The 72,089-nt window shown below is 34.3% G+C and overlaps 2 protein-coding genes across 8 annotated transcripts in view; both read right to left on the bottom strand.

Annotated features, from left to right (window-relative positions):
* Positions 1-3,562, bottom strand: part of LOC116341770 (calcium/calmodulin-dependent 3',5'-cyclic nucleotide phosphodiesterase 1-like) — an 83,106-nt gene extending 79,544 nt beyond the window's left edge. For 2 of the 5 annotated variants that reach the window (XM_031769047.1, XM_031769050.1), the window contains exon 1: positions 1-17. This exon is cut by the window's left edge and continues 341 nt beyond it. The gene's annotated coding sequence lies outside the window, so the exon portion shown is untranslated. Of the gene's footprint in view, positions 18-40; positions 744-1,044; positions 1,123-3,500 lie in introns of those variants that run through there. The other 3 variants (XM_031769055.1, XM_031769049.1, XM_031769048.1) reach the window with 3 other exon arrangements.
* A 20,761-nt stretch (positions 3,563-24,323) lies between these two features.
* Positions 24,324-47,945, bottom strand: LOC116341555 (zinc finger protein chinmo). Of its 3 annotated transcripts, none has more exons than XM_031768697.1 (9): positions 46,871-47,945; positions 29,181-29,307; positions 28,874-29,091; positions 28,409-28,737; positions 28,273-28,350; positions 28,011-28,131; positions 27,625-27,847; positions 26,951-27,447; positions 24,324-24,782 (listed from the first exon to the last, which is right to left on the bottom strand). In XM_031768697.1, the coding sequence occupies exons 2-8, from the start codon at positions 29,296-29,298 to the stop codon at positions 27,224-27,226; spliced, it is 1,311 nt and encodes a 436-aa protein (XP_031624557.1). In that variant the 5' UTR covers positions 29,299-29,307; positions 46,871-47,945; the 3' UTR covers positions 24,324-24,782; positions 26,951-27,223. The 3 variants fall into 3 exon arrangements, with proteins under 3 accessions (XP_031624557.1, XP_031624556.1, XP_031624555.1); XM_031768696.1 differs by having other exon boundaries at positions 26,943-27,447; positions 28,011-28,134; positions 46,871-47,943; XM_031768695.1 differs by having other exon boundaries at positions 28,011-28,134; positions 46,871-47,943.
* Positions 47,946-72,089: the final 24,144 nt, after the last annotated feature.

Raw genomic sequence — 72,089 nt, 5'->3', positions numbered from 1 at the left:
GTTATATATTGGCTGATTTTTCCCATAAAAAATGTCTTACATATGTTATGATGAAGGGCGAAAAGTGAATCGAACCGTTTTTATCAGGCAAATCGATTCGGATGAGTTTTTGTTCGTCGTTCAAAGTGTAGTTGATTGGTCCGTTGGTACATTTAGCTTTTCGTCATACCAGTTGTTCTACTGATTCCGCCGGGGAATTGTGCGTTACTTTTTTTAGAACCTTTTCCCATCAAATCTCAATTTTATTTTTATTTTTTATTTTTTCGTTTAAGTTCGTTTGGTACTTTTTTCTTTCACAATTTTCAAACAAAAATAGCTTCAGTGGAAGCACGAAGGGATACACGTGAAGAACAGGGAAATTTACTTGAGATAAGTGGCCACCGCTAATTTAGTTCAATGTCAGTAGCGAAAAAATCATGTATGGAACTTTAATTCAACTGTACCATATAGTCTTGTAAAATGTTATATATTTTTTGTTGCTTCTTTCTTTTCTCGTTCGTTCTTTTTTACGATTTGATTTTTCATTGTATAAGCAACTCTGTCGAAACGGTTCTTTATTAGGTTTTTTTTTATGATTCGCCTTCGGAAAATAATAATAAACGATTGCACCATTCACACAAACTTAAGTTTGATTGCACATATTTGACAAAGTCGGGATGAATATATGCCATACGACACGAAAAAAAAATCATCAACTGAAAATCTTGCGACGAAAAAATATATATTTCTCAACTCAAATTGGATTCAATTCAATTCGGAAAACTCACTGGAGAAAAGAACAACAATAAAATGTAAGAAAACGTATTAAAAAATGTATATATCTCTAATAAAAAAAACTGTCGTATTGTAAGAGAGCACTGATCGAGTTCTTCTTCTTTTTCTTTATCTTTTTGTCGTAACAGATATACACAATGATGATGACAAAACGACTTCTTCATCTGTTTTTCAGTTGTTTCTTTTCTTTCTCTCTCTACAGCAGTTCAGCTACTGTTACTTTATTGCTATATTTTCAAGTTTACAGTGATTACGATATATATTGCGTACGGTATATATATTATGTATGGGTAAATGTCACCGTATTAAACACGGCGACGAGATATGATTTACGAAGCGAGAGACAGTAAAGAGCACGTCGAACGTGAAATAAAATTGCACGCGAACCAGGTGCCTTCCATGGACAAACTGAATCAAAGGTTACACGCGCTTACATACAGAACAATGCGATTATTTTTCGCTGTTATTCTTCGCTTTCTCGCGTCTCTCTTTCTCTCATTGCGAAACACAGTGTGTTTGCCAAGCAATTTTGTCAGCGAGCAGTGAGTTGGTGTCCTCTGTGTGTGCAATGTGAATTCCGTCTTGAATTTCGTTTCGGCATTTTATTACACATTCAATTTCTTCTTCAGTGTTCGGTGTGTTTTTGTACACAGAAAAGAAGCCCAATGTGTTATTTTACTCTTTTTACATTGCAAGAGATTGTCTGTATTTGTGCTTGCCTCGTGTGCGCGCGTTTGCCTTTCAGTTCTTTTGCTATATCCTCTCCACCTATATATATTCTCTATACGTTATTTGCTGGTTGCTGATTTTACCATTTGTTTTGTTGAATAATATTGTTGTTGTGTTTTATTTTGCCATGCCACTCACAATCGACTCTGCGATGTTTTGCCATTTGGCGTTGATTTCAGTTTACATTCTGCATATAAGTGAGATAGAGCTTCGGGGGGACTTTTTTCTCCGTTTTTTTTCTTCTGCTATTGCTTTTATTGTTGTTTCTATTTCAACAAAACGTCGTACACAGAACGAATGAGCAAATAAGACACAAAAACTGAACGGAGAGAGTATTATATGAGTGCATAAGTGGCATAAAATGCGGAGAATGTCGATTTTCTATCCTTGTCTCCATTTCCAATTCTACATCATGCACACATACACTTCATATAGCGATGTACAGTGTACACACTTGTAGCATTGTAAAACGATGATGTTTGAGTCGTTTTTTTTTATTCATTTCGTGATGAGCATTATTCCCGTTGACATGATTAATCTGATGTCTTAGTTTTACATTTTTCTTGCTTATCGTGTCTTTTATGAGAAAATGAAAAGTTGACATTAAATCAACAAAAGCTAACAAAAATGTACACAAAAATTATTGCCGTTTCTTGTGCGTCTCTTTCGCTCTGTTTTCATGTGTCTCTTTTCACTCTTTCTTATGGGTCTCTTCCACTGATGTCTCTCTTCGACTCTCCAGATGCAAGCATTTCGTCGTTGGTTGTCTCATTTTAATGCATTCGAATTATCATTAGTGCTTATGCTCGCTTTTTCTATCCTTAGCCGTTTCAATGCGATTTGTTCGTTTACGCACACTCCAAAATATTCAAAGCGGAGAGATTTCACTCTCCTACACATACGTATGTTTTATCCTACTACTCTCTCTCTCTCTCTCTCTCTCTACGGTGCCCCCCCAAAAACATACATGATAACGAGCATAAAGAAGACAACCGATCCGAATCCATTGCTGTCCTGTGCACACATACCATGTGTACTACCGCGCTGCAAACTACATTGTGTACACACCAACAATAGTAATTGAATGTATGTGAAGAAGAGAGAGAGTGAGAGAGAGAATGCGATCAGAACGATAAAATAGCAAATGGAAAATATGTTTATACACATCATCAGTTTGCATTTCAGCTTTTTGTGAACACATGCCAATGAAAATTTATCCAAAAACCGACACATTCCACGCGCTTTTCCTTCGTTCAATGTTTTCCGTAAGCCATTTCGACAACGACTATGACTATGTTGATGAGAAACGATTGTCGAAAGCGATGAAAGAATTATTATCAAAACTTGCGATAACAATTTTATCCATTATTATCATTGTTATTGAGTTTTTCCTTAAATGGCACACATACAATCAGCAAGAGAAATTTAAGAGAAGCGACTGAAAAAAAATTCAAACTTTGACTTCCAACAAATGTCAAACCGCCACTTGAAGCAACCAAAACATTATGTTCATTTTGTAAAACGACGACGATGGATGGTTGCTGTTTTCTAACGATAACATTTTAACCACGATTACATTATCAAAAATTACAACACATTCACGCTTTTGTCTATGAATTCGATTGTAAGTTTGCAAGAACAATTAATTGGCAACGAAATTCTGGATACAACGCAAAATTAATTGAGAATACATTCACAATATACATTGTTCTATGTATTAAATGAATCGCATAAATTTCCATTGCATTTGTGGTCTAAAACCGAATTTGTATTACGAAAATCATTCATCAACCGCATGGTACTTGACCATAAACATCCGCTCTCCCGCTCAATCAAACTGAACCGCAACTAAATTCGTAAGCCATAAATCATGCGAAATAATCATATGATTCAGTTGGCGCACGCCAACTAAATAATTGCCAAGACACATATACAAACATCAAACAGAACAACAACATCAATTTGAGCAATAAATAAACAACAACAAATTTACTTACATAATCCATGTATGCAGTTCAGAGCACTATATGTCGTTGACAATTTGACACCAAAGCAACCGCCTCTATCTCTCACTTGCGTTTAAATATGCGAAAATAGTTCTAATTAACTGGGCACAATTTTTGTAGTTATGTATGTATGTCACATTTATGTATTCAAACAATATGGAATTACAATTTGGTAGTTGAAGTATATTATGAAGAGGTAATCTCGTTGCAATAAAGTGAAAAGTTTTTTTTTGTTTTTTACTGTCGAGTGCAATCAATGTGAGTAGTTAAATTTCAAGTGACCATTGGTCGAAGTGCAAAAACAACAAAAAAACATTGATCTTTAAATAATTGCTGACACTAACTTTTTAACAGAATTATTTTCTTCACAAATGGTTCTGTGACACCACAAAATGATTCACCAATTGTAAAGTAAAATCTGGTGAAAACCAAAATGAATTTCGATTTCGAATGACACAGCACATACGCACTACATTCAAACTGTTCGATATAAACTTGGCTACTAAACGACTTGAAATGTACCCACGAATTAGTTTAGTTTTTCGACAATACCGATAGTGTACAATATACATACAATACATATGATACTGATATACCTGTAACGTACCGCTCACTCTCTGTACAGGTTCAGTTTTGATGTCGAGGCGGCGGTAACATACATTGCAACGGCATCATGGTGTAAACAACAATGTAAGAGCGAATGAGACCCGAAATGGCACGCACATGGAAAAGCCAAGCTAAACGACACACACACAGAGAGAGAGAGAAAGAGAGCGTGTTGTTGTTGTTTTTGTGTATTGTCATTCCATTGCTCATATATTCAAATCAAGTGTTTTAAGATTCGGTATTGAGTTGAGTTTCAGTCGATATACATCGTATTAATTATTACTATTCGTTATTCGTCTATTTTTATATTTTAGTTTTTTTTTCATCGTCGACGCTGTCGTTGCTGTTGTCTCTCATTCAATCAGTCGATTTATGAATTCTGTGTTGTGGTGTTCCAGTTCGAGCGTGTGTTATTTTCGTTGTTGTTTTTCAATTTTGTCTGATATTTGGTCTCGAATGTAATCTTTCTACGCTCGCGCGCATGGTCACCGAATTGATATATACGACGAACTGGTTAACATTAACGAATTCATAGTAATTGAAGGCAATTGAGTCAACGGAATAAAAATTCAATATTTATGTTTTCAAGTAAATGTGCGTAGTTTGTACACTTATATGCGTACATACCAAATTCGTTGGAGGTGCGAGACAACAACGGATCTATCTAATCGCTGGGTGAAATCAAAAGTTGACGATATTCATTAAATATTCCAAAAATATACGTAGCCGCTAATTCAAAAACAACGACACATATATGTATTTACAAGTGCCGAAAAGTGGGAAAAATGCTGCTTCAATTCGATTCTAACGTTATTTAACGAGTGATTGTGGATTTCGTGCTCGAAATGTGTCATTTAACTTTTCCATTTGAATAATATCCATTTATCATTGTCCATTAAAAAACGAATATCTAAAGCAATACAAAACCAATTGGCAGCAAGTTGGCATCGTGCACAGATGTCAATACATTTTGAATACATATTCTGCAGACATCTAAATGGAAGTAGAAAATTGCGAACATGCTTGATGTTCAATTTAAAATTTAAAGTGTGATTCCATGTAACAAGCAGACGCGCATAAATTGCAAACGGACAACTAGAGTGTCGGTTCGAATTGCAGATGGTGGTGGTCTTCGATTTACGTGTTTTGTTTGAATTACCATTTAAAAGCTGGACCAGTTAACACTAGCTTTAAATGTGAATACACGCAAATCATCATATATTTTAAATAAAGTGTTTTCTGAATTGAAAATGACAGAATCAATTTTCCTGCTATTCAGTGTGGCCTTCATGAGAATATTGGTCTTGTGAAATGTTGAATCTTAATAGCATCGAATCAATCTGGATTTGGCCATTATATCAATTTGCTCTATTTGAAATGTGTATACGGATATAAATTTCTTTTTGTGGGGATTGACATCGACGATTCGATGCGTCGATAAGACGCTTTTCACACACCACCATCGATTTTATGATGGATTATTGTATCTCATTCTGTGCTCTGTCTCTTTCGCTTTCATGTATTGTTTGGTCAACAAGTTGAGAAGTATAATTTACTTTTCCGCTCAATGGCGACAAAATATGTTGAATGCTAGCAAAGCGTGTGGATTATTGGTATTATTATTGCCTTTCACTTGGCCAATCAATCAAAACACTTGATTTTATTTCGTGTGAAATAAATCGTATGTGACGCAGAACCAGAAGAATAGAATAGCATTTCGATTGTACGCATGAAAAATCTATTCAAAATAAAATGAAAATTTGCCAACGTTAAAAAAAGCTGTTCGTTTCAATTTTGCATTTTTCAAACACAGACAAAATGCCAACGGATCAAATAGTTACTATGACACGACGTGGCAGCATCGTGGCAGCTACAGTCTCTATGTAACAAACCGAATCAATGAATTCAAATTGTTTGCAATCAATTTTGTAGGAGCGCGTGTTTGCCGTATATATTTCAGTCATTAGTCAACGCATACCAGACTTTCAACGGCTTGTAAGTATCTGTTCAATTAAGATAACGAACGTGTGAAAAATAATCGCACAAGTCAGAGAGCCGTCAACGCTATAAACATCGTCAATCGGAACACAGAAACGAAAAAATGTTCGATAAAAATTGAAATTGAACGCAAACCGATACACACGCACACACTCTCTATAGAATATATTGTTTTTTTTCTCGAGATATATTGAATCGAGAGCGATTATTTGTTATCGAATGCCGCGATAATGGAGCAGAATGAATATGTGCTTGTTGGTTATTGTGATTTTGTGGCGCTTACATTTCAGTGTCTTCTTGCCTACACTTCATGCTATCTATGAGAAAGCTCCAAATACACAAAACATTTGATTACATTCAATATTTTTTTTTACTTTGTTCTTCCTTTCTCTTTCGAGACGACGGTTTGAATGTTGTTGTTTTTTTTTTCGTTTGTGTAACATGCAAAATTTCAATCGGATGAAATTGATTTGCCAGCCAAGATATTATGTATGCTGCCAATTCTCATTCAAAATTAAATTGCTACACACCGAATGTAATCTGACAGACCATATTATATTGGCTTTAAATGCATAAGCGCAATAGTGTTATTTATTCTTTGTGCTAAATTCCATAAGCGCAACGCCATACAACTTTTTATGCCATTCTTCTTCGGAGATGAAAACCTTTCAAGCACGAGAAAAAATAATGATTTGAACCATTTTCCACTAAGAGGGAGAAGGTCCTGCGAAAAAAAAAGAAAGACGATAAAGCGAAAAAGCACCGTAAAACCGCATGGAAATGTACACCTGTTTTGTAAATGGTTTAGGCACGAATAAAACAGTTGAGGAGCTGATGATGTTTATATGGTTTTGATCAAAGTTTCGCTTTTTTTCACGTTCATGTTTTGTTTGGTAATAAACCGTAAACGTATTTTCATCACAACCTTGACGTGTTACCTTTTTAGTGATGGTGAAAATGGCACAAATGCTCGGTCAAAACCATTGTTTACATGTTCATTTTTACAATACATTTGGGGCTAAGCATAACTAAACTGAAAAGTTTTCGAGTTTAGTGTAAAAAGTTTAGTTGCTGCATGAACATCACCAGAACAGTCAATTAATATAAAAGTTTAATTAAAATGATTGCATTTTTTAATGCTTGCTACGTTTACAGGGTTTCACCGAATTTAAGCTTAAAATTTTATACATATACACATTCATTTTTCGTTGAAAGTGCTTTCGTACATTCAAACTCACATGCAGAGGTAGGGGGAGTCCAAGAGAAAGAGAGAGAAAAAGAAAAAGAGAGAGAATGAATAGAGGTATATACATAAATGAAGGCGAAGACAGAGGAGAAAAGAATAGCACACATAAGTATAGAACTTCATTTCACAACATAAATATACGAGAAAGATCTATTATTCGTATCGCGCGAAAATACATTTACGGTGAAAAGGATAGAAAAACAGAATCGTTGCAATTGTTATGTTATCTTTTCTCTGTACACTACTTATTTTTTTTAAAATACGTTGTGAAGCTGAAACACGAACAAACGAATCATTTTACTTTAAAACGAAACATTTTATACAGACGGTTGATAGCAAAAGTGAAAAAAACACTGTATTGACATTCCATTTCTCGTTTTCTCTATGCAATATACATAGATAGAACCCACTTTTAGCATTTTGCTTCTTTTTTACAAAAAAAAAAAAAAAACTTTATTTCGCTGTGTTGATGCATTGCGCTGTTGTTTGTGATAAGGATAATTAAAATTTCAAATGATTTTGGTCGTTCACATATCCACACACTGAGACATGCTTTTATAGCATATAAAGTGACTGAATCTATTTTGGTAAGTGCACCGTGAAATTGCTTTCATCGAATTAGATGTATAAGTTTTCAAATTTGTTGTGTATGTAGTTTGGTTGCATTTTCGATTTAGATTCCGATATATATATTTATTTTGATTGCTTTTATTTTCCAACGAAATGTGCAATTTCAGGCAGCGAAAGTGTTTCGGGAGTTGATGTTCATGGCTCGACACATCGTCTAAATTCAACTGTTCGACGTCTATTTTTAACGAGTCGATCTAAATTTAAAGGCCCAATCGTGAAAAGGTCGTTCAAATAAATGTTCCAAATGGAATGAGTCATGCATAGAGACAGTGTTTGAGTGAGAGAAAGTGGGAGAGAGTGTAAATGTCTATAAACATTAGATAGCTCACTCAATAAACGGTGTTTTTCGCTTGTATTTGAAATGATGTAATATTCTGTGTACTGCAAGTCACATTTGCCATGCTAATTTGATGGAATTTGATTTGATAGGTGTGTGAGCGTGTGTTTCAATTTTCCATAAATATAACAATCAGTCCAATTGAGTGCTGATCTGGGGAAGCGTACAATTTATGAGATAAAAATGAGGATTTAAATTTCTTTCTAAATAAAAAACCAAGTGAAACCAATTTCCGTTCGGGCCAAAGGTGAAATTCAAAAATATTCCTTAGATACTTGCACGTACAACTAGAAAACCGTTGATTTGTAGCAAATAAATTCTATTCCGTTTTTATCTTCGCATGGCTCTGAATCAAATTATCATATATTTTATAAATCCAGCATTATTTGGTATGTTCATGTTGTTTGTTTCTCTATCTAAATCGCTTGTTCAGCCTATAAAACTGCAAAGGAGATGAAACGGCCTCGAAATAGAGTGAAAAATACACATGCCGAGATTGTATTGTGAAGGAAAAAAACAGCATGCGATTTTTGATTCGATGCACTACCACCACGCAACGAAATAATAGAATACATGCCTTTCGGAAGTCAAAGATTATTAAAAGATTTAATATACTTCGGTACAAAGCATACATTAGATAATATACTATTCTACTTGGCTCTCTCTCCATTTACTAATTAATTTTCACTAGTTAATCCAAAATCAGCTTAAAATTACTTCATTTACCTGTTTATTTGTGAACGGTACGTGTTTCGTGGCCTTTTTCTCTGACGATTTGCTGCAATCACTAACTCACGAACACTGGATTTTAGCAGGTTTGGCCGAGAAAAAAAATGATAATTGAATTTTCGTTCGCTGTTTATATACGGTAGTATCACACGGAATCAACATAAGTTATGCGTAATCTGGGACTTTCAGTCTTTTCACTTCACTTCCGCGTTGTCTTTAATTTTTAAAACAAACAAACATACAAAAAATGAGCCGATTCCATGACACCCGAATTCAATTCCAATTGTTCAACACTTAATTATGAATTTTCCCAGTTAATATGATAAAGCAACGTACGTTGAATAAAATCCGCCTCGCGCAAGCAATAATACCAACTTCATGTCAGTTTCTCTGTTTGTGTACGTGCAAAGTGTGTATATTTGGAGTGTGTGTTTAAAGAAATTCAATTACGAACCGAATCCCATTAGCAACGACGAGTAAATATCATGTGCTATATGCGAATCAATGTTTATTTCAGTTATATTCCCGTTTTATATTTTCCGAATTGCACACTTTGAATTTTCCAGCCCCAGACACACACACATACCGCCGTGGTATACGCGCTTTTGCCAGACTATTTTTGAATTTAATTTAATAACCGAATTTCGATGATATTTTTAACGTCATTCAGCCTCACAGTCGAATAAATGTGAGTGCAAACGTTTACAAATTGGGAGCGCAAGAGATGGCAAGAGAGTGTTGTGTTCCAGGAAATTATTATTTTTGCGAGCTAAAATACCACACAATAAATGAAATTTTCGCAATCGAAATTTATTCAAAGCAATAATAAAATGAACACACTTCTTTTGAATCGTTTTGCTTTGCAATCGTGCAAATGCGAACCAACAATTTGGTTATTTTTACTGCAAAATTGTATTTATGCACGGTTGAATGAAGGTTATTTTCTCTTTAGGCTTTTCGTCTCAATGTTTTTTAATATAAATTATGTACCGTTAAATGTGATTCAAACAAAAAAAAAATTGTCCATTTTCCAAAATAACACACCATATTCCGTTTGAAGAATACTTAAAATACTTTCAAATAAAATTCCGTTTGAATTTTCCACATTTCCTAATTGATGTGTACAGATTTGAATATATTATTTAATTTAAAAATTGCTGTATCGTATATTTTATTGGGCCATTGCTCATTGCCGTTTCGTGTAAAATTCGAAAAGTATCTAGACCGTCGTCGTTTTCTTTCTTTCGTTTTGTTTCTTTTTCGAAGTGCGATAATTTGAGCACGGCTCAGGAATAGCAGCACGTAACAATTTTTTGGGTAAAATAATGCTGGTATTGCGTGTATGAGCGCCGAGAGTCAATGATAACGAACAACTAAATTTCCAACGGTTGACTTGAATATAAAATTAGACCATTGGTGGAAGAGATGGAAAAAAGGAAGCACAACGGCAGAAAAAGACAAACGACCCCGTGTACTGTGACGCGTTCGCATACGAATCATATGTATACATACAGACAACAACACACCGAACAGAATGTCTGTGCAAGGAGAAAAGGATGGCACATTGTTCAAAATAGATTCCATATGCTTGTGTACAAGCACATTCAAAAAGCTCCGCTGCGACCGTTAGTGATACGCGTTTGCTTGAAGAGTACAACAGGCTGTGCACGAATTGTCTTCAAATGATATTGAACTGATGACAGAGCTCGAGCGTTCAACAGTATCATACATTTGGTTCCCTCTTTCTACTGAGCTACTAACACACTTTGTATGGTATTGAGATGAGCGATATTATGATGGAAAATGGTAATGCGGAGCCGTAGCACACAGCATCAGGAGAATACGATACATTTGAATTGTGTGGAACTGGAGTTCCACAACAATAAACTAATGATTGTTAAAAGAATTCATTTGTTGTGCATTTACCCGTTATCAAATCAATCGTACGCACCATATCCAATGGAACAAAAGTTATGGAATGTATGCATATGGTGGTCTTCGTATTGTTATAGCAAATGTTGATACGTGACACCTTAAAATGTGTATGTCGATTTGAACATGTGAAGCCTCATTTGCCTTATCGAATTCCATGCCATGGTAAATTTAATATTCACAATGGGAAAATGGTGAACCATACAAGAGCCGAGGACAGAGAATAAATGCTATTCATTCATATCATTTTTATCGTTTCTTTGTCGCTTCCTTCTTCCATTTTCGTCATCATCATTAATTCGCTCACTTCGGCAATTCACCATTCATCGCAAATGAAGTGTTTTGTTTAAGTTTTTCAAAAACCGGAAAAACGTTCGCATCTTTTGTCGGCTCAAAAATGCTTTTCTTTTCGGCTATGCCGAACAGTTGAGTCGCAGTAGCAAAGGCGGCCATCACGATGATGATGATAACGATTCAAGTAGAAACGTATATATGTTATTTCAATCAACATTTTGAATGAAAAATTTGGAATTTCACCCTCTCATCAAACGAACACTTTTTTACACGTTGCAGAAAAAAAACGTGGCATAAAAACGTTCTTCAATAACAAAAGATGTACACACTTCGTCGAAATAAAAATGAATTTGATCAAATTTTTCAGTAATAAAGGTTGATAAGAATCAATGCAAGAGTCACGCTGAGGTAAAATTCGAAGAATGAACAAACTCGATTGAATTTTTCTTAACGTAAAAAAATACAGCTTGAGGGTGCTGCAGAAAAAAAGTATTACATGCCAGCTTTTACAATAATAATAAGCAGCAAGTGCAGCGTTGAACAATAACGTTGAATATTGAAATGAGATGCACGCTGGCAAAACTATTTCAATTAAGAATGGACAAATCTAGCTTGCGATGAGATCCCAGCTTGAATTTGACCCTAAAAACACTGGAATATAGTCAAGCTATAGGGGAGATGAAGCATACCAAGGACATTTGGTATTTGGAATGTCGTTCGTTGAAGATATTCGTAAGACGTGCAACGCCATTCCAAATAAAATGCCAATAATAGAAATTATTAACACATCGCCGAAGAAAGGTTGTTGAAAGAAAATTGTTAAGAGCTCAATAGACGGAATATACATACCGAGAGGGAGAGAACGAAAATCCAAACGAAATGAACAAATCATGTGCATATATCAAAATAATACAGTCAATACACACATGGCATGATCCAAAGAATTTCATGCTTTAATAATAAATGGAGTTCGAATCGATAATAATTTTGTAATTGCTCTTCCATTTTATGCGTATTATTTTTCAATTTTGAAGATTTATTTTATTGTCCGCTAAGACCTCGTCTACTATCTTTACTCGAAAAGCAAACAAAAAAATTCAATTCTTGGCATAGTTTACGTGAAACAATATATAAAAAACAATAAACAATATATATATGTGTTCGGTTGCATCAACTTTCGGCGTTTGTATGCTTTGAAATCTTCTTATGTTTGATCTTTCAACAAATTAATACGCAAAATACCAGCAAGGTTGAAAATACCACCAACTGAACCTAATTTACTTGCATCTTTAAATAAAGTTTGTACACCCGCCAATGTTGTAATATCGTTTGTATCAATTAGAACGTTAACACCCCGTTCGATCCAACGACGGATCATTAGTGATTGATAACCAAATTGACGCCGCTTCGTGATGTTAAAATCATTTTTGTAGCGCCACGGGTTATCATCCAATTGGCCAATTCCAAGCCAAGACCACCCAAGTCACCGAATATTACATACGGTTTTTTGCTATGGACATATAGGCGTGGAATGGCAGCAAATAGTTTTGGTACGCGTTTTTGTAAATCTTTGGATTCTTCGTCTCGCAGCTTAATAATAACTTTACCGATATGTTTGCCGCTAGCCATGAAACGGAACGCTTCGTCAACTTGTTTGTCATTGAATTAATCAGAGCACCATTCTATACGTTTATTAGATGGATCGGGCATTTGACGTGTCAATGGGCTTTCAATCCATGCGAAGCTTGATAAGTCTCCCTTGGTTAATACATTAACATAAGCATGTTCAACTTGCGCATTTGATGTACCATTTAGTTTTAAGTGTCGGGATGTTCCCCAATTGCCTTCCTTGTACACATTGAACACCAAATCCATTTTCAATTGTTCCTGATACGTTTTGTTTGCGAATGAAAATTCTTCAACATCATGATCTTGAATGAAGAATAAACGAGCCAATCGGCCGCTGTTTTCATGTTTCAAATAATTCATAAATCCGCAGTCACCAATTAGTTTTTCACCCTGTGCGACAATATACACATAGGTGTTGTCTTCTTCAGCTGTAGCAAATATTGACTTTAATTGTGCGACGTAGGTTTTTGGTGCATTAAATTTTCTTCATTTTATCTTATATATCAGTCAATAACTCTTGGATAAATATCCAAGAGTTACTGCTTTCAGTATTATTCGACAACACTTTAATATTCTAAAATAATAAATAATTTAAAGGTAAAATTAACCAATTAAGAATGCTTTTATTTGATTTGGTATTAATATTGCTCAAAGACAAAGTACATGTTTCAATCTATATACGGTAAATATGTCTACTAGCACCCGAGAATAAAAAAAAATAATGATGCAGATTCTGGCCAATCTATGGCTTTGAATACATAATTCTCGATATCGAATGACAACGTGAGTGAACAATTGTGTCGTTGCTTGGAAAAAGTTTTGATGGAATGGGGGGACTGTAAACAATTAGAAAATATTGTATTTTGTTGAATAGAAACCAAAATCGACAATACGTTTTATGTGTGTAATATGTATGTGTATGAATTTATCGAGTTTCAACGACTTTAACGTCACTTTTCTAGTTGTTGAGAGAACGAGAGAAGCCAGTCAAAGTCGAATAAATCATTGTTCGGTCGGCGTGCGCTTATGAGGAATGGAATCCTTGGAAAATCATCAAGGTAAACGCTTTTGGGAGTTTTAATAATCCATAAGGTATAATGCATCAAAACTTCGAATTTCACTGAAGACAAGATGTCATCGTTCGTTGACTGTGTATATGCATTTAAGTCAAATGAAGGCTCAAGAATAAAAACAACGTACTGAATGGTTGTTATATCAAAGCGGAACACAGCGTTTTTTTAACAGAGATTTGTTGTTGTGATACAACAACAATTATATATAAAAAAAACGCCGTGTTCCGCTTTGATATAACAACCATTCAGTACGTTGTTTTTATTCTAGAGCGTTCAAATAGAGAAAGTTTAAATATCCATGAGATTGAGAATAAATGGAGAATAATTAGTATTTTCGTTGTTCTGAATAATTCAAGCAATCGTAATGGAGCTTGTCAATTCAAGATAAATTTCGCAAATTTCCATTATCGCACAAAACTTTGTTCGTTTTTTGTGTGTACAGTCTCTTTCTCCCCTTCATTTCTCAACAACGCAGAACCATTTTAGCATTTCAAAACAGGAAGTTTTTCGATTTCCCCAAAAATAAAAAGAATACTGCTGTTGAGTGCAAAAGAAGACGTGCTCATTATTTCCCTTAAAAAGACATTATATCGAATGGCAAAAGTTGTAAAAGTCCCTTCTGCTGTTTATTTTTCATTTTAGGATGATATTGTAATTGTATTCAAATATACTGTCTGTGTATATTGTTTGTTAAACTTCAATAGGATTGATGGGAAAAATATATATATAAAACGGTTAGTAGCCTTTCGTTTTGTTGAACGAATCGCATCAGCCATTGGCCATAAAAGAATCATCCTCATCACTTTATGACGAAAAGTTCAAGCGAATGTGTGTATTCTCCTCATGGCAACTATACATTTTACATATATTTTTTTGGTATTCATATTACTATCACTACTGTTACACATTGAAGAATTGCAGAAAAATATCAAAAGCTTTCAGTAACAACAAAGTGGTTACGTCATAAGACATCATTAGCAAAAGTATGGAAAAATGAAATTGTAGTTATTTTTTCCGTAATGTGGGCGATTGTTGAAGTCGTTTTGAAGGTCAGCGGCAGTATCAAGTGTTTGTTTCTATTTTCAATACAACAATATAGAATAAGCATCTTTTGCTTTGTTTTTTTTCTTTTGCTTCTTCCTTCGCTCATTCAGTGTGATCCCACTTTTGGATGATGTTGCAATATGTGGCCTTCGTTTTCTCTACTTCGAGCAGCCGGTTAATTCCATTGGATATGATAGATACAGTAGTCATGTAGTCTGGCTCAATGAAAATCCATGCAATGTAAAATAATCCATCACATACACAGAGCTTTACATTCGTTCCAACTAGTGTGGAACTCTATCTTTTTTGTTTGGCGTAGTAGTGAGTGTGCTGGATTTGCTAAAACTTTTAGTTTTGCTCATCATTTTATGTCATTCAGGTCAATAGGGCCTCAAATTAATGAGAACTTGAAAAAGAATGAAGGCATATCTTGTTTATACTTGAGTTCCGTTCTTTCCCTGTCGTCCATTCATATAAGCACTGAAATTGTCTAGTTTTTCTTCTTCTTTCTGGTCTGGTTTTTACTCACAATCCTTTAGTCGTTTTTGTTATATTTCGCTATGTTGTTGGTTGTTTGTGCTCATTCATAACTCAAGCCACTATTCGATCTCGAACTTTGTACACACAAGCGATTTGTAATGAGACGAGCTATTATTAGCTTGCATGTAATTAGTTAGACATGTTCAAATACCAAATTCATGACGCATGTTTTTTTCTCTAGCCCCTTCTCTCTCTCTCTCTCACTCATTCTTCCTCGATCTATCTCGCTCGCTCTCTGTATGTCTCTATCGAATGCGATGATATGTTTACTTGCATTTTCCTCATAAAACCCATTGTTTGTTTTTTGTCTTTTCGAATCGATTGATGCGTGAACACATCCACATGTTTATTGAGTTGAAATGAGTTGAAATGGATATGTTCAATAAATGTTATGACCGCATGACGTCTCAAGTATCAAATAATTGAAACAAATGCCAACAACCATTTATCATAACATTACAACGCAATAAACGCATCTAGTTTGAATTTAATGTGCACATTAACAAAAATTTATTCACAATAGCGAAGAAAAAACGAAACTATACATGTTTATGAGCAGAAAAATGGCAATATTCGCCGAGTGTGAGAATTCCATTGCAATGGATTCAAAAGCGCGAAAAACTTGATGATTCGCATGAATTTGTGTGCGAGTGATGTGTTCATTCACTACATTTGATGATCTGAAATCACGTTTTATGTAATAATAAAACATTATTTTCGCATAATTTAACCGTCATTTGAATGCGGCGAAGTAACGAGAAATGTGCAAGTCAAAATGTACTGAAAATGGAACAAATTACATTGTCGACAAAAATAAAAATTGGATTTTCAAGGAGGAAGTAATTTCGTTGTTTTTTTTCTCCTTCCAACATAGTCTATATTGCATAGAGAATGTAGCAAAATCGACCGAATCATTTTATGGAATGGAGTTCAAATCAATTCTAATATTCCAAGAATATCGCACATATGCAATGTCAATTGACTCGTAGTGTGTTGTCGTTGTGAAAATTGCAAACCACAGCAAAATACACGACTGGATTCAATTTAAGTCGGCAATATGGGAGCTCTTTAGTTTAATTTCCGTGCGACTTACGACGATGGAGAGTGTATCAAACAATATTCCGATTTGCTGCCAATGCGCCATGAGTGAGATTTACTTTTTTTGTGCGATGTCATGAAATCTAATAAATATCCGTTTATAGCATCGATTTTCGTGTGAATTGGCCATTTCAAAGCATTAGCGCCATTCGTGTCTGTGTGTGTGTGTTCGCAACGAACAACATTCTATTTGCTTCCGTTGCTTGCCTCTTATCCTCCTGCCGACTAATGCTGACAAATTAAATGTGATGTTGGCATGTTCAAGTGCAGTACACACGAATCAAATCGAGCCCAGTCTCTTATAATTTGACTGTCCGATTGTGTGCAATTTATGGCTATTGCTATGCCATCAATGCAAGTAAACATCAATTTGTATTCTCACTTTGAAGTGTTGTTCGGCTTTTAAAGCGAGTGCTCGTCTTTTGTTGGCAACAAACAGACATAAACGCATGTACTATCAGAAAAAAGAAGAAGAAAAAAAATACTGCTTACTTGACGTCAATGTTGAACAAAAACATAGAACGTTTGATTCAGTTTTTATGATAATTCGAAAACGTTTCAAATGTGTTATTGTAGTTTATTTCATTGATCTTTATATATTTCTTGTATGTTCGCCGGTTTTTGTTGACCCAGAATGGTGGAAAGTTTTTCGTATTTTTTAAAGAAAAAAGAAACTTTATACATTAATTTCGAATCTGTTGTTGCCAAGTGTGCGGTTTCTTCAATTCGAATTTTCTTGACCCAAACTTGCTTCGAATAAGTTAGATGTTTTTGTTTTTACTTACCCCAAAAACCAAATGCCGGCAAACTGAAAAACGAACAAAAATCCATCGAACAAAAAACACCAATAAATTTCATTAATTTATAGTACTCAACACAGTTTCATTTTATTTTGGGTTTGTTTTTGTCAAGTATACATCGGTACATGTAAAAGGGTTTTTCACGTGTTTTTTTTAGTTTGTTTTTTTTTTTGTTTTGTCTAATTCACCTTTCATAGTTTTCTTTTCACAAATAATAATCATGGTAACGCCACATAAGCTTCACATGACATCGAATCACTGACTGACATTTAATATTGATTTACTCGTTTAATATTCAGCTTCTATCTTTCTTTCTTTTTTTCATTTTCTTCTACAGTGCCAGTTGCATTCGATCTCAAACAGTTGCGTTTATTTCATTTTTATTTAGTCTAACGTTCCATCTACATGTATGTGGTAGAATTGTAATTTTCATTCTATCGAAAGAAAAAAAAATGCTCTGGTTAAAGCACAAAAACAAAAGAGAATGTAGTCTGGGATTACGGCCAATCATCAAACATACGATAAACATATTTTACGGACACACAATCCGCACGCAAAATCTATAATCTTTATTCTTATAATACATTCCAATCAGTGCCACGGATTACATCATATCAATAAATTCATGTTTATAGTTTTTGTTTTTAATTTAAATAAAATATTTTGATAATATCTAATACTTGAAATTTGTCTAAGAAAACGAAGTGAAGATTCTCTTTCTCTTGGTTTATTTATTTTTTTTTTTTTAATTTTCTTGCACAGAACCCGATCGGAAGCGATAAGCTTTACTTACCGCAGTAGAACAAAAGAATATTGTGCTCATCATTGTCAGTATCTTTGCTGCTGGAAAAATGGAGCTAAGAAAATATGAGCTGCATCCTGTGCTATGGAACGAACCGTTCATTTAAAATGGTTCACAATATTTCGTATATCCAATTCAGACTAAATAACATGCAATTTCGTTTAGTTATTTTATATTAATATAAAGAGTTTATCCATTAAAGGTTTTCGTCGTTTTTTTTGTTCTCATTCATTCTCATTCGAATCTCGTGATCTCGATCAATTAAAAATTGTTTTTCCCATTGAATTGTGTGTCTCATTGTTCATCGACATCAATTATCGGGGTATTAGAATTTTGTTATTCCCAAAATTTATTGGTTTAATGGATCAATGGTTGTTGTTTACGATTAATAAAATGGTATTTATTCATTAAAGTAGAATAATTTTTTTTGTTGTTTTATTTTTTTGTGTTAATTAATTACGTATATTCGTATCATTTTTTTGGTTTATGTAAGAATTTTTTTTACTTTTGACGATGTATCCATCGATGAAAATTTTAGTCACCTTTATCGTGCTCCTTTTTTTAAATTTAAATATACCTTAAATCAACATTCAATTGATCTTTAATTTCCCAAACTACATACTATGCTGATGTAGATTATTTTCATCTTGTGTTGTTTTTCTTTTATTTTGTTACAATATTGTTTTTGCGACGACACCGAAAAATTAATTTTGTTTTGTAAACAATTGTTCCTGAAATTTTGTACTTTCGAAAAATGTGTTGTTTTCCCATTTTTTTTTTTTGTGTATGTGGAAATAAGATACAGAACTGTGTTGATAATGAACACCAAAAAACAATTTTGAATACCAAACATTTACAATAATTTTCTTTTCCATTGTGAAACCACGGTTGCGGTTTCGAATTGAAAAAAACTCATTTTTTTTACACAGATTCATTCCGTTAAGTAAATGTTATGCGATTTGTAAAATGCTTTAATTTCTAAAGTTAGTTTGTACTCTTTAGGTGATGGTGTCTATTAAAAAGAAAGAAAAGTTCGCACTTAAGAGGACAACAAAATCATACGAAAGAATAACAAATAAACAAAAAACAGCGGAAAACACATAAAAGTGCGGAGAAATGTGGTGTCCATTAAAAAAGATATGATCTTAGTCACGATAAGATATGAATCCATTGAAAACCATAAAACACAAAAATCGAAGATGAAAGTACCCAAGAAAAAAAAAACATCAGCGGGGACGGAAGGGTATCAAAATAAAATGGATGGAACAAAAAAATTGTGGGGAGGGAGGGGTGTTGATAAATAAAAATAAAACAAACCAAAAATAGTTAAATTTTTCTATTATGTTTTTTTTGCATTTATTTTGTTCACTGTTTAGCTTCTTTTTTTTCTTTATATATTAGAATTTTTCATCTCTGTTGCACAGATATTATTTCTTTTCTTTGTCACTTTGCAATATAACAATATGATATCATTAATCTTTGAAATAATGTTTATTTTTTATGCTTGCATCCGTTTGGTTTTCGTTAATTTTTCATCTTTGTTGGTGTTGATTATTGCATTTTCCTCATAAATTTTAATTTACAAAATGTAATTGGTATAAGCTTAGAGCTCTGTTTATACGGTATGTTTCGCGTTTGTTGTTTTCTTTTTTGGATCATTTATTGATATAATGGATTGATCGTATCGATTTATCTCTCTATATACATCATATGAAACATGCTAATGATCTCTCGCCATTCATTACATCTTTCACTTTGATTTTGTTTTTCGTGTTTTATTTTTCGCTTTGTTTTGGGGGGGAAGTGTTTCTTTACTTGACTATGAGGTAGTAAAATGAGAACATCCTGTTTTAATTAGTATATGTTTCATTATTGTTTCGTTTGAATGGCGGTTGTGTATTGTGATTGTGTGATTCTTCTTTGATTTCGTATAGAAAAAATATTGTAAATATTGTATATAATTCGACTGGGTACTTAAACGAAAATAAGAACATTTATGTATATATAATTTTTGCACTTGTATATGGTTTATTTGAAAAAAAAAAAAAAAATCAAAATCGGAGCGAAAACATATAAATCGACGAAAAAAATGACCATTCAAAATAAATGACCAATACTTAAAAAATTAAGATTGTGTACCTAAAGTGAATCCCTGAGTTTTGTTTGTTTTAGTTTTTATTACATATTTATTCTCTCTTATCGATTAAAAAAATCTATTCATATCTATTTAGTTTTTTTTTGTTTTTGTTTTTTTTTTATCGTCTATTTTATTATGTGTGTTGTGTATTGTGTATGGGTGTCTAAAAAGAGTTGTGGTTTTGTATTTTATGTGCATATTCTGTGTTTGTATATGAGGAGTGTGTGGTAGATGTTCCAATATGGTGGCATATGCAAAATTCAAAATATATATTTTGTTATGCTTTTTTTTAATACCCGATTATTTAAAGTAATTGTATAGTTCGACACTGTCACACTGAATCGACATTTTAATTTGACCTTAATTTCGATTATGAGAACTTTTTGATGGTCATACATGTTTTTGTCGTCACGATTCAGTGATGGTGAAATTAAATTTTGAACAAGAGATTTTTAAATCGATAGTTCACATTTTTCTCTCAATTGTTTGGATTAATATTTAAATTTTGCTTACATCCAATTACACCAAATTATAATAATTAATCATATTAAAAAATTTCAACATTCGAGAATAGTGTATCTTCTCTTTGTATTTTTTTGCATTTTTTTTTCATCTCATTTTTTTTTCACTAAAATGTTTAGTCTAAACATGATTTGCATCAATATATTGTGTGTAATGTAATTTTTTTCTCATCCAATATTTACTAGGGTGTGTAGAGGGTAATAGCAATTTAAAGTCGTTTTGCGACATTTTTTTTTCTTTTCTTTTCCAATTAAATCTAATAAAAATTCTTACAATGCGTTGACAATTTTTTTTGTTGTTAATTTTTCTTTCTATTGAAAATTACAATTTTTTATTAATATTTTAATATTTGAACAAAAAAAAGAATACCAAAAACCCACTTGATTAACCAAAAAAAAAAAAACAATCTAATAGTACATACTAGACGTCAATAATCTGACGTCTTATTTATAATCAATTTTTTTTTGTTTCTTACATGAATACGCCAGCTTAATGTGTGGTTTGTTTCACTTAATTTTTTTTCACTTAAATTTTTTTCACTTAATTTTTTTTATATGTAGCATCTAAACTGCATGTAAGTATTGTAATTTTTTTCATATCTTCTCATTAGATCCAATGAATAGATTGTTGTTTCCAATAATTAATCCAATTTGACGTAGCTTATATTCCCAATTGTATTAACGTAAATTGTATATTAAATTTTAATATGTCGAAAAAGTGTGGTTAATTCTGAAATGTTGCTTTGTCTCGTAAATGTGCTCAGTGACGATTATATGCATTGCCTTATATAAAAAACGATTTTTGTTGCACAACAATGAAAATGGTAAGTCCCTTTTTTAAAAAAGTAAATTGTTTTTTTTTCTTGCATATGTTTTGCATTTGACCTGAGAATGAATTTGAGTTTGATATAAAAAAGGGGGTGCGATCGGACGCATATTGGTGTTTTTCATTTTCAAAAAAAGTTTTGTTTGCGTATGAAGTTATTATTGATCGACATAAATACGCACAATTTTCGTTTAAATATTAGGCAATCTAAAGAAATCCCTGAGTGGAGTTATTATTATTATTATTTTTCATTTAATTTTTTTTTAAACATTAATTCTTTACAAAACATACACATTTATACCGACATTTATTTGTTTGTCTAAATTCTTATAAATGATGAATGCTCTTTGTTTTGAATGATGTTGTAAAACCATCGATTTCCATGATTAAATGTGGTGTGCGGTGATGGAATCGTATGTTTGTCCCTGATTTTTAGTTGGTTTTTGTTAAGACTAAAAGCGGTTAAGTGAGCACATTTTAAGACAAATTGTCGTGTATTACAAAATGAATGCCGTTCGATAAAGAAACGTTCTATTGTAAATGATAAAACTATTTCACTAACTAAAAAAAAAGAAGAAATAGCATAATCGTGATTCTGAGGTAATCAGTTTACGGAAACAGTCTGTTTTAATTATTAATAATCGATTAATGATAAGAAAAAAAAAAGAGTTTATAAAATTGGAGTTCTATAAAAAATAAAATTGAGGTATTTCTGTTCTGAAAAAGACAAATTGTTCAAATTTGCATTTTTTACACGTATTTTCTGTATGGCTTTGGATTTTCGGTTTCATTCGGTTAAATGCGATTGCAATGCCTGTTGTCTGTCTATTTTTGAGTTTTGTGGTATTATTCTAAATGCATTCGTTTTAAGTTTTACAATATTCCATTCGGTTTCATTGTTCACCACTTTACTTAAATATATAAAAAAAGAAGATATTTTTCTTTAGATGGTAACTTAGGCAATATAGAAACGAAAAATGTGTGTACATTGTTATTTTCTTCTCTTTTTTTTCAAATTTTTGTTTTACTCTTGAAGTTGTGGGCTTTTGCTTATTTTTCTTAATCGTTTTCTATCTGAATTTTATTTTTCTCGTAAGTTTTTGTCAACGATGATTTTATCGATCGCTGACGATGTGAATTTATGGTAACTGGGTGCGGATACTCTTCAAAAGAGCTCCGAAAATTTGTTTGCTTGTTTCTTTTAATGGGATTCTTTACAATTTTTCTTTCCGAAATTTACAGCGAAACAAACATATCGCAAATATGTTCAATTCAAAGTTCATCTTTTATCGAATCAATTTTGCATGTTGGTAAATTTTGAAGCGCCATAAAAAATGCTGTACATTTCAATCAGTTTAAATATTTCCATTCCAAAGGGAATTTTTTTCCATTTCAAAAACTTTTACACAATGTTTTCCATTTAATTCCCTTTCGAAGTAAATTCGAATTTTCCATATCTTCAAATACTTGAGCCATTCGAGTTCAAACACTTTTCAAATTCGTGATCACGATTTATATTGGTGGAGAACGGAAAAACCAACAAAAGAAAAAAAAAAAATTACAGTGTCAAAACTGAATCTCGCCAAATTAAAAAAATCGCAACTATCTATTGAATTACATTTTTCTTTTCCCATTTTTTCTCCCTCTCTCTCTCACTATTTCTATCTCTATCATTCGAGTGTTGATGTCTATGTACAAATCACAATTGATCTTCATCGAAATCAGAGCATAAAACAAACAAAATTATGAAAAAACAGAACAAATTAACAGAAAAATGAAAAAAGAAAAAAAAAAGAAAAGAAAATGTTCAAAACATTTCTTATTGATCATAAATCACAGATAATCAACTTGGGGGCGTATCTAAACTCAGTTTCCGATCTTTTGTTTGTGGTGCTCGGACAGTAAAAGAAAATTGAAACGGAAAACAAGGAATTGGAAAAAATCGAATTTGAATTGTGGTTATCACACTCTCGAAAACAAAAATCTCGATAATGTCTGACCAAAACAAAAATTTAATAACAAATATCTAATTGGAAAAAGTAAACGGAAAAAAAATCAATTGCTAATTGAAATTAATGTAAAAATGGCCTGACATTAATTAAATCAAATTGTGTTAGTTTTCGCTAAAGACGATCAAAGATTCAAGCAAGCAAATTGTTTTTTTTTTCCTTTAAAAAAAAACGAAATAATTTTTATGTACATATTGGAAATTCACTAATTAGAAATAAAATCTGATCTAAACAAAAAAAAAAAGAAATATAATAACTATGTATGTTATACACAAAAGCGAGGGGCGATTGGCAAGAAATTGCAATTTCATTGCGAATTTCTGCTATTACATTGTTGATTTGAAATCAAGTCAAAAAAAAAATAGATATATTATAAACGTAAATTCGGTAAAAATGTAAAATTAGAGCAAAAACAAAAAAAAAATAATAATTACTTAATAAAAGTAGATTAGGATCATATATGCTCACTGGTTGATTAATATCTTGAAGAGATGCGATCCACCTCTTACTCTCTCCCTCTCTGTTTGCTTAAATTATAAATAAAATGGTTAACGTTGGTAAAATTCACTTGAAATTCTTAAGCATTTTATTCCATCCTGTGGCTTTTCAGCTTGTTTTTTTTTATTATATCGGTAACTTTGTTTCCGTCGCTTCTATCGGTTTTCCTTCAACTTTTTTTCTTCATTCATATTCATAACAGCTAATTTATTTGTTGTATCGTTTTACGAGTTTTTCATTTCATTTTTATTCATGTATTTCAATATTTTCTCGTCAACATTTCATTGTTTACACACATTTTTTGTTTTATCTTTTCATTTTGGGTGTCCAATCAATGGACCATCGATAGAACAATATTCTCTAAAGTGGTACGGTTTTGTTTTTACACTTTTACCTAAGTAATCTTTCTCTTTTTTTCCTCGTCTCGGTTTCGTTTCAATCAAAATCATTTCTTTGCCAAAAATGTCGTTCCAAACGCTATTCTTCTCCGTTGTTTTTCCTCATGTGTGAATATTTCTCAAATCCTGAATGAAATTGAATATTATTTACATTTCGTTTCTTTTTTTTTAAATTATTATTCATTGTTGGTTTTGGTTTTATTTTGTTGACTATTTGTTGCATATATGTGTGTAATGCATTTTAAATTGCAGCATAAAGCATCATAATTTGAGATTCGTATATTGACAATCGAGCGTACACATTTTCAGAAAGTATATTGACTATTTTAAAAAAATTGGCTTAAAATCACTGATTTATTTCAGGCACTGATTTTATCTATCGTTTATTGATCTAACAGCATTTATGTGTTTGCTATTAGTTTTATTTGTCACTTTAACTCCAATTTGAAAAAATTTCTTTAGTTTCTTAATGTATGTGTAACGTCTGCAATTCTTGTTCTATTAAGTTCACTCTGTGTGGTTGTATGTAAATAACGGTAAAATCTCTATCTTTGTATGGAAGAAAAATAAATGATAACGTATTAAAAAAAAAAAGTTGGTAACAAAAATGGTTGTCGTCAATGTCGAAGCAGCTGGCGTTTGAGATAAAGAAAAACAAAAGAGTTTTATGTACAGAATGATTAAGGTTTTGTTTGCTATATCACCGCGACAACTTGTGTTTCAAAACTACTATTTTATTTTAGAATTGAAAATTGAGCTGTGTATGCTGTACGCTGGTAACGGTTTCACTTTAGCAAAGTAAAGTGGTTGACCGGTTTGTGCGAAAATGTTTTTTGTCTCCGTGCAACGAGATTATTCGATCAACATAGTTTTTGCACACATTTTATTTGTTCAGTTCAATTCACTATATAAGTGTTACTGAACTCCGGATAGAAGAATAACGAATAAAACTAATATCAAGTTTTTTTTTCTTTAATCTTCTTGTGCATTGCGGATTATGTGTCTATCGTCTATTTTCTTTTTACTAATAATTCTATGCTATGTATTAACGGCAGGTACTTGAGTTTTCATTTATGTTAAAGTATTTTATTGCATTTTGTTCGCTGTTGAAAGTTTCAACTTGAAACAACAGCATGTGAAAATGCAGACTGTGAAATTCTCTCTTCCATGGAACGTGATCCATTTTAAGGGGAATTTCGCGCTTAGTGGTTGAGTCGTGTGTATCTGTGTGTACGGTATAACAGAGAAAAAAAGGAGGTTATAGATGAATCTGTGTTAGCAAAACTAACAAACAGTCGAATAAATCTATTTGATGTGTAAATAAAATGGTTCATGGTAATAAAACGGTAATACTTAGTGGTTATTAATATAGACAGTAGTTTTTTATGGCTATTGTAGGAATCGTAGTGTGAAAAAAGGTTTTTTTTTTAACAAAATTCGAAAACAATATTGTCTTTCATATATAAATGCTTAAAAGAAACAAAAACATATGGCATCACATGCGTTGTGATTGCGTCGTCGTGGTTTTTCTCTCTCATTGCGCTGCTTTTATGTTCGCTTCTTTAATAAAAAAAAGCATTTTGCTTATACTTTGTTTAGTATAAAACAGAAATGATTGCGTGGTCAAATGCTTTCTGAAAATGTTGAATTTTCTTTGTCATTCTCGAAAATGGATGCTTCGCTGGCAATTTTTTTCTTGTTATTGCATAAACTATATAAATGAGCACGGTAAAAAATATGTAGTAGTAAATATTTTCAATCTTATATATTCAAATTGTCCATTCGATCATTTTCAATCGAACCTCATGGACATTTGAATATATATTCAAGGCTATTTTGTATCAATGTAAAAAAAATCAGTTTCAAAACGAAATATAAATAAATTGATTCTCTCTCTGTGTGTATGTATGTGTTCCTATATCTGTACTATCATATTTAATAAGTGTTGTAAAAAAAAAAAAAACAAAAAAAAATTGTTTATCTCTCTGTTACGTTGAATATGACTATTGTTTTGGTGTAAAAATATGTTAACGGATTCTATCTTTCATTGATTGAATATATATTTTGTTTTGTTTTTTTTTTTATCTCACTTGTGTGATAAATAGTATGCAAAAATTGTTACTATTTGTGTTCACTTGATTCTTTTTCGATTACATAAAATGCAATAAAAATTGTCTCTGTATATTAACGGTAGTTTCAATAAAATACTATTTATAATTTAAATTAATTCTTTATCTCGGTTTGTTACTTGTTGAATGATGTTGAAGCAATATGAGGAAATCGTACATATTCACCTCTTTCAGCGAAACTTTGCATGACATATGAAATTTCCGTCTTCTTTTTGTTTTGTTCGACTAGCGAATGTATAAGAAAATTCGGGTCTCTGTCACTGGGAATTCACATATTGCTTCTCGTTCTCCATTTTGAATTGTTAAGATAAATGTGATTTTGTTTTAATGATTGCTTCTGATCGGTTCAGACTTTTTCAATATGGGGATAGACGCGGTGAAGATGTTTTAAATTTTCGTTTGGATCTCATTTCGGTCACATTTTGTGTGTGTGCGTGTTTAAGCGGCATGATTTGGTTGAGTCGATTGCATTTGTTGGTGTATGGCAATTTCGTGTTTGTGCTCACGTGCTATATGCCGTCGGACCGTGTTATTTCGCGTAAATGTTCTTGAACAGTACGGGCATGGTACACGTATACCTTGATGACGTTGTCGAATATGTGCACGTAAATTGGTTTCGTAGCCGTACAATCGGTCACAGTATAGGCACTTCAATTTTTTTCCTGTCATCATTCAAATTTGCAAAACGAATAACAAACATAAATTAGTAGAAATTGTGAACCGATTTTTTTTAGTTTAATTCTTATTCGAATTATTCATTCTCAACGATTAAGTTTTTGATTCGAAATTACTTGAATGATGCGCTTTTATTTAAGTGAATAATGAAAATCAATGCTTACCATCGGCTGTTTGAACTGTTCCACTTTTGCTGCTTAACTTTGTCTGATTCCATACATTGAGCATATCGGCCGGTGCAATTTGCGCCAAACTTGGTGGCAAACCGTCGCTTCGGGTTTCCATGTAACTCACCAATGATGTCGGTGTTGATGGTGTCGTATTTGATGTTGGCGGTTGCGGAGAATAGTCAGCTTCCAATTTAATTCGTAGATCTTCGGCGCCAGCCTTTACATACACAAAAAATAAAAACAACAAAAAATACATTAATTTCAATCAATAACATTTCATATATCTCTTTTTCATCCAATCAATTTTTATTATATTTGTTCAATCAAAAAATGTTCAATGTTTCAATTATTGCTATTCATTTCTCTATTGTATCACTTACGTCGCCTTCCTTCTTTATGTCGTCATCCTGATCTTGTCCGCTTTTCGATCCATTTCGTTCGTCTTGGTTGTCCGTTGATCCATTTCGTGCTGTTGTACTTGGGGGGCTATGATTATCATTTCTGCTATTTTTCGCAATGAAAAAAATCATAAAACCGTTAAAACCACTCATTTTGAAAAAAAAAATATTTTTTTTTTTCGAAAAATAAATTTCATTCGAAAATTGCGTTTTTGTTCAAAATAAAGAATCGTCCAAAACTAACCTGGATTGAGGTGATGCGCGTTCATTTTGTAAAGTGTCTGCTTCCGTTGGAGCCGTTGATGAAGCACTGCTTGATGGTCTGTAACAAACAATTCAATTAAAATCCATTGATTTTTGACAATTTCTAAAATGCATACCGGTTCCGTTTGTTAGAGCCAGCATTTTCAGCACTTCCCCGTGATCCGTCACGTAATACACTCTGTCGTTCTGGTTCACTGAATGGGCTACGTTGACCGCGTTTGCGTGTTGCATCGAACGGCCGATACATTTGTGGTATGTATGGTGCGAAACCGCCGCTCAATCCCGAACTGCTTGGATTCATTAACGAATCACATTCTTGTTTCAATGTATTCAATGGTAATGCCGATGGTGATGTTGCCGACGTACTGTTTCTTTGGTGTCTTCGTTCTTGTTCTTGTGATTGTTCTGCAGCCAAACGTCCATGTTCAGTTGACAAGCCTTTAACCTGCAAAAAAACACAATCGATGCAATTAATTTGTGCATTCCGATTGACGGCAAACAATGATTCATTCTCAATGCAAGAAGCACCAATTTGTGTGGTAGAGTGTTCATTGCAACATTTTTGAACTACAATAAATTACCTGAAGATTTTCAGCGGCTTTCAAGAAGCTGTTCAGTGCCTCTTGTGAAACGTGCACCTCACCCTTGTACATAAATTCAAGTAGCGCTGACATATTTTCAGCTGATGTTGCTTCTAAAATAACAACACACGATGAACTTGGTGGTGCCGATTCAAATAAGTCTGCAAAATTCTTCGAACATGCGGCCAAGATGAGTTTGTGTGCTCTGAAAACGGTACCTGAAAACCACATTGCAAAAATTCAATGATTTAGTTGTTTGTTGAAAAAGAAAGCAACAACAAAAATGTCTACTGTCAAAATCACTTACCGCCACAATAAAGCGTAACATCAGCCAATAGATCTGATTTAAATAGATTTGAGAAAGTCATCGCCAAATTTGACGAATAACTATTCCATTTAAGACAAAACTGCTGTTGGGGATCCATATTGTCAAACTGTTAAATGAAACGAAAGTAAAAAAAAGGCAACAATTATTTTCACATTCAAAATTGCACTATGCGAGAACCGATTGCCGGTTAAATGTGCAACGAACGAGACAAGAACACATGCAATTCAGTATCAAATGTCAATAAATAGAATGTAAGCGTTGCGTGCGCCATCTCGCACCGACTAGCCACAAGAATGTCATATATCCAATGTTGTGTGTTATGTCTTTGTGTTCTTATACGAAATTTGTGTATCTTCCATTGAATTATTATTGACGAGAGAGGGAAAGAGATTTCATGGATAAAATCATTTAGTGAGTGTATACATATCAAATCACAACTTTTGTTATGATGCCGATTTGAATCCATAACAATGGCATTTCCTTTCATAGCATTTTCTCTTGTTATTCTGAATAAAAATTGTATGGTATGAATATTGAAAAGTGGAAGTGAAGCAAGTCCGATAAAATAAAAACGTAGTTTGTTTTGTGTGAGGCAAAAAAATCAATAATTCGAACATGTAACTCCTTTCCAATTGCGTGGAAATGTTTTATGAACAAGGATAAAAACGATGGGTTGCAATCAAGAAATTCCAGTATGAATTTCCTGTTGCCTGTAAAATTTGAATATACCCAGGCTTATCTTTAGTTGGTTATCACAACAGTTTTTGTGCACCTTTTACTCTTACTCTTCAATCTTATGAACGCTCGTCACGGCATATTGAATTTCAATTGTTTGTTACCATTTCTGCTTGTGTTGTCTCTAAATGGAACAAGAGACCAAACACGAGACCGAGAGAGAGAGAGAAAGAGTGAGCGAAAAAATGGTACGTGTGCAAAATTTTCGGTGTACCGAGTTTTTCGATGAAATATGTGCGCCCATCGAAAATAAATAAAATTGTGCTAGTGTCTATTCGGCTAGGATTTCACTTCCTTTTTCGCATTTCCATTTATATCGACTGCTACTGTTCTAGTGCTGCTGCATGCACATCGTCGATTCATGCGCAATATCTATTAAAATTCTATATGTATAGTTTGACATCGTTGTTTTTATTGACTTTCATACGAAGTGGGCATTTTCCGTGTGTACGTTTTTTTCCCTGTTGTTTGTATTTGCACAGGATATTGTTTTTTTAAATCTTTTTTTTTTACCATTTTCCACTCATTTTTCATCGTTCGCTTTTTGTTTTTGCTTTCTCTTACCAGGATTTTTCAAGTGAAGCCATACAAATCAAAATGAACATTCAATAGAATGAATGTGTTTTTGTCATCATCGTCTTTTTGTCAAATACCTTAACAATGACATTTTTTCGATATTGTAAAATTCGAATTGATAAGAATAATCAAAGGAAAAACGTAGTGCTTGAAATTGAAAAGTTGAAAAATTTGTTCAAATTGCATTCATCAGAGACAAACAACGACCAAATCTCTCAATCCTATTAATATTCTTGCTACATGGCATTCGTTTTTCCCATCTAGCTTTGTTTCGTTTTTTATTTTGTGTATGCGCTACTCTCCATCGGCTCGTTTTTGGTCGTTCGTTTTATTGTTCAACTCGAGCCCATTGTACGAAAAACGTCGCTGTCATTTGATAAAAACACTATGAAATATCCGAGTGAGAGTGTGAGAGATAGAGATAGAGAGTGAGCAACCGAGCGAGTGAATGGAAAGAAACATGAAAAAGTTGTACAGTTCACTTCCCTTCTGATGCCTGAAAAATACAGGCTCATTTCCTTGAACTGCGTTTTTTATGTTTGCTTTCAAGTGCAGTCGCTCGGATAAGTTAAGGGTTGCTGCTGCTATCAATATTGCGCGTTTGGTAGGCATAGTGCGCGTTACATTCGATGAATAAGAGAATGGGAACTGTTCATGCAACATACACTCACAATGATGCTATCGCACCCAAAAAACGCTCCGACCAATTCAACGGAAAGAGAAAACAAACTTTCACTTTTGCTACGTTTGCTGTTTGCATGCACAATTTAATGACTGAATCCTGGATCGGGCCTTTATATCGTACTGTATGCCATACATATAGCTATTGCTATATATGGGGTATATTGTGACCATGTATTTACTCTATTGGCATTGCATATCCTTCTTTATGCTACCACACTTCATATCCGTGCGCATATAATGTATATTTGTATCGTATCCATTGAAATCGAATGTACGAATGCACGCACATAAGGTTAAATTGGGTCAATCTACAACTTTATGGGAAAACCGGTGTATGTACAGCTATGAGTGTAGCACATATATAGGTACGCATACACACGCATATACTGGGTATATAAATATGCGTGTAGTGAACGCCGTTTTTACGCACGTACGCATTTGCAGTGAAGAGGAGAAGTGTTGTGTAACTATGGTGCTATCACTGCCATGTAAACACATTGCGTTTGCATTGATAGCATGTTTTTATCATGATTTCAGTTTTCATTCGACAACGCATCGAGAGCGGCATATACCGTATGCGATAACGTCATTTTTTTCCAACTTTTTTTTGTGTGTGGTGTTGTCATGTTCTTCGGAGGATGCGCAAAATTTTCAATGTTATGTACACCGAGTGGAGTGTGTTGTTATCGTTGTTTTTGTTTGAAATGCGTTTATATGCGCGGGTGGAAAATGCGGAGGAAGCAATACACCAAGGGAGAGAGAGAGGGGTTGAGAGTAAGTGAGTAGAGTGAGTGAGATGAAGAATGAAAACGGAAAATGCTTGACATACTATATAGGCGAAAAATGGAAAATGCGTGTTTTGTGCATGTGAATGGAACGAACGATAAAGAGTGCGCGCGTATATACATTGAGCATATACAATGGTATGCACTAAAATAAGATTCCAAACCGAATATCCAAAAAGGAAACATGCCACTCATAGAAGATGGAAAAAAAAAGAAGAGACACAAATAAAACAATGTACACAGCGTTGCCGAAACGAAAGGGAAAATATACATTATATATGGGGATTGAGCTGCATTTTTTCATGTTTGTCGCGCTCTAACTCCGGCATTATTTTGTCTCGCTCTGTCGCTCAAATCACGTGAATTTATGTACCCAATATTACCCGGTTTGATATTGAACATAGTGTGCCTTATGTATACAAATGTGCGGGCGGGTGAGCGCGAGCGCGCGCATGTCCTCGTCATTCAAATTGAATTTTCATTTCACTTTCGTTGGCGACGCCACGCACACACATATTGTGTATTAGTATTTGGCATTTTTGGATTGTACATAGACTCCATGAGCAGTGGTTTGAGGTGGTTTCGATGTCGCCGTTTCACTCGTTTTCTATGGCTATCGTTGTTGTTTATCGGTGTACTTGCTATTCAATCGGTCTGTATATGTATTTTATGTATTCGAATGAAAGTGAAAAGCGGACACACAACCACGGCGACGACGACGATGACGACGAAAAATCATGATATGATGATGGTGATAACATAGTTTGGTCACGAATCGCTTGCGCTTTTTCCCCCATGCCTCTCACATTCAGCCCAAAAACACCCGCAGTGTTCGTTCTATATACATTTTGAGCGCTTACAAAATACTTTTAAATGCTCATCGTTGCTTTTTCTGGCATTTTTTTTTCGCCTCGTACCGAAAACAATTCTCGCTCGAATGCAATATACTGTATATGTGCAAGTATGGTTTGATAGCGAGTGTTTTTTTCTTCTTTCAGCTTTTCCGTTCTCGTTGGAGCTGACACAAGAGCGAATTGATGAAAGTGAGCAAGAGAGAGACATTGAGTCTGAGCGAAATAGAGAATCACTTATTTTTAATGGGTTTGGCTTTGATAGAATCAATGCGCCTTTGCCATTGTATAGGTATGAAATTACATACATTTTTGATGCCGTTGCGTTTGCTGACATTGCATTCAAGCGAAGAGGTGGGGAGAATGCCCAAATTTCATTTAATATTATATGGCGCATTTATTGCATTTCGTGGCGTCGAATTTCTACTAATATTTAGTAGCCATGATATGAAGTTCTTCATTTGCATGTGGAATATGAATTAAAAAAAAAATCGATTCCAATTTTCGACAGCATTCGTCGTGTGTTTCCCCAAAAAAAAGTAATTAAAATCATGAATGTAACGACGCGTTCTACCAAAACTCGCTCTCATTGTATTTAAAATTAAATATACATAGTTGAATAATTGAAACGCTTTTCCTGCCATCAAACATTCATATATAAAATGCGTTGTTAGAATTGTAATTGGAAAATATGCGTGCGTCTCTCGTATTGATTGAACGCATTTCTTTCATTGGTTTCGTATTCAAATTCCGCTATTGATTTGCCGATGAAAATTGTTTCTTCCGTGTATTTTTTTTTCAACCAAAAATTTCCTTTGAAATTTCTCTAAATTGAAATGAGATTTATTCGGTTATTGTTCAGTTTGTCGAATGTTGTTTGGGGCTTTTCTACGATTTCACCGCGCGTCATAATCATTTCCTTCTAAAAATGTTGGGCCTTATGTAAATCGATACCGAATGAAAACAGCAATATTAATGAACGATAACAGCAACATTGATCGATAAAAGTCACACAATTTTCGGCTTCAATTGTGAAACAACCCCACTTCCAACCAGAAGTTAACAAATTTGTTCCGCTCCGAAAGCAATCACTTTATGAAATTTTAATTAGGGAAAATGTGAAAAAGGCATTTTTGGACAAAACTGCCCATTTCGAATTGAAATACGGAACTCAAAACAGGCGCGATTTCTTAGAAGGAATTTGTTTGAGACTGTTGTCACATTTGAAAATGTATAACCATCTTTTAGTAAACAACGCCACGTATTCGGTGTATTGACACAGCAAACAAGTTTTTAAAACAGATTTTATATATTATTTTACGAATTACCATACATTTTGGGAAAATGTTTGATCTAGTTACTGCTCTCCTAAAGTAGCTGTTAATATGAATAATAGGTCGAATTCAATTCAAAGAATGTCAACTGGAATTGAAAGTTTGATTTCCCACGCCTTAATTGGAGTCCATTTCCATTCCTGTTGTTCACATTGTATATGAATTATAATGGGAAAAGTTAGAGAAAATGTTGTATGCATACTATTCACCATGGTGAATGTTTTCATCAAATGAAAAACGGTCGTCAGTTACCATTAAATAATTTTCAAGTTTTACGTTTGAAGTTTTTCCGTATTTTAACTGATCACGAAAGAAGTCAAGCCTTTCAATTTGGACGATTTTATCCAAAAGAAAAAATCGATAAGCCATTGAGAGAAAATGCATTTTTTTTTTCATTTTTAATGTCTATTAGTTCCTGGATCTCTTCTTTCCATATATATCCGAAGAACACTAACCGCAGTTTGGAGAGTATTGATTGACAGTGTTTTGTTTGATAAAACCCTCACTTAAAACCAGAAGAAGTTGACATATTTTCAGAAGACCACTTTTTCTCTATGAAATATTAATTAGAAGAATGCGGCATTTTTGGAATATCCAACATTGCCCCTTTCACATTTTAAGTGCGTAATAGTTCCATGATGTAGAAATTTGGTATAACTCCATACTATTATTAATGTTGTTAAATATTTATGATTCGGATAATTTAATTTTAAAATTAATTGAAATAAAGTACAACGTTGGTGCGTTTGTGGGATGGTCTTCACCAATGAAAAGTGAAAACATATACCAGAGTTTTTATCGCCTCATAACATTAGAGTTTTGAAACAACTGTACGTTAATATGACATCATTTTTAATGTCGTTGAAATAAAACTTTTGGGTCATCGCGAAGTAAAAACATTTTTTTTCCAAATGTACCTATTTTCCAAACAAACCATATCATGTCAATATTCCCTTTTCTCGAAATAATCGCTATTGAAACTTTATGCTTCAAATTTCATAATTTCATTAATGGAATTTCCGGAGCAAATTTGACGTCAGAAAAAATGGCAGCAGCAGCAGCAGCATCATACATCTCATACACACTGACGAAAGCTTCTATATTTAGCATGCAATGTCAATCAGTGTGTACAAGGAGAAATTCAATGTTACAAGACGATAAATGGAAGAGCGATAAATCATGCACATTATTTTCGAGCTATGTTGCACACTGGCATTGCGTCGCATCCGTTTTTTCGTTGCAAATTCGTTGAAAATAAATTGAGTAATTTTGGGAAATTTTGTGCTTGTTTTCGGAGAATAAATAGATTAAATGTGTTTATCATTGCATATGGTGAAGCGCATCAAACATCGTTGACTCATGCGATTCTCGAAAATCGATTAAGTTACCCGAATGTAAAAGGACAATGTTATTTATGCGCATGTATCAAGTAGATAATATAGTATAAAATGTAGTCATCATTTTAAGTGCATGAATCAACAAATTGAACGCATTGAATTTGTGCGATTCTAACTCTTTTGATGGTCGATTTTTTTTTTATATTCGTCGTTTTTCATCTTCGAATAAAAAAGCATTTACTTTGATATGACAAACAATCGATATTAAAACATCATTTCAAAGTCATTTCATCGCCACAGACAGTGCAAAGAACAAGTTTGAATGTCAAACTTCCGATAGAAGTTGCAGCAACAACAACAATATTCGGCAAAAAAAATACACAGCACCAAATGCGCGATGACTAAAATCTTCCAAGAATGTCGATTGCATTTTTTCGATGGAGCGAATGTGTATATATATTCAAAATAGCGAATGGAATTGCGCGTCGCATTATGTCTGCTGCAGACGATCTCACCGCCAATATGTGAATGCATGTGTTTGTGTGTGTGCTTTGCCATTGCTATGGTACTGCATCACGACTTCATTGCGGTTGAAAGTGATCTAAAAATATATTTTCATGATGCTATTGAAATAGGCTGTGTCGATTGTGAGTGCCGGATTTTCAAATGGTCTCTGCCGTTTTTTTTTTGTTTCTCTCGTCTCTTGTCTCACTCTCATTGGCGATATACATGTGCAATGGCAGCTAGACCAATTGCATATTAAATTCGCATATATTCTGTCGTCGACAATACACCGTCAGACAACCACTCAGTGTCTCGCGACTGCATATACACACACACACTTTCGCACATACAATGGAAGAGACCAATGACGAATCATTTGCAAATGCGAGAGAGACTCGGTGTTTTCTAGAATTTAGCTTGAAATAGAATATGCTTGCTGCTGTAACCAACCAATAAACAAACGAGCCAAATTTATTCGCACATTGCTGCACATAGACACACACACATGGACGCAAAATAGCAGAGAAAAGGCATACCAAACAAATGAATGAAGTTTGAAACGAACGAAGAGAATGAAAAAAAAAATACGATGAAAAAAATGTTTGTAGCACTAAAAGTGATGAGTGAGAAAGAGAGCTGTAAGGAGAGCTGAATGTGTTGTTTCCGTCGCGTCGCATCGATGCATATAATTTCATTGTATGGTTTTGGCAGTGCTTGCCATTCCAAACTGATTTACGTGTGTACTGCACATTGTATGCGTGTAGTACGAATCGAATACAAAATGTTGAATAGAACGAAATAACCAAGTAGAATGAGACTCTTGTGTAGAATGAACCGAAAAAAAAACTCCCGACATTCGGTGTGCGCTACCGGGCTGTATAGAATGAGCCAATCGAGTTGAGTTTTATGTGCATTATTGAAGAGCCAGTCTCATATAGTCTTCAAAAATAAATCATCGCCGAAAAAAGCAACGAAAACAATACGCGTTGCACAAAAATATACATCGTAGAAACTAAGTAGCGAACGAATGACAACAACAATAATAATCAACTAACAAAATTGAAAACTGGCGTGTGTAATCAACGGCACATATGAATATATTATCGTCGCTGTATTGCTGTTGTTATTGTTGTTTTTTGGCCCGTGTTCTATTCGAATTATATACACAGATATATAAATTAACTGCTGCACATACGTACCATAGAACTACGAAAAAAAGACCTTAAAGAAATAATCGACACAATACATTCGTAACGATTTTTGGCTGCATGGTGGAATTCACCAATCACGCGCATACGTTATTGTATCGCAAAGAGACACAAAACACTAACATTTTTCGCTGTTGCTGCCACCACATTTGCGTTAAATGCATACAACAATCAGGACTACATTATCGTATATTTATTATTATTTCAATGGTGTGCTTTTTTCGGGCATTTTTTTCGGGTCCGAATGCTATTTAGCGCTGTTGTTGCCTAGCACATTTGATTATTGTTGCTGCTATTGCTGGTGGTGGTATTGCTCTGCGCTGTTTTTTTTTTTCATTCAATGCGAATGAATAAAAAGTTTTGTTAATGTTTGCAAGCAAACGACAAGTTCACCGAATAAAAACACATTCATTTAAAGTTTCGATGCATCGTCTCTCTAATTTTAACGTTAAATGCTCGCGAAGGTTAAAAGTAAATTGCACAGTGTTTTTGTGAGTTTGTTTTTTTGTTGTTTTGGCAGTATTCAAGCCGGAATTCTTTTTCCAAGTACTATTATGTTCAAATGAAGCAGTTTCAAGCGATTTGTGTACAGTTCATTTAATGCAGCATATGACTATTCCAATTTTTTTTTTGATTCGACTATTTCTTTTGTTTGAAGGGTTTTTTTTCAGTCATTTTTTCCGCATCAAAATTCCATTTATTGCGTTGTTAGAACATCTTACCTGCTCAAAACTATTCATGAGAATTGAATGAGTCTACAACCATAAATGATCGAGCATGAATGTGCACGAATGGCCATTTCTTCTTAAATTCAATCATTCATAGGCAATTATGCATATAATGGATTCGAAAGAAAGACGAAGACAAACTTAGCATCATTTGGTTTGACATTATGCACGGTTGTCATTATCGTAAACGATATCGGACGAATTTGATTTCGAGTATAAAATCACAAGAATCATTTCAATTATAGTGACATCAACAAAAATACGATTTTTCTATATTTGTCGCCGTGTCTCGGAATCTAATCATTTCAATTTTGCTCAGAAATGCCATTCTCAACGCAAAATCGGACGAAAATTGCCACATGTCAACGAAAAACCGAATGATAACCATACCTCATGTATATAAAATTCTAACACAAAATGAGCCATATTTTGCGTGTGTTTATTTAGTATTGCTTTGTTTCTGTTTATAAAACATAATAAACATACGCGAGTGCGCGCACGCTCATCAAATCACCTTTCCATGCCGAATGGTTTTATTCTTTATTTGCCAAATCAAGATGTGTATTCATTTGTTTTTCGTACCAAAAATGTGATTATTCACACATGGACACATCTCTTTCGCTCTCATTTTCGAGATCATAACACGCGCGTGCACATAATAAATATAAGATAACGCGCGTTCGCATTGTCTCTCATTCGCTGTCTCTCTCTTCCTCTCGTATCTCATTCTATCGTTCATTGAGGCGAAAAACGATGGAAATGATGAGACAAGACACCAGGAAAAAAAAATGTATTTATACGAGATTCAAAGCAACGAAAAAAAAAAGTTATAATTGAAGATATTCAGACAATGATTATGTAATATAGTCCGCGTGATGTATTTTCGGTATTTGGCAGCGTACACACATCTGGATGTGAAATACATACACACATAGAGAGAAAGAGAGTGCGAGAACGTGGAACGCAGCAAAAAATATGACAGCGCCAAATCATCGTGTGAATGAAATTCCAACCAGCCGACAAAATTCCGAAACACTTTTTTTTTGTGCTCATTGATTTTAATTGCCCGTTCGTTAGAAACCATATACGCAAAAATTTACGTATGCTGTGGATTCGCTATGCGATAATAATAATGTGATGCATAACCTCGATGTGACGGTACCTTTTCGAAACAATGAGGCGCGAAAAAGAAGCGAATGCAAAAATCCCTCCAACGAACTACAGGACAAAACAGAAAACCGCATTTTTTGAATATTGTTCGTAGAAAAGAAGCATATGATTTTCTGTATACATGTTGTTTATTCACAAAAGACGCATCTTAACTGGCCAAGTTCTCTTTCGTTCGTTTTGAATATTTACAAACGATTTGATTGTGTAAATATAAACATTTGTGTTGCAGCGAAAAATGCGATCATTCAATCGGTCGTCTTTTCTTTTTTTTCGTTCATTCTTTTAAAAGAAACGATTTGTAAATTGCATCCAGTTTGTATTCCAAACAATTTTGACCGCATTTATAATGAAAAAAAAAATAACAATTTACACACTGACGAAATACGAATGATTTTAACTCTCGTCAATATGCTTGTACATTCAACGGGCTGCGACGAAAATGTTCAATACACCAGAATATGTGTCATTGAAATTAATTTCTTTTCGTTCTGCTGAATTAAAAACAACAACACGCAAGCGAAAAAAAAGCCACACATAACACTCGCTCTATTATACAATAGTCAAAAATTGGTGCTGCGCTGTATGGCGCATCAGTGGTCATAAAAAAGATTGAATTCATTGTATGTCGGCTTGCATTTGTGTTCGTATGACGTTGTTGTGCTGATGATGTTTTGCTGTTGCTGTTGGTTTCGTTGCTATTCGTAAGTTTCCATTTATATATACGGCTGTTTTGTTTGTGCATATTTTCGTGCAGCAAATACAGTTGCGCCATTACTTAGCGAGTTTTATGGTTTGTTGTTTTTTTCTTCTTCTTCTTCTTCTTGATTTGGTTTCAGTTGAATCGAGTGACATTCAACAAAAACGCGCATCTTGAGTGAATACTTTTTGTCTCTTTCCCTGTCATCATCTAATCTTTTTTTGGCGAACGATAATAATGCACACGAGACTGTCATTTTTTTAATGTTGTGTTCATTGTCGAAGCGTCGTTTACTTTGTTTATTTCTGACGCATTTTCGGCAACGGCAACAACAGCAGCAGTCATAGCACCGTTTTGCAAATGTGTTAGAAAATAATAGGAATAAAACGAAGCAAACGTGGCATTATGCGCTCTCACTGTAGACGTCGTTATTCAAAACGGCTGAAAAAACAACCACAAGACCTTGAACAATTTGCATTCACGATTTGCCTGACTCTTTTCTTCTTACTGCCTTTTTTCAATGATCGCTCTTCACACACCGTATTTGTGTGCATTTGTGCTAATGTATGTGTGTGTGTGCGCTTCGTTTCGGTTGTTGTTTGTTATTTCGACAATCAAGACCAATCGATGCAAAGAAACATCGCTTTTTATAATTTTCAAGTCATGGCTTTTTTTGTCTCACAATTGTGTGCATGGTTTTGGTTATAGCATGAGGAGTGAGAAAACAAATTGAAAGAGAGATGATTTGAGTCGTTCGAGTTTATCAGCACAACAAACAAATAATTTTTCTATTTAGTTCCTGATTTCGTTTTTATTATTACTTTGTGGTGTATTTCCCGTTTGTTTTGAACGCATCACATTTGGGTCGCGCTCACAGTTTTTGATTCAAACTGATTTCAAACATCAGCTTAACCATGAAAAACCATTAGCAGAGACATTTGATAACCCTTACACATTAATCTTCTCACTGACGCATTTTTTCATAAGACTCGCAATGATTTCAACATTAAGAAACAAATTGCTTAAAATTATTATTCATTCTCAAAATTTTCGAGCAACATTTTTACATTTGCTGAAAAAAAAAGTTCGTCGAATCGAAAATTCGGAATAAAAATGTGTTTTTGTCCTTCACTGAGCCGATAATGTGAAGTGTACGCATTGTCTTTGGCATTGCCGAAAAATATCTATCATTCTAATAATGATTAGAAACTTATTGATTGCGTATGAATTTTTTCTTTTTTTTTCTAATTCTGTGTTATTCGACACGAAACAGTCTCGCATGTTTCGCATTTCGGTCAAATATTATCAAAGCAGTTGTTTACGACTCAGGTGCCGATTGGATAATTTTGATCGATTTCGTTTGTATATATCTGCTTTGTGTATTTGTTTATAGCGGTTAATTTATGTCAAATTCGATAGACAAATATCGTTTCACAATCGCAGCTTTATTCTGTATTTTTTTTTGAAAAGTAATGAAAACTCTTCTTAAAATTATGATGCAGGGAAAGACAGAAAGACAGATATAAAAAGTAAAAGCGAGAAAAAACACACTAAGAGAGATATAGAAAGAGAACGAGAGTGATTGTTCTCTGGCTGTCAAACTGATTTATTCCAGTTTAAATTTGGTCGATGTCAAATGTATATGGGTGCATTGTATTGGTACATAGAAACGCAATTACTGATGCTCCGAATTGTGTATTTCTTCAAGAAATTTTCTTGTCAAACTTGATTATGCTCAAAAGCGAAATGAAGTTACCATTTGGGCAGAAAAAAATTGATGATGAGAAAAAAACATGATTTGCGACTTGAAAACAAGCGCGAATTTTTTCGCATTAACCCAAAAAAAACTCCTTTACTTCTTACAACGCACATATTCTTCACCCCAAATATTTTTTTTCTCATAATTTTTTGACTTTACTTCAAGTTACTCTCTACTTCTCTCTTTCTCTCGCTCTTTCTTTCTTTCTCCCTCAAAAAAAAAAAATAGTACAATATACCATGCCCATTGATAGTGTATACGCTCGCATTTGCAAATGTGTTTTTTTTCCTGTGGAATTCATCCGTATAAAACGTGTAATTGAAAAACGGAAACATTGGCTTGAAAATATTTTCTTCGCACGCAAATCGCGTAATTTATTTGTTTGTACGTATTCGAGGGTACGAACGCCGAAAAAAAGAATCGCCACGAAACGTTACATTTTCTACGCATGCTAATTTCGAGTTGCATTCACTTTCTTCCAATTTTGTGTGGAAATTCTAATATATAACTAATTTAATGGCTGTTCTTTATTGCTTCAAATAACTTAATTTGGAATTCCTTCTTGGTGACTTATAAAATGTCAACAAAAATCAATTGCACTTTCCTTTCGTTCGCAAACATTAAATTTGTAGAAGGTTAAATTCGAGTATTTTGTATGTTTGAATTGAAATTAAATTGGGGACGATAATTAAGGCCATCGCAGATACACAACCACACACACTCATGAGTCATTTCAATTGAAAATGTTGAAAATGATTAGATAATGAATGCAGAGCGTAAGATAGTAGGAATTTTTTGTTTTTCACCATAATTTGGCACACGCGTGCATAGTACGAAGAAAATATTCGCAATCGGAATGAGATAAAGAGTGAACGAATAGCGACTTGTCAAAATTATGTTCGCCCATATATATATATCTGGGTAAATGAATCGATTACAAAACCTCTACCAACTGGCCTAATTCTGCTGTCTATCGTTAATTTTGACTCTCTCTGCGTGTGTGTGCGCACTCGCGCGCTTGTTTTTGTTTCTATTTGATGTTGTTGGCGGATTGCGTATATTGTCGTTTATATTTACAAGCTTGTCGAAATCACTCATTTATTTATACGTCTTTATCGAGCCGTTTTGTGGAGCGCATTGTACGTGTTTGTGTTGAATGCATACAAACGGCATACACAGCACAACCAATTTCACCTCGAACGATATAGCGATGGTGTAGCGCGTGCACATAATTTACGCTCAGATTTATGTGGTTTATTTACAAATTGAGCATATTTTATTGCTGTGTTCGCACACAAACATGCAATTATTAGGCGATTTTTTCCGCATAAAAAATACATACACACGGAGCGATCAAAGTGAAATGTAGAAATGACTTGAAGGCATGACGAAAAACCCAACACAACAATTTTTTTTTTTTTTTTTTGAATATATGAATGTGTTACAGAATAGAAAAACGAGAAAATAGAATCGACACAACGAAGAATACCGAAAATGTATGCGTGAATTGATGCAATATTTCGGCGGAGAATATACATTTTTTGTTTGGCTTTTGTTCTAATGTCACACGGGTAAACAGTGTGTGCCGTGTGCCAAATTACATTTTTCGCTTTGTGAAATGAGAATATTCGCGGTTGGTTTGTGTGGCTAAGTTTCAAATCAATTTTATTAATATTTATGCAACACGCAGCTATTGCCACAGCCTTTTCATTTGTTGTGTGTTGGATTTTACTGTAAACATACGGGCCCATTCAGCACTTTTTTTCTTTCTACTCGTCAACTTTATACGGTGGCATCTGATGTCACTGTTGTCGAATTGACATTCGCCGAATTATAATTTGAATATGCGGAATTAATTTTTGTTTTTGTTCACACAACCTTAATAGATGAATAAGTACAGTCGCATTCTAGCTTCGAATGCGTTGCGTGTTTGTAAATGCGCGCCTACACATCTACATGTTCGCCTCACATTCATTCGTTCATGTGCTGTGCTGTGCTGTTAATGCTGTTTTTAATTCGATATTTTGTCTCGCTTTGGTTCACCGTCAATGCCAATGTAATATGTATTTTTTTGGGGGCCCTCTTTTACGCTTACGTACATTCTGCAACTATAGCAATTCTCATATTTCCATTGGACTTGAGCGCAGCAGCAATGAACGAATAAAATAAACGCAATCTGGTATATATGTGCACAAATGCGATTTTCAATTGAATCCCCCCATTATTTGCTATGTCTCTTTCTATCGCATTCGCAAAAAACAGTGCCGACACACTGTTTGCAGTTGTATGGGTGCACATGTGTGCGTGTGTATGGCATCTAAGCAAAGAACAGCAGACACACATTTACAGTTAGATGGAAAATCCTACTAATTCATCAAACGCATTCATTACTACGCAACTATGGCTTGAATAAAGAAAGAGATGTTGAAAAAAGGCAACAGCAACAGCAACAACGACGACAACGTTGAATGCCGTTTTTCCCAAAAAACGCACACACGCATGCAGCTGACGGTGTAGATTGAAAGAGTGTAGGCAGTGAAACCTGGCCCGACACTCCAATTTCGATGAATTCAATGTGAAAATAGCATACGACGCATTGTGAAAACGATGATAATAAATTTCATTTCGAAAAAGTGAAGTAATATCATTTCATATATTGATTTTTCCTCGCTCTGTCCCATTCGCACTCTCATAATTCATAGCGAATGTTCACTGACACACGCATACACAATACACATGCACCGGACAGCAGTGGCACAGGCCTAGTGCGTACTGTATGTGTGCAGCGAGTTGACGAACGATGTAAAATGGAGAGCGAATGAGAGAGAACGAGTGAACAACAGCAGCAGTCGTGCACACACTTCGCTTCTACTCGGCTCGAGTGTGTTCGGTCGATTTTCAATTTCTCGTTATGTGAAAATCTATACGCACATTTTTGAATGTGACAGCGAGAGCAAGAGATAGTGGGAGAGAGAGAGAGAGAGTGCGAGTGCGCTACAACCGTGTAATAGTATATACAATTCGGAATAAAGTGTGGATACACACCGAACAATCCATCATCAAACTACCACGCACATTCGATTATTTCGCACATTAAAAATTCAATGGGACTTTTGAGTTTTTCGGGTTCTTACATGCTTCTTCTTTTTCGTCAAATATCAAAACAATAGCAAATGACGTGAAGAAGAGAAAAAAAGTCATTGAGAACGGCCTCTATGCACATCCTGGATGGAAGGGTAAACATTTCTAATTTACTCTCTTTCAGTCTCTCTCTCTTTCATTCTCACGTACACATGGCATCTGTGTTTTTCATATGTTCCTTTCTTCGGCGAATATAAAATATAGATGTGAGAGGGCGAACAGTCGGCAGGGAACATTGATAAATTATTAAATAGCTGATGACAAAAAAACCAACAACAGAGACACAAACGAACAACCAAAATCTGTAATTGAAGATGGATAAAGAAAGGATTGTTATGATGAATGTATTTTATACATTCATATTTTGAACGTACATCGAGCGATGGAAAATATATGCTGATGATGTGAATTTCATTCAAAAATGCGCAGCGCATGCCGTGTCGTTCATTGTTTTAAATACCTTAATTCAATGCCATTACAACTGTAATTATATAGATTGAAGTCGTGTTGTTTAATTAAAAATTAATAGCCGAAGATAATGTTCAAAAAGAGTATTTTCTCGGTGTCTTCTTCGGCAACCTCACAAAGCGATTCCCATCCATTTTAAGAATAATAATTTTTGTTGCCGTTTATGCACAATATAAGATCGAATATAATGTTGTGCCATTTATTTCACATATATAAAATATGCATGATCCACATTTTTCAACCCATCATCTTAAATAACTCTTCGCTGGGAGAGAAAAAAAACGTAAAACAATAAAAAAACGCGATGAATACACACATTTTATGTTGCGTATGTATTGTGCGTTTATTTTTAAAATCACATGAAAATAGCCCATTTGGAATAGTATGCAAATGTCTTTGTCTAAACAAAGCGCAGAAAGTGCGTATGTGCAGTCGCATGAACTAACCCAGAAACAAAATAACAACAACAATGTCAATAGAAAATGACACAAACACTCGCTCAACACGCATAAAATGCTGGATGCGTGCAGCGAATGGATTGCGTGAATGCGAACCAAGAGCTCCCATAAAAAAACGAATATGCGTGTATATGGATAGAGAGAGGCATATATATATATTTGGGCTGTACTTTTGTAATACATCTTTCGTGTATCGATCTGTTTGGTTGTATACGTGCGTTTTATTCATGCGTTTTTTCGTCGTATAATGCATATGCGCGCTACACACCTTGAAAACTATTGTGTAATATATTTTGCCTGTTTTCCTCATTTTCCCATTTTTTCTCTGATTTTTTTTTCGCTCAGTCCTTCTCTCTCTCTCTCTCTCTCTCTCTCTCCATCTCTGTGCGTATTTTTGTTTCATCGAGGAAATAGTGTCAATTGAATTAGATGACAATTACGTCTGTGAATCTACCATAAATATTAATAACATAATCAATGTTCTTCGGTTTTAATTTGCGTGAATGGAAGAAGCGCCGTTCAAAAAACACGAAGAAACAACTAGAAACTGTTCGCCAGTTCGGTATCAATGCTGAAATAGAAACGAATTAGCACACATTAAAATTAGTGTGCTACACGCGCTCCAACTCTGGATTTGGCGACGGATATGTGTGTGACACGAGCGAACGATAGTCGTTCATTTCGTTCGCTAATATCTTAGTCACACGAGCCGCGTTTCAAAACTACCAAAATTGCAACAACGATTTCTGTTTTTTTTTGCGCGATCGCTTCGACAACAAAAAAAAATGATTTTTTCTATGTTTCGCAAAATTAGTCGGATTATGCCCAGCGAATCGACCGCTTAGAAGCGTTTGACTCTTTCCTCAAAAAAATGGTGTTATCAAAATTAAGTAGGGAAGATAGAGATTATCATAAGAGCACTATGATTTTTTTTTTGTTCGGCATTGTGGTTGATACACTTGCTCTCTTTTTGAAATCATCGCACGAAATGTGAACGACTTATTTTTTCTCTTGATAAATGACAACTCTCACACAAATTGAAGTTTCTTGAAACATCCGATGTTTTTCTATGTTGGATTCAGATGTCAGTGAATCATTTATTTTATTCTAACGCGAATGCACTGGTTCCGGTTCGTTTTTAGTACGATGTTTATGTATATTTTTAGAGTTCTTTCTTTATTTGAAAAAAAAAAAAAATAATAATAATAATAATGAGTAGAAAAATGGGTCTCACCTTTTCAAATGCGTACTGATTTTCAAATGAAACGTTGATTGATGATTTTAATGTGCTTCCGTGTGAAAATAAAACTCTCAACGAGAGCTAAAACAATTATTTAACTCTTTCCAAATGAACGATCTGCTCGGAAAAATATTATCCTTTTTGATGCCTTTTGTCAAAAATCCGAAAATGTTTTTTTTAATGTCCAAAGATGCACTTTTTTCTAACTCAATTTCAAAACATTTAATTTTGCTTCCAAAGTTTTCCGATCGTTATTTAATTCAGTTCGATTTTCACTCAATTTTAGACCATTTTTGTTTTGCTTTTTTGATTATAAACACAACGATCTTTTAGGAAAAAAAAAAGAAAAAAAAATAACTTGAAAAAAGGTAGTAATTGAATGTTCCTTTGATTTTTGTATTGTGTCCGAGAATGGAAATCATTCACTCATTTTCCGTTGAATTAGAAATTAGTTTCCAATAAATAATATTGGCGTCACATTGATTGTTGCCAATAAATTTCCACCAACCAGTGTGTCTTGTGTGCAGTGGCACTCATTCACGTTGATTTTTCCTTCCAAAAAACACACACTGTATTTCCGCGCGCGTATTTCGAATATTAAGAAAATCAAATCGAGCGCAAAGAAAAATATTTAAAAAAAATTATCAAAAAAATCCTCGTTCAACGAGTTTCGATCGATTGTTGCACTGTTTTTTGAAATAAAAAAAAATCTTCTTTGCAGAAAAGTAGCCAAATCACTTTCACTCAATTCTATCTTTTTTCGCTCCACAATACGTTCTTTGTCAATGATGCAATTAAAAATTGCATTCAATGGATATTGTTGACTCGTTGAGATGTACTTGTGTATTTTTTTCCTCGTAATTTTCGTGGTTTAAATTTTTGCTCACAATTTTTTTAATTTTTAATTTTTTTTTTACGTTTTATCGTGTTGAAAATGCAATTTAGTAGTGATTAAAAATTTTATGATATTTTTTTGAAAAGAATTTCTAGCTTTTTTTCGATAGCAATGCACTGCGAATTTTAGTGCAAGCTCCAAGCACCTCCAAAACCTAGGGCCGAATAGACAAACATAAAAGTTTAGAGTTGCGTTTTGGCCCGGTTATACATTTTTTGGGTATAAAACGAAATGAAATGTAAGCAACTAATGTGCAGCTAGTTCGTATGCGTTAGTCCGTAACGATGTTCGCGGCCACTGCGACTGCTACTCTCTGTTTTTGAATGTGCGTGTGCATGTGTTTGTATATGGATCGTAACTGAGATAGAAGCAGCAGCAGCAATGCTGTGTTGTTGAATTGCCGAAATTTTTTTTTCCAACGTTGGTTTCGTGTGTCGTTTTTGTCGTTCGCATTCACTGTGATATTTTGGTAAATGCTGTTTTTTTTTGGCCTCGTTTCCCCGCCGACTGTTTCAGCGAGCGAAGAGAGATGCGAATGCGTTTGTATTGTAATAGATTTTGTGTGCAATGATTGAGACAAACTATGTATATAGAGGTGGTGTGAGACGAACGGAATATAGAAGAATGAGAGAATCGATATAAATGTAAAAACACGCATTGATGTTTGCAACACACAAAACGGCATTCATTAAAAACACACAAAGTTCGGCACTGACTCGCTCTCGCACAAACAGCCGTAACAGGAATGCCTCTGTGTATGTGTGTACTAGTGTACAAATATTCCAAATCTTTACAATACAATCATATAAATGGCATCGACTAGCATCTAACACACGCTCACTGCTTCCTCGTCTTCCCCTTCGATCGCGCGCGCGTTCAACATTTGTACATAATAAAATGCGCGATGCATGTATTATGCCCAAATTTTTGTTATTGATGAGCGAGTGTATGCGTTGATTTTTGTGTGTATTGTAACTCGGTTGGTTGCTTTTTCGGCACTCATGCTGTGCGAACGGAGTGTATGCGATTTGCAAATGACTTGAGAATTTTCGGTGGTATTTCTATACTGACGTTTTTAGAGATCCGCATCTATTGTATATACATATATACTGGTGGAATATTGAAGTGAATACGCGTTATGCATATCGTTGTGTGTGCACCAATTCAAAAAAATTGTATAATTTCGGCTATTTTGTTGTATTGTTTCTCTTTCTTCTTTCTTTCTCTTTACTCGGTACTTCTGTTTATTCGCTCTAGCTTATTCTTCTAATTTATCATCATACAAATACAAAATTTGGTGTGACATCAAAGCAACGTTGATCAACAGAACGACTATTTTTTTTTGTTCGTCAATCCAATTGCCTCATCGCAATTAGCCGAAATTGCAGTGTCAATTTGGACATTTTACGTCACATCAATAAACCGAAATGGGCATATATTTTTTCACGTTGCACCTTCTTTTCCTTGTTACTCCTTTTCCTAACTTTCAGTCGACCGAATGAAAAACTCGTATTTGCCGAATCAGGGAAATACAACCAATTTTCGCATATACACAAAACAAATACATGATTTGATGAGATTAGATGCATACAATTCGTATATAACTACGATATGAGTGCTCTCCATTTGGTTATGCTCTCTCGCTCACGCTATTGTAAAGGGTACACACAGCCCAAACTTATGTAAGGCTCGAAAATTCATTATCAAAACACATAGGCCTCGGTTGATGTTTGCTTGCTTCTTGCGTTTTCATATATATACTTTTTTCGACTTGCCTGCCTGCCTGCCTGCTTGCGTGCTTATTTCATTTTTCCATTCTATTCGTGCAGTGAAGCAGGAAAATCTAACACGTTGCCATGGTTTACGTAATACGATAGCGACACCAACATAGAACTTCCAAAAACCGATAGATATACGGCACCAACCATCTATCGCTTGTATAGCATTGCTTTTGCTTCATTTTCTCTACCAAAAAGTTTTCAACCGAACGAGAAAAAAAACATCCACTCATTTTTTTTTCTCTCTTCTCTTTTGATTCTTGTATTTTTAGTATATAAACAGCTCGCAACTTTTTTTCGGATGTGCATTTTTTTCCTTTCGTCGTATTCCAATGGGTAGGTGCTTTAAAGTGGTTTGCTGCAAAGGTATGAGTTCGGCTTGATTTCCCTTCTATATACACATACATTTACAATGATGATGTATACATTTTATGATACTTTGTACAGTGCAAGTACAACTTTTGTGCAATACATACAGAAAACAGTCTTTATATATATTGCAATTGACTCACACTAATTGTTATAGAGCATTTTTTTCTGTTGTTAAACTGCGGGTGATACATTGTTTATGTATGGCAATGAAAATGAAATGAGAATAACGCGATTTGGTCGAAAATATGAACTATTGCAACAGTGGCAAAAAATATCCAATCATCCCACACACACACAAACAAAATAAAACGGAAAAACCACACTAACAAAAATGAGTACGGTCGAACTAAATTAACTTTGGTTGTTTTTACCGAAATGTAGAGGGAAACATTTAAAACACCCCGACCCGAAAACTATTCAAAATTACATGCAAACAAAACTTATTTTATAACCCGTTTTGGGCGATACAAAATGTTTGCTCGGTAAATTTCTACAATTTTGTAATGGATACGCTGAAACAAAAGTTATGAATTTTTTTTCCCTATACAAAGCATAATTCATATTGTGCGAGAATTTGATGTTGTACAAGTTATTCTTATCAGAAAAGTTATCTCATTTCATGGTAAAATGCCGCCCAACATCAAAATGCCACCGAATACCAGAATATGGATAAAAGACAGCCGATATCAATAAATTGAAAAGAAAGTCGAACCACACACAAAAATTGCGGAAATTTCCGGTGACTTTGTATATATGTGTGTGCAAAAGCGACGCCAGAAATTACATTTTAGCAAATGAATGCTAACCATAAAATCAGAAATGACTGTATCTGCATCTTGTTTTGTGCTCATACGTTATTTCTGAGAAACTGTAAATATATGCATCGCTCTATTCAATGCCAATCGAAAGTCATAGCGAGAAAAAAACACATACTCAGCCTCCACTGCCACCGCCGAAAAAAAAATTCGATAGAGAAGTTAGAATGTGTTATTTGGTTGAATGAGCGCACAATATGTGCACAAAAGAACGGGTATTTGTGTGCAACACGAACCGTGCAAAAACAAAATTCCAAAGATCAAATACACAGATCGCAGCAAATTATCAGCCAAACCAACAAAATAATAATGAGCGTAGCGCATACACAAATGACATATGTCATGAATGGTTTTAATCGAACCGTAAACACTGTATATGCAATAGAGAATGAAAAATTTCGCAGATGAATTTACGACCAAATCGAAAATTCCAAATTATTGAATTAGAAAAATATACAATATTTGAGAAATAACTACGCGACAAAAACGAATCCAATCGTCATATGACGCGACGGTTGTATTGATATGTTAATGACAATTTTGAATGTGAATTAAAAATATGTGGCCTGTGCAAGGCAAAACATCAAAAAGTTTCACGACGCTGGAAACCCTTATCTATCGTTTTATTCATTGTGTGTAGGAAAAAAAACGAATGAGAACGCGGAAGCGGCAAAAGAAATAATCTGTACTTTATGCATGTTTGCAAACGAAAATGGCATTTTGAAAGAGATTTTGAACGGCACCGACAAATACTGTGTGGGATCTTTACAATGCGATTTTAAGAGCAAAAGAATTCTTGAACGCATAAAGTATTAGCCATATTTTAAGCAATTTTTTGTCGATTTGTGGCAATTAATGAATGAAAAAATTTATATTCTTTGAATAATGAAAAACCGCAGAGATCTTATCATTCAGTCTCTTCATTTACGACCTCGCTTTCTCTTCTTCTCTCTCTTTAACTCTATTTATCTCGCTCTCTCTCTCTCTCTTATGTGCCCCACAACATAAATATGTAGTCATCAATCAATGCTGCAGTACACCTGCTGATTTCAAACGAATTTGTTTCCACAGCGTGCGTGCGTGCTCAATACCACTGTTGTAAACAATTTTTTTTTGAAGATTTTCTTCCACGGCTTCGATTCAATTGCAAAGTATTTTGAGGGAGAATAAAAATGGAATAATTCTCGTTTAAATCTGTTATTACTAATGTCGATGGAAAATGAAAAATCAAATCATTGAAAACTTTGTCGATGTTTTCGTTCGGCACACAGTTTCATTGGTAATATGTAGCAAGTACAAAAGTTGAATACATAAGCCTCAATTCTCAATCAGAAAAATGTATCATTTGAAATAAAAGAATCAATAATACAGCCACCACCATCAGTAACGCTGAATGCCCGTAACGCAAAATAACCGGATCTATTTGAGTGAATTTGAAGTGAACGAAAAGCTCTCACGTTGTATGTGTACAAAGCGGATTTTTTATTTGCGAAAGCAGGGAATACGGAATATAAGCGGAATTGTTTGAAATGAAAGGGAAGCCATTCAAGAACTGCAATAGAACCAAAAGAATTGTGGCACAATAACAAAACGATAATAAATATTGTTGACGATACGAAAATACGCACGCACAATGAAACATGGAGCAACTAAGTAAGAACACGAGCCTCTGGAAAACTTGTGCGAAAAGTAAAAGTTGTCGCCATCAAGAATCTTCTGCAATCAATTTAATAGAGTGGTATGGCTTATGGGAGCTTATTGCTTTGCGGATAGTTTTAAAGCTCAATCAAGACAAATGTCGAAAACATAACATTACATTCGATTGAATCCACCCCGTTTTGATGTGATAACATGCATTGGATTCGGTTTTTTTGAAATTGATGTCGACACAGCGTCGTCATCGTTTGCCGAAAAACTTGCAATCAAAATGCCCATTTCCGTACCACTCTATTCTGCGCGCATCGAACAATGTCATATTTTCATAATAATTTCTGTAGATTTCTGATTGTGTTCTACTGTGCGTGTGCCTTTCATCTCCTTTCGACGAAAACTGATTTTGTTCGTTTTCAAATTGCTGTTCATTTTTTGGCACACATTGAATGTGATGTAGCAAGCGCGTGTATATCAAGATTATGTCACAAACACAGCACGAATTTTTTTGTTGTTGTGGTTGTTGTTGGGCGACTTCTCGTTTTGGCTGCAGGGTGACAGAGTGCGCTGCAAATTGCGAGAATTCAGTTTTTCAAATTCGTGATCACGAAACGTTGAAAATAAAAAAGCAAACAACGTACATCCGTAAAAGTTTTTTCGGCTACATTGTACAGTCGAGTCACAAACAATGCAAAACGAACGAAAATGTATGACAGAACGAACGACAGAACGAACGAATGTTTCAAACAAATTAACTGATGGAACGAGACACAACATCGTCAACGAATATAATTTTTTTTTTCTCTTCTGCTTCTAAGCGATGAACAAGCCATGCAAAAACGAGATGGAACGAGACACAAGATGTGCTGTGCGAATAAAATGAAACGCATTGCCGAAAATATGAATAGAATTCGTATGTTTTCGTGTCGGTTTTTTTCTCGTGTTGTTGTTGCTGTATCGCTGTTACTTCGCTCGAAATCAAACAACAACAACAATGCAAGCTTGATGTGCGATTAGAAATTGTAGATTCCATTTCATTCACTCGTTCGCATTCGTGCAACCATTTCATCGCATTCACTGCTGCTGCTGCGTTGTCAACACACATTGGTGCCAGCGCTTATATCGCCGAGAGATGAAGTACATGCACAAGTACACAAAGCAAACGGAATAAACGAACAAAAAAAAATTTCATCGCGATGAGCACCAAAATATCTAGTGCCAATGCCACACGTGTATGCTTTTTTGTTATTTACAACATCTAATACGTATAAATGTAATATATATGTATCGCCTATAGCTGTGGTATTTATATTATGTACACAAAAGTTTGCTTTCTCGTTTCCACCTTCATTCCATTCACGCACAGTGTATGTGTGCTGGTGTGTCGATCTATGGTTTCGCATACAAAACTCTACTTACAACTCTGTATTGTGTGGTCTGAGTCGCTTAGAAATGCTTATTTTGGATTCAACGATGTTTGCGATCAAGTTTCATTGGCAAAGCACTTTTTCCATCTCTTTTCATCGTTCCATGGTGGTGATGGTGGGCTGTTGTTGTTTTTCAACGTTTGAAGCTTTGAATTCGGCAAAGTGCGTGTACAATGATTGCACTGTGCTTTCGTTGTTATATACCTATTCGAATAAACCCATAGGCATATAAGTACGACGTGATTCGGCGCCGTCATCGTCATTAAACTGACACTGTTATGTACACATACCGAAATGAAAAAAAAAACAGTGCTTCGTCTTATGCGTGTATATAATAAACTAGAAACGCATGATGGTTTTTTCCTATGTGCGTGCACACACCAAAGTATATAACAATGACGGCAATTTGAAATGCGCGAAGCGAAAAGTGCTTAGAAAATATATGCACAAATACACTCGCTCAATGGGCTTCGAAATGGTTGTGCAAGAATATTTGGTGTGTGCGTTTTTTTCGATTCTTCTTCTTCTTATTCTTCTACACTTCATACTCGGCCGATTGATGGATTGAAACGAAACGAAAAAGAATGTAATATGAATAAGATGAAATACATTGCATAGCACCAAATGGAATCGCCTCAAGTGACTTTCGGTGCGTTCAATGCTGTTCAATTTTTCTGCTTATTTTTTTCAATGCGTATTTTAAGCATGTATAAAGTCTAGAAAAAAAAATTCTATTCATCTATCGGATGTTTTGCTGCGTGTACGATTTCTCTTGATTCGTATATTATTTCTTTTCGGTGTTTTTTTTCTTTCTATTATTCGATTTGCTTTTACCGCTCACTGTTTTTCTCTGATTAATAAATACACATTTCGAAAATTCAGCGAATGCTTTTTCAAAGCCCATCTAATGTTCGTCGAATGCCTTTTCGTCGCAGCAGCACGGCGTCACTGTATACACTTCACCATGTACATAATGGCAGAAACCGCATACGCAACTTATAGCTTATAATAACAATATTCAAATAATAAAGAATTTCCAAGGCCATATCGCTCTTGCACTGTTCGTTCATACACAATATTCCGTCGATCAGTATATTTCTTTTTTCTCTTCCTTCTCTTTTGCGTATGTATGTATTTTTTTCTATCATTATTTTGGCTTTTTTTTTGTTTGTTATTCTTTCGTTGCGTTTCTATCTGACAAGAGATCTCTATTTGAATGTGGCGCTTTTTTCTCTCTTTCGCTCATTTTGTATGCGTGTGAATGGGTTTTTTTTCGGCTATTATAGTTTCGTAGCATTTTTGGTCGGTCGTTTGAGTTCTTCGACACCATCCCCATCATATCTGCATTTTTTTCATCTTCGCTTTTTTCTATTTCGTTTCATTTGATTTAATTTGCCATATTATGCCTCGCTGTTTTTTTTCTTCTATCTCCAATGTGTTTCGGTTCCTTATTCTAACTAGAAACTTTTGAGCATTATATTTTATGATTTTAGTAAATGAGACAAACTATGAGGCTCACACCAAAGTCTGAGCTTTCAATGACTTCCGAAAATTTTCAATTGTACATTGTTTGTTGGTAGATTTTCAATATATATTTCTTCAAAGAATGCCTTTTATTGTGTCATTTCCACCATTTTGGTACCATGATTTTGGTTGTTATTTTTCCTTGTTTACGCTTTCATTATTAATCAAGGAAATTGTAGATGAATTTCATATTCATTTATTTATTGATAAGATTTCCATCGCCAAGGAAATCAACAACGACGCCGCATCAAAACCAAAATCGCCAAAGAGTTGTGTGTTCGAATTGGATTTAATTAAAAAAACAAAGACGCAAAAACGTCACAAAATCAATAGAAAAAAAAGCGGACTATGGTTTTTTTGTCTTTCATCTCGGCTATTTTGCGCCATTTTGTGCGTATCTATATCTATTTCGAATGTGGTGTGCATGTGTTGAGTCCACACAAGTCCAATTCACTTGACATCTTAAAACAGTTTTTTTTTGCTTCGTCTCTATCATTATTTAATGCGAAACGAGATGTTTAAAATATGCGTTTGGTAACAAATAAACAACACACGCATTTAGAAGCAAAATAGACACACCAAAAAAAATGTGTGCGAATGGTTTCTACTTTGAAAAAAGAAAAAAAAAATGCGCGCACAACTCGTTTTTTGAAGGTTAAATCTGAAAATGAGCTAGCTCTTCGATAAACGTGTTAATGAAAGACTGTAATAACTTTGTGTTTGTGTGTTTGTCTAGTCGTACAGAAAATGGCATTGTGCGTATCCGATACAATAAAAAGGCGAAATACTATAATGTATGCGTCTCCAATTTGATTCCATAAAATAAAATCACATAATTCCAGGCCCTTATTTTCTTATTGTTAAACATTCACATTCATCAAAATGTGAACAATATTTTTTTTTATTCGCCGTCTCGAATATCGTTCAACTCCGAAATATCATTCAGTTAATTTGTATTAGTGTTGTCGAATTATATTCACGTATTCATACCATACGCATTCGTAGCAGCAAATCGACTTGACTATGAAATAGGCGCACGCGTTAGAGACTCTTTTGCACACAAATTCAATTTGGTTGTTCGGTTTCTAGGCCCATTTTTACACACAACGCATTCGAATAGACAAGTAGTTTGCATCGTTGTCGCCGTCAGTGCTGCCATCAAATGCTCAAATACTTTGTTGTTGTCATGGCCCGTAATCTGCCATTCGATATTTCTAAGAATAGTGTGGCGTTTGTATTAGTGCATATTGTTTTGCTATTCATTCTGTTTTCGAAGCGGCCTCTTGAAATTAGAATCTTCTTGAAACGCATTTTAAACGTATATAAAAAAAAAATGTGCTCACATTTTGTGTGCTAGTCAATTGATTCGGTGTTGTCCTTGCAAAACCCTTTTCGAATTAACCCATTTCGACGGTGGCTTTTGTCAGAAAATAAATGACTACCTTTACCTTAAAACTAGGCAACACACATGTTCTTCGCACACACACGCACACAAAATTGCATGTAGTTGTGCGGATCTAATTTTGAATAGAAATATGCGTGTTTTTTTTTCTATTCTCTGGCATTTTTTTTTCGCTATTCGCTGCTCTTAGTTGAGGCTCCTTTTTATATATGTATTACTTCTTTTGAAGTTGTTGTTGTTGTTGCTGTTACAACTGCTGTTTGCCTTTTATTCATCTTGCATATTACGTCATGTTTGTCAAAATGCGTATGTGCGCTACGCGAGTATACGATCGCCCATTATAATGATGACATTGCGTATACGATATATCGCCTATGTAGATTAGAACCATTGCCAATGCCATTGGTTTTAACAAAAAAAAATCTCAATCCGCACTTTTCGTGCTGCCTTTCAACATACACAACAAAAAAAAACCACGACATCATCTAAGCTTGGCATTCGATTCCGCATACTTTTTTTCCATTTCATTTGGCAAAACTTTGCCTATGCCGATATATAATCTTGTGCCTGTTTTGCTATGCTCTGGAGAATTATGACTTTAAATCTCAATTCCTTGTGAATGAGGGACAAAAAAACATGGGTTTTTTCAATTCATGCATGAATTAGCAACATAGAAACTTGAAAAATGCAAACGAACAGTGTTGATTTGGCGACAATCACACAAACACAAAATGTTCCAATTTGAATTCCAAATCAGAAAGAAGAAAAGGGAATGAAAATACACGATTTACGCACAGACGATGAGCACAGCCTGTTTATAGTTCAAAAACCATAATGCTTCGAATTATAGAGGACAGTTTTTGCTATCATTTCATCGAGAAAGCAAAAAAAAGGGATTCGATCTTTTAACGTAAGATTTTTTTTTATTTCGAAATAAATTCGTCACTTGCAGCGTGTGCATGAGCATTTCTACAGAATAATTTCTGAGAATTTTGATAATTTCTGTTTTTTTGTGGACTTTCTCGATATCTCGATGTCATTTCGACTATATAACTTCGCATGAAATATTTTTTTTACTCAAAATTAGAATATACAGTGTCGTCATATGCGGAATTCGGTACGAATACCATTTTGTATGGAACTTTCCATTTCACTTCGGCAAATGAACGTTCAAATAAGAATACATCTGTACTTTACCCAAAAAAAAAAAAAAACAAAGAAGAATTGAATCATATCCAAAAGAACCATTCATCTTCTATTTATTGGTCGATTTTCTCCATCAAAATGTGTGTCAGAAGCAGATCACAAAGAAACTTTTCCTTTCTTTATGATTATCTTGCTTTTCTCTCTCTTTTTTCATATTCTTTTTTTTCATAGTTTATTTTTATAGTATGTATTCTTTTCTATTCTGTTCTTGCAAAAAAAAACTAGCTATCCGGATTTGGACGAGGAAAAAAATACACATAATGTTATTTTTAGTTTTAGTCACCAACTTCGCTCTTTACATTTCGATTAAATGATGCTGAAATCGAGAATGTCAATGAAACGCTCAAAATCGAATGGATTACAAGTGAAACGACATTTATTTTATGTACGCAACAACTTCATTTGAAATAGAATTGAAGTAACACAGTCATTCGGTGGAATGACGTGAGAAATGAAGAAGACATGGAATGAAGAAAGAGTTGAATACCAAAAATTTTATTAGGTCAACTGCATGTGCTTCAAATTGGTTAATTTCGCTTTCTATTTCATAGCCAGTGTATAGCATACACAAAGTGTACGATGCATGAAACCAAGTCTATTATATCGATGGGAACACACGATCTATTCATTTTGTCTTCGTCATTCTCAATCATGGATGCGACGCGCGTGAGATGCAGTTACGCAACAGCGACATGCATTCCCCCCAGTGTACGCACATCCAAAATGCGTTTCATGCACTAATTCCCAAATCGAAAAAACGTGTACACAATTTTCGAATTAAGTTATTGTTGCGTCGTTCATCCGCGATGAAATGCGTATATTAAATAGCATGTATGTCATATATGTGTGCTCGTGTGCATCTATTGCATCAATAGAAAAGCCAAAAAAGTGCGCGGGAAATGCCTATGCCGAATAAAGAAATAAAAAATATAACGCTTTGAATGCGTCGACAATTTACATACAGAAAATGAAGAATATAGAAATGGATTGCACAATGCGACGCTTTGAATTCGTTTTGGACAATGGATACATTCTTTTTTCTTTTGCCATGTGCCGGTTTCTTCCGGGAGAAACGCATTGCCATTAGCATATACTGTATTTGTGTGTGTGTATGTAGTTTTTGTTTCTAATTTTTGAAATGTTAACAATAGTGCTTGGCAAGCAGCAGTTGCCAAAGCAAAAATTACGAAACATTTTTTTTTTGTTCAACAATAGTGCAGAAGCAATAAAATCATATTGAAGAAAGAAAACTGAAGCGTAGAAGAGTAAAAAGAAGAAGAAAATTTATAGAAGCCATTATTTCTTTTAAATACGTTTCGTTGCTTTGTGCTTGTGGTTTTTTTTTATCGAAATTCATTCTTTGCATCACGATAATCATCAAGTCATTATTTTAAGTTTTCTCTATTGCGTGTGTGAACACGAGCGATGTATGTTACTTTGTACATCATCGTTCGGTTTGACTGCCGATTCTAAATTCACCAATTGTTTTGTTTCTTATTTTGTTGCGTTTTTTTTCTCGTTTGCTGTTGCTGTTGCTTTTATGTGGCGATAATTTTTTTTTGATGGCAAACCAAATCAAGTCGAGCACTAAAACGAACGAACGGAGCCAACAGAATAGGCAAAAATTTACAACTTTTTTAGAAGAGAATGTTTCCAACTACATCAAAACAGGCATTTCAATTGAATAGATTACTGAAAAGGAGAGAAGAGAAGGAAGAGTAAATAGCATCACACACACATATACGTATATCTCAACAGCATCACAATCACAATGCCATTTTATATAGAAGTTTCCTATTTCAAGGTTAAAAGTTCCTAAAGCAAACAAATTCAATTCAAATACGAATGAGGGAAGAGCAAAAATGCCAACCACCATCAGTCTATCTCGATTGAAGTGTGTGTGTTTTTTTCTATTAATGCGTGAGCTTGTGAACGCAACAGAAACGTGCATAACAACGAATTCAAATGTGTTTTGAATGTTGGACACATCACACGAATTCACATATTGAACTCACTCTTTCGCTCTCTCTCTCTCTCTCTCTCTCTCTCTCTTTCTTTTTCTTCTTATTCTATTTTTCTTCTATGCATAGATCGTGTCCATCCGCTATAATGCTTCTTATTTATTTGGCACGAAGAAGGTATGGTAAGAATCGTTGAAAAAAAAGTCATACAAAGTGAATGACGAACCAGCATGAAAAGTTGCAAGTAAATAGCAACGAATTTCAAAGAAAAGCAACATGAAGTAACATAAAAAAGGCATTTACCACGGTATATAACAACATCGAAATTAACGAGAAAATGTGAACTTCAGCTCAACAAAAGCACTGCAATCCAACCAAGCGAACGCTAATGAAACCGATGCTTTTAAGCTGATGTTGCGAAATAAACTGGTATATTCAACCTCTGTGTGCACGCACACCATCAAATCGATTCGGAGAAGTGAAATAAATACATCAGCGATCACTGGCATGATCAACATATAGAATATTTTATGTTGATTTGACTTCGTCGACAAATACCATGAAAATGGCCAATTGTTGAATGCATATATAAATAGTATATACGAAAATGACGAACCACTTAAAAAAGCAATGCGAATGACCGAAGGAAAAAAAAATGAAGTAATCGATTTTGTAAGCGGTGACACGGTAGAGTGTATTTTGATGATTTCTATGCACGAAAAATCAAGCATACTTGAAATTTGCCACTTAATTGCACTTCGAATCCATGTTTTATTGTCAAATTTTCATAGCTAAGATCAAGGTTCAACAAATAAGCGCCAAATTTCGAACAATAATGAGTGCAATATGATGAAATCTGGAATTCAATCAGGCTACAAATGGTTGGGTAGCTTTCGGAATAATTTAGAGTGTTTTCTGCAATTTCTATTTTTATTTTTGGTGTAAGTGTGATTTAAAAATAGTAAAAGACCTTAGGAAGCGAATTAAGAAGAAAAATGATATAAAGCTGTCATTTGTTTCTAGGCCTACGTTGGCATTTATTCATTTTTTTCAATTCATCGCAGCCCAATGGTGAACGGCGTTGAATTGCTGTTTTTTTTTTTTTTAATTTGGTGAATGGTCATTTTTTGTCGATCTTTTTTTTCGTGTTTGTCTATGGTAAACGTTCGAATCAACGCATCATGAGATCAGCAACGTTGATGTGAATGTCGTATAAATCTTTGATGCGTGTTGAAAAAAAAGAAGTGTGTGCACTAGGCACGAAACACACAGTTGTTAAGATACAAAAAACCAACGCAGAAAAAAGACTCAAGCTCTCTTACGAAAGCCAGCCGAAAAAGTATACGATCGTGTTTTTTGTCATCGTAGCAGCTCAATCCGAGACTGCGTGTGTGAGAACGTGTGTCGAAATAGTCAAATAGAAGAAAAAAAAACACAATCTCCAAGATATGAAGTCGAGAAATAAAATAATAAATGAATTAGATTTGGCTATAATAGTAGCGACTACACCAAATCGAACAAAAGTCCTTATCTCTCTCTCTCTCGGTGTGTTTTTTTATTGCTTCTAATTTAGCATTGGTTTGAAATGTCTGACTTGCGAGAAGCATCAAAAAAAATCTGTTCGCATTCATGTGTGTCTGTACACATTAGGCCTAAGAGTCATTCGCAAATAATAATTTAGGCAAGCTGACAACGAAACAAAAAAACTGCGGCTTTGCATGTGATAGTTAATTATCGCAAAGAATTCTTCGATGCGTACGATCGAATGAATAAGTGTGTATGGATTTTTGGGCGATCACTGGTGTTTGAGTGAGCAAACATGAGGAATCAAAAGTGTGTACGCTACACACAAACGCACACCTTACACCCAACACCAAACAGTCACAACCGAAAACTACAGACAATGAACATAAATCTCGACGAACGACAAGCGCTTGGTCGAACACACCAACAAATAAAAAATGCGTGTGCGTTTTTTACGGTTTTATGGTTTGCATGATAATTTTCAATGTCACATTTGATTTGGATTTGAAACTTTTTTTTTCTATTTCATTTGTTGAAGCGAATGAGCGAGATACAAAAAAAAAATTAAAATAAAACTAAAAAGAATTTCGCCAAATGGGCGCGCATCTAAAATTAAAAATATACACTGGCCGGATTTTTGATTTTTTTATAGAGAGCCCTTCATCGCAAGCTCAGATACGATATCGTTCATCCAAAATATATTTGTGACACGCGCATCGAGGCCAAAATTCTATTATTTCAAATCGCATTTTGAACATGATTTACAAACTTGTACTTGATTAATTTTCAACCGATTCTTATCAAGCGATGTAGCGACAACGATGACACAAAAAAAAAACTGTTGGGCTTTCGATCACATCGATAAGATAATGATTTAATATTTTCACATCAAAGTAGTTGGACAATTCAAAATTTGTTATTGATTTAATATGGATTGAATTGGAATCTCGGCCTCAAAAATACACAGGCGTCTGTGCACACAAAATTATGATTCACATTGCGTGTTAATTAATTGTAACAATATCCTAATTAAGTCAGTACAACATATTATGTAAAAGGGTGTTCCGGTTACAATAGCGCATATTCAATATTGATAGAATTTACTCTTTTGCTTCTCAGCTCCAATTTGAGGCATCATATACCGTTCTTGTCAATATGTACGGATGTTTCACGCAATAAATTAGCAACTTATTTTCCATGTATGTATTTCTTCATCTTTCTCGCCTATTCTTTCTTGCTTTGTCTTTCTCATTCTCTCCGACCCTATCCCTCTATTGCTCTCGCTCTTGCGTACACACATTGCGATAAGATATATTGTATCACCTATAACAAGAACAAGGACATGCTAATCATGCCTATTCAGGTGCGTAACTATTCAACACACACATTTGCTCCAAACATCTTGATGGATATTTTATGATAGCTTGCTTAACGGCCCATCAAATGATACACAAAATTTAAATTCATTTTATGCGTGCCACAACGCACTTTAAACCGATCCACTGAATAAATATTGAATTGATAATGAGTTAATTCGTAAAATGTGGCATGCAAAAACCGTATTTGACTTGCAAAACAAGATTTAGTTCTCAACATTTAACTGCTATTATATCATTTCATTTCATATTTGTGACTTCTTTTATCAAAAAAAAAACATTGAGAACTGAATTTTAACCCGATTCAAGTTGAGATCAAAGGCGATTGAAGTTGACGATATGCAAAAAATGCGAACTCAAAATGCCTAATTAAATATTCGACGAATATTTCATCGAAAAATCTCGTTTTTCAACTTGAAAATATGGTAACTATGTTGATTTGCTTCAATTTGATAAAAATCGATTAATGTAACAATAAAATGGCGACAAATCTGTAAACGACATTTCTCTTGGAAGTGATTGCAAAATATCGTATCAAATCATCCCAGAATAATGCGAAGACTTTCAATGCAATGTGCCAGACTTTTATGTGCCATATAAAAAAATGTATGTATAATAATATTACTCGAATTTCTGGCACAAGGTCCAAAGAAAATTGATTTGATGAAATGCGTTTGCAGGCTCCGAAGAATATAATAACAACGCCACCAGTGACATATTGTCTCCATGAAATGAACGACGAAAATTAAATGATGACTATCGATTTAATGTGTATTTCAGCCGATTTTCCACATATGTTTCGACGCACATAAAGTTTATTGAGCATACAAAATCTTATTTCCGTCAAGGAAACCATTTTTCTTCATTTTATTTTCGCAAATGTGCTGAAGCCTTCTAAGAGATATATACTGTGTCTATAAAGAAATGCAATCGGGCTAAATCAAGAACGTTTTTGTGTCGAGAAAAAAAATAGGTCAAAAATTCATCAAACATATATGAAATTACAACAGCGGCAGCAGTAGTGGCTATCGCCAGCTATGAAACCTCATGAAAGAGTGCGTACGTAGTGCGTATCATGAAATGTAGGTCACAGATACATAAAAATATTAGGCACACGCACATGTACGCGCTATGCAATAAATACACAACAAATTCGAACATAGAAAGAGTGATAGAGTAAGAGGCGAATCACTAGAACAGACAGCTAAACGAACAAAAAGAAAAAAAATATATTTAATCGTATTCGCTTTGTTTTGTATTTACGTCGCTTGAAGGCAAAACACAATGAAAAAGAATTGAACAATTGCATAGGCAGTGAGCATTTGAAGTGTAATACGCAATTTATGTGCTTGTTCTGTAAACGTTAAAACGCATTGCTGAAACAATATAAATATATATTATTCGTTGAAAAAAATACACGCATACATATGCTGACGATAATCGAAAAAAAAAATACATTTGGGCATAACCAAATTTAGTTTTGGGCAGAGCATTATTGGGCAAAAGACGACTGTAGTTTTTTTGTTTGCTCTCAAATGATTGAAAATGCCTATGCAATCGCATGGTCAAAGTTTTATTTGGCTGTACAAATATGCTGCAAGAGTAATGTCGCTGCGTGTGTACTTCAATGTACTGCAAATGTATACACGTTCTTGTGTATGTTTTTTTGGAGGTCTTTTTCATTCCGCGCCATGCGATGATGACTAAAATTGACGACGACAATGAACAAAAAAAGTGCGTATGTGTTTTTTTACGCATAAATATGTATAATGCAATGGAATGTTATAGCGCGCTCAAATGCGTACTACGCAATAATCCAGTGTGCGCTTCTAACCGCATTCATTATAATTATGTATACAAAATAGTTTTAAATGCAAATGAATCTTTGTCAGTAATAAAAGCCCATAAAGAGAGACACACACATAGATACGCACGCACTATGTATAATGTTTTTGAATAAATGGATTTCGTCATCATGTGCGAGTTCCATAAGAATTTTGATGAAAAACCAACAAGTTTGACTGTCGACAATTCAAACACAGTATTCCCTGGTTGTTGTTTTTTTTGTTTCATCGTCGTAATACAATGCAACATTATGCCAATACTGAATATGGTCGTCTGTCCTTTTGCGACGATGACTCTCCCACTCTTGTACTTTTAGGTCATTTTAACATTAAGCAGTATAGGCCCTTAAATTAAATTCAAATATGCTAACACTGTATGTCTCAGCATATAGGCGCATTCATTATAATACCAGAAACAAAGAAAACGGTCTACTCTGACATTGCCACAGCTTTACCGTGTTTTATTCACTCGAAACTGATGAATAAAGGTTAATGTTGTTGCTTGTTTCACAATGGCAAATGCGCATTTCTAACTCACTCATTCGGTTTGTTGTTCAAAGTGCGTGCGATTTTCTCATAGTGTTGATGTGTGTATGCGTATGATCTTGATCGAAAGAGTGCGTTTTTTCAATGACTGCGTCAATGATCTCACACCATTTCGAGGCTAGTGATGATGGTTGAGCACGGCAACCAAATGAATGTCATTTGTGTTTAACTGCAAACTCAACGGCATTTCGAACGATAGCTTTTTGTATGGTAGGCCTTTATTGGCCCATTCAATCAAACGCAATCGATTCTTCTAGCTTATAAGCCGCAGAGCATTTTTATGATCGCATGGCCATTATAATTGATAGAAAATGTATTAAAATGAAGCATCGCTTTTCATTTTATTGAAATCACCATAAAAACAGATCTGTTTTTATTATATTTGTATTGTGCAAGAAGTGCATATGTGAACAAAAAATTAGAAACTTTAATCTCACAAACAAACGCTTATAATGACATCAGAATGAACGAAATTTTTGGTTTTTCTCTTGTGAAGAGAATACCAAATGGAACTGAAAACCAAAGGTATTTCGACAAATGTGGTTATTTCAAATTGAAGTTTCATTGTGGAACTGTTTGCAAGTGAAAGGTTGACATCTGAATCAAAGGTCTTTAAAATCAAGACTCTTGAATGCGTTCGATTTAATCTCCAATGTAATTATCTTATCAACCAAGGCTAGAAAAACAGCGCAAAGCGCAATTAAATATTACCAAAGCCTACAGTCATTTCTGAAAAATTATTAATCTTGCCTCGTGCAATTTGAAATTGAAATAGTCCGAACAATGCCAAAAACCAATATGTCTCTAAGCATAGTGAATAAATGAATATTGTTGATTGCAATTGCTACGCATGTTGTCGCTTAAAAAAAACTCCATATGAAATAATAAACGGACTTCAAGTCGATTAACTTAATAGATATGATCATGTTTTCTTCATCATTTACATGCAAATATCAATGGAACTTTATAAGCACCGCTTGAAAAAAACTAACTTCGACGTTTTTTTTTTTAATAGTAACGATGTGTTTGTTATTTTTGGAATTGGTTATTAAGTGTATGCAAATGATGGAATGAATTCTGATTGCCAAATTTTCAAATGAATTTAGAATTGTCGATGGGCCGAGCTAGAAATCGATTCGCAAACTCATAAAATGTACAATATAATGTGCATTATACGCGATCGAATCAGCTCGAAAGAGAAACCGATTGCTGAAATAGATGCGCGATTCTTTCGCATTCGTTCAATGCGTTGCTGAAGTGTGCGAGTATTCGATCGATGGTGTCGATTCCCATTTTAATTTTTGTATTCGTGTGCGCGCATCAACCATACAAACGATCGTAAACTCGTGTTGGTCGTTAGTTTTTTGGCTAAATATTTGATAAATTTAGAAGAGTCGAATTTCTAATGGCACAGAATGAAATGGCTAAGATAATGTGTTATGCAAACATGACCGGAGAGTGAAATACGAAAATTGCGAACACGAAACTTGTGTGTGAAATAACGAAGAATAAAAAGAAATCGAGCAGTCGTTAAGAAGCATTAGAATGACTGTGGTCACATTCGGGCTTGCAAGCACACGCTCTCTTTCCCTCTCTCTCGCTCGCCGAATCCATTTCGATGAAAATGAAAATTTATCACTGTCTAAAATTTGTACGCTATTTTTTTCACACTACTACCATTCTCAAAAACGACAACATCATCTTTTTTTTATTCGGTTGTGTTCGCTTCTTTCAATATTTATCGCTTTCTTTAGACAAATCAGTTCTTCACATTTTTAGATAATGTGTGACACGAGCAAACGGACCACTGTCTCTCTATCGGCGAGTGTGTCTGCTCGTCGTCTAACTATTATTACGCATTCGCTGGTTTCACATCGTTCTTTTTTTGCTCTATTCAAACTGTCCTCTAAACTGTGTATAAAATATGCGAAAACATTAATTCAAAGCATTTGATGAAAAACTAATGTAGTGCCAACCAAAATCATAAACAACGGGAAATCAGAATAGCAAAAAAAAACATTTTCATTCGATGTTGCTGACGAGCTATTTTATCGGGTGAGCTGGGAAATGATGCGAATTATATTCAGCATAAAAAAAATGTCTTGTCAAAACGCACTTTTTTCATTCGTATTTTTAGAAGGAAATAAAGACACTTGACTTATGCGTTTGGACTTTTTTCGGGTTTTGCGCATAGAAACGCACATTTTATTATATATAGTAGTATAGAAAACGATATAGCACCCATTGTTTTAATTGGATGACGCTGTCGAGCGGAAAAAATAGAGCTTGATAATATTTTCAAGGAAAGATTTTCCCACATCCCAATCGAGTGACCCATATTTCCAATATGAATAGTGAAATTTACAAGGATTTTCTTGCATTACATCATGTTGTTCATCATAAAAATGCAAATTTATGGGTTTCGGATTTTCTCACATTCTCCGAGTTCAAACTTCAGTTTCAATTGGGAGATGAAAACTGAGAAATATCTACGAGTTATTGAGATCATGATGCGATCGATTTGGAAATTCTAACATTTTTGATTGCATCTTTAGAAGTCGTAAATAGTCAACGGAAGTGTATTAGTTTAAAAAGCTAAATGAATGGAAAAATGTAGAAATCATGTCAATCCAAAAGTCATGCAGAAATCACGCGTAACTGAAATCAGGGTTTCTTATGATTTTTACACTTTAAAATGAATCAACATTGTTGATCAATGCATTTGGTCAAAAAGATAATTTTTATCACAAAGATATCTTTTTTGGTTAAAAACATTTAGCTCCTCAGCGCTCTCCTCCTCCTCATCTGCCTCTTCGCCTTTCTTCCTTGTCAGAGGAACAATCTATAATTACAATTGAACACAATGACGTTGTAACAGCCACTCCAATACCTGTTTTCAAAAATGTGGAGAAAATAATCCCCCGAAATATTTGACCAAAGAATTAACGTACGTAAATGTTACAGAGACAGATGTGTATTATAAATAATACAATTTGAGTGGGTTATTTGTTTTCACTGCCAAAAATATTGATTTCTAATTTTAATGTATGTATTTTTGGAAAGTACTGATATTAAAATACCAAGGTCGCATTTTTTTGTTATCGCATACGCATTTGCGGCAGAATAACACTCGAAAAACTCTTGAGAGAAAATAAATTATAATGAAATCGTTTTCATGAGTACGTGGTATTCGTTTCCATGGAATAAGTTCTGCGTTGCGTTTGTCTTTAATCCTTATTTCATTTATCCTCTCAACTGGATCGTAATTCATGTAAATAACGTATTAATCGAGCCAATTTTCATGTTTTTTTTTGTTTGGCACAATGGAAAAGCTCCAAATGGGTAGTCAAAAGGAAGTAGGAATCGCCGTAAGAGAACCCATTTATTATTCATACACGAAGGTATTTTTTGGTGGTCAAAAGTGTCGGATTGAAAAATGCGTTGGAATAAAAAGCGTTTTTATTGTGCGTTGAAATTAGTTTTACGCTGCTTTTTCATGATAATTTTTTATTTGCTTCGCATTCTCGTGTTGCGCGTGTCGGTGCAAAGTGTAACAATGATTTTTTGTTGTTGTTTAGATTTCATCGTCATCGATCTTTTTTTTTCGTGTGAGTGTGTGTGTTGACCATTCACAATGTCTTGTTGTTGCGTCGATCATCAGTTCGGCATCAGTGTATGCGTACATATTTGATTTGGTTTGAAAGAAGCGTTTATTCGCTGGTCGAATTGGATTGGATGGTGCGTTCTCGCACATTTGCAAGCGTGTGTACGAAAAAAAAAACCGAACAAGCGTTTCACTATACCATTTGCTGCTGCTCAGTGAATACAATAATATTTTTTTGCTATTCGTTGTTTCGCTTGTTCTTTTTTTCCGGTTTTCTTTTTCTCGCGATCTTCGAATGTATGTACAATTTTGTTTCTATTTCGCACGAGGCATTAGATGATTTTGTGGTTATTGTCAATGTGTGCGGCAAACACACGCTTTGCCACTCGGTTTAAATGCTATTTTCTATTAATAATACACATACAAATTTATGGAAAAGTGCATTAAACTTTTGTACCCGTACAAGGTCGCTGCGATGTTGTTGAAAACATTTTTTTTTGTAAGATTTAGATTTCCTATGAATGTGTGAGTGTGCGCTTTTTTCTCTATTACTTCTTCTTCTGCTCTTCGGTTGGTACGAACAGTGCGTACTGCTTTCTCATTCGTACACATTTATAAAGCGTACAATGAACTGGGAAGTAAAATGAGAAAGAGCGAGCATTATATCTTTTAGATTTTTATGAAATGTGATTTGTTTCATTCCTTTGACTAATTCTTCGCAATCAGTTTGTTTTTTTATGATGTCGATGGTTTCGCATGTGCCTTTTTTTTCTTATGTATTTGTGATGGTCGCACTTTTTTTAGCACTGTTGTTATTCACATTCTAACGAATCATCAAGCATAAATAGAATCGTTGTATGACCATTTGTATTACGTTTGCAAATGCAGAGCTTAAGGCGGCGAATTTAGAAATAAACAAAACAACAATGCAGATATGAAGTGGGAAAAAAACGCACATTCGCGCAGAATAAACAAGTAATTTGTGTTGATTTTTTCACATGTATTCGCATAAACAATTAGCAAAATAGAAGAGGAAAAAAATGTTGGAGAAATAGGCAAATGATAATTTCAAATCTCTGACGAAGCGGCCATTCCATTTTGAATTCGAATTTGAAATTGTTTTCATGGTCAAAATGTCATGCACGCAGTTTTTCGTTTAGACAACGGGGTACACGGTGTGTTGGTATGCGGCAAACTATGATTTCTTTCGGTTTTTTTTGGTGTTTCTTTCTGCTTCTGGTAAGGCGTAGATGATGAAACGCCATTTTTTTGATGATAATAAAATCGAAACGGCGAGTATAAGTGGGATTGGACGTGACAAAAGAGGAACCAATTCATTTCGGCCAACCATTTCGATTGTTATCATTCAATCAACAGTGTTCATGCTGTATGAAGCATATTTGCATTTGATAGAATAACGCGTTCAACATTGACCGAGAGCATAATCAAACCACTTACTAAGGAAACATCTGTTTTTTTTTTAAATTCAAAGTAAAACCGAAAATGTTGATTGCCATAACACATAAAGTTGAAACTCATTATTTGAACCATATAATTTCTTATCAATGCGTTAGCAATTTTCGGTGCCACGAGAAACAAAAAACCAAATGACGGATTTTCTAAATTATTGCCTGTTTGAACAATGTTTCAAACGCGCACGTAATCACATATCAAAAAATAATCTTGCGTTGAAAGAATTCAGTACACACTCTTTGCTTTTTATTGCTAGAGAGCGAGGCATTTGTCGCAATAATGCGTTTCGTATGCCTATCTGCTTCAATGCGATAAGCACTATTATCTTTAATCGCAAATTTCGCATACGCATTCGGATGAACGTACAAAATAAAAGTCCGAAAAGCGACCGAAAAAATGAAATAACTATACACAGCATGAAGTGATGATAGAAGGCGCAAAAAAAATGAACCATGAAAAACTCAACTCTATCGTATTCCACCAAAAAAAGCCCACTACAATCATGGTGAGCGCTGTAATGACGAGTCATTTACAAGTGTGTTGTTTGTAATAATCAAAACGCACACACAAAACACCTCATTCCAGTTCAACAAGCAGAAATTACATAATACTATATGCGCACGGCTTGTAACTCATTTTTCATAGCAGCGGCAGCAGCCAAAACACAGTAAAATGTTTATAAATATCAAAGGGCACGCAGTCATTCAGAAAGCAATTTAGAGCATTCAAAACGAATATAAAAAAGCATTAAATATTTGGATGCAATAAGGCTTTGTTTTTTTTTTGTGGTTGTCACAGCGGTATTGATGATATAAAACATCTCGAAAATTTGCACTCGATAATTGGGTCCCATTGAAAAGCAAAATGTGGAAGGACGACCCTTTATTTCGATAGATGGGGAGCCATTTGGATTCCGGAACTTTAGTGCGCATTTTTGTAAATATGACGAGGCACCACCAACTCGTATCATTTGTCCGAAAAATGCGTTTAAAAAAGCTCGTTGCTCATTCCGTTTGGCGTGCACACAAACCATTTTCGTTACTGCTGCTTGATGATTTTGCATGAGTATGTATGTGTAATGGCATGTCGGAGCGCGTTTCAGATGTGCGTACTAGTATTGTTGGTGTTGCTTTTACGTTGTTTTTTTTTCTTTCTAATTCGACTTCATATTTGTTTCTTTTTTCTACTTTGTTTCACCATTCCTTTGAACATTTGTTGTTGCGCTTAATTCGTATATTTTTCTTTCTCTTCATTATATTATGCTTACATTCGCAATGCTTCTTTTTAATGGTTATTTTGCAGCGCTAGTTTTTTTTCTATGGTTCTCGGCACATTTTTGTATTTTTCTTTATTCTAATATTATACAATTTTTATCGTATCGCTTTTTTGGACTCTTGGTGGTCTTGGCGTGGTTCTTTTTTTTTAATTTTTTTAAAATGATTTTCGTGCTTCATTTTTTATGATTAACGCCATTTCTAGTGCTTTACTAGATCGGTGCTGGTTGCCACTTGCATATATTGCTTTATCATACGTTGAATAATTGTTTCTAATCGGTCAAATCGCATGCTCTTAACCTTTTTTATTACAACCAAGTATCAATTCGACTTCATATAGCAGGCATAATACAAAACAAGTCAATACCGTGATGACGACTGTTTTTTTTTATTGAAATTTACTTAGAAACTGCAATTGTATAAAAAAAATCCCCAACACATATTCATTTTTTTGGCAACAAAACATCTATGAGATATAGAAAAGAAACTTGTACGAAAATTACATTTTAAGGTACGTTGCCCCATTGAGTCATATGTTATTG

Source organism: Contarinia nasturtii, unplaced genomic scaffold (assembly GCF_009176525.2).
Source record: "Contarinia nasturtii isolate CC-2019 unplaced genomic scaffold, AAFC_CNas_1.1 Cnas_scaffold_745, whole genome shotgun sequence".
Taxonomy (NCBI): domain Eukaryota; kingdom Metazoa; phylum Arthropoda; class Insecta; order Diptera; family Cecidomyiidae; genus Contarinia; species Contarinia nasturtii.
The sequence above is the reverse complement of the archived record's forward strand: the minus strand, read 5'-3'. Positions and strand labels throughout refer to the sequence as shown.

What these genes read in the sequence shown, in the direction of transcription:
- LOC116341555 (XM_031768696.1), bottom strand. Translation starts at nt 29,298, where the DNA reads ATGGATCCCCAACAGCAGTTTTGTCTTAAATGGAATAGTTATTCGTCA. An exon ending in TGTTACGCTTTATTGTGGCG is followed by an intron (nt 29,092 to 29,180) that starts GTAAGTGATTTT and finishes TGTGGTTTTCAG; the next exon opens with GTACCGTTTTCAGAGCACAC. An exon ending in AAGCCGCTGAAAATCTTCAG is followed by an intron (nt 28,738 to 28,873) that starts GTAATTTATTGT and finishes GTTTTTTTGCAG; the next exon opens with GTTAAAGGCTTGTCAACTGA.